The sequence below is a fragment of the Camarhynchus parvulus genome, chromosome 20, assembly GCF_901933205.1.
Source record: "Camarhynchus parvulus chromosome 20, STF_HiC, whole genome shotgun sequence".
NCBI classification, from domain to species: Eukaryota; Metazoa; Chordata; class Aves; order Passeriformes; family Thraupidae; genus Camarhynchus; species Camarhynchus parvulus.
The window spans coordinates 6,851,876-6,906,478 of record NC_044590.1 but is presented as its reverse complement, the minus strand read 5'-3'; the positions used below and the strand labels follow the sequence as shown (position 1 = coordinate 6,906,478).

General features: G+C 53.2%; 4 protein-coding genes across 8 annotated transcripts in view; 1 reads left to right on the top strand and 3 right to left on the bottom strand.

Moving 5' to 3' along the window:
- Nucleotides 1-598: 598 nt before the first annotated feature.
- On the top strand, nucleotides 599-2,063 carry FNDC11 (fibronectin type III domain containing 11). The gene has a single exon (XM_030963532.1). The coding sequence runs from the start codon at nucleotides 1,095-1,097 to the stop codon at nucleotides 2,061-2,063; it is 969 nt and encodes a 322-aa protein (XP_030819392.1). The 5' UTR covers nucleotides 599-1,094.
- A 743-nt stretch (nucleotides 2,064-2,806) lies between these two features.
- Nucleotides 2,807-28,114, bottom strand: HELZ2 (helicase with zinc finger 2). The gene is given in 21 exon segments (XM_030963345.1): nucleotides 2,807-5,845; nucleotides 6,317-6,484; nucleotides 6,982-7,138; nucleotides 7,400-7,618; nucleotides 7,853-7,987; nucleotides 8,781-8,973; nucleotides 9,399-9,515; nucleotides 9,994-10,135; nucleotides 10,351-10,518; nucleotides 10,757-10,888; nucleotides 11,230-11,315; nucleotides 12,146-15,656; nucleotides 16,976-17,051; nucleotides 17,458-18,066; nucleotides 18,069-18,243; nucleotides 19,375-20,007; nucleotides 20,340-20,863; nucleotides 21,408-21,515; nucleotides 21,898-22,081; nucleotides 22,176-23,321; nucleotides 28,012-28,114. Coding segments are annotated over 20 exon segments (8,463 nt in total). The 5' UTR covers nucleotides 23,177-23,321; nucleotides 28,012-28,114; the 3' UTR covers nucleotides 2,807-5,720.
- A 4,969-nt stretch (nucleotides 28,115-33,083) lies between these two features.
- On the bottom strand, nucleotides 33,084-48,878 carry GMEB2 (glucocorticoid modulatory element binding protein 2). Of its 4 annotated transcripts, none has more exons than XM_030963346.1 (10): nucleotides 48,826-48,878; nucleotides 46,235-46,392; nucleotides 41,435-41,532; nucleotides 40,549-40,679; nucleotides 39,063-39,166; nucleotides 37,640-37,797; nucleotides 36,358-36,429; nucleotides 35,725-35,862; nucleotides 35,080-35,202; nucleotides 33,084-34,899 (listed from the first exon to the last, which is right to left on the bottom strand). In XM_030963346.1, the coding sequence occupies exons 2-10, from the start codon at nucleotides 46,363-46,365 to the stop codon at nucleotides 34,253-34,255; spliced, it is 1,602 nt and encodes a 533-aa protein (XP_030819206.1). In that variant the 5' UTR covers nucleotides 46,366-46,392; nucleotides 48,826-48,878; the 3' UTR covers nucleotides 33,084-34,252. The 4 variants fall into 4 exon arrangements, with proteins under 4 accessions (XP_030819206.1, XP_030819208.1, XP_030819207.1 ...); XM_030963348.1 differs by having other exon boundaries at nucleotides 40,549-40,676; XM_030963347.1 differs by having other exon boundaries at nucleotides 46,235-46,389; nucleotides 48,826-48,861.
- A 4,123-nt stretch (nucleotides 48,879-53,001) lies between these two features.
- The window catches only part of STMN3 (stathmin 3), a 16,019-nt gene continuing 14,417 nt past the window's right edge, over nucleotides 53,002-54,603 (bottom strand). For both annotated transcript variants that reach the window (XM_030963336.1, XM_030963335.1), the window contains one exon: nucleotides 53,002-54,603. This exon is cut by the window's right edge and continues 2,835 nt beyond it. The gene's annotated coding sequence lies outside the window, so the exon portion shown is untranslated.

The window sequence follows — 54,603 nt, the reverse complement described above, 5'->3', positions numbered from 1 at the left end:
TTGAAGCTCATTTCATTCTAATGCCCTGCTATGGGCAGGGACACCTTCCACTATCCCAGGTTGCTCCCAGCCCCATCCAACCTGGCCTTGAACACTTCCAGGGATGGGGCAGCCACAGCTGCTCTGGGCAAACTGTCCCAGAGCTTCACCACCCTCACAAGGAAGAATTTCTTCCCAATAGCCAATCTAATCCTGCCCTCTGTCAGTTTCAGGCCATTCCCCCTTGTAGTGTCACTCCAGACCCCTGTAAACAGCTAAGATAAAGCCAGCAGAAGTGGTGCTGCAAGAATCACAGCCTCAACACCCCCACAGCAACCTGTTACCTGTTTAGAGGTCCTTTACACGTGTGTTATCCTCTTGCTGTACATTGCAGAAAATCCAAGTAGACCTCATGGTCTCAGATGATTCAAACTAAACCCAAAGATAGGGAAAGCAGCGCATCACAGAAAACACTGTCAGGTTATGACTGTCAATCCACTGGCGAAGGCAGAAGCACAAGGAAAATGCTGTCATTCCTCTTGGAAGCTGTTGTGAGGTGGCACTCGGTGGATTGTGTTGTTCTGCCTGCTGCATTCCAGCTCGTGTGGGGGCAGAGGGTTAATTTGAATCACCAATGTGATTATGTAGAACTGGCTTAGAAGATGGGCCTCAAACCTCAACAGCCTGGCAGATTACAAAGAGAGAAAAATAGGCATCTCCAGAGAGGCAGAAGAATGGAAAGAAATTGCTTACAGGAGTACAAAGGCAGCTAATTAGAATGAAACAAGATAATAAGATAGGGAGAAATTTTGGCAGAGTGTATCAGAGAATAGTTCCTGTCAGTGAATCTATTAAGTAGAGGTAGAACCTCTCAAGGGCGGGTAGAGGGAGACCAGTTGGAACACATAAGTAGAGGATAGAAAACATTAGACACCAGACAAGTATGAAGGAAAATTCCTCTGGAACTACATCTAGTCTGACAGTTCTTTATAAGCTAAGCTTTAATTAAGAGAGAAGAGTCACAGCCATGATTGTACTCCCTCACAGCTGCTTTTCCTTTGGTTCTTAATGTTTTTATTGTTGCTTTCCTATAACAGCACCCAAGCTTTGGAAACATGGCTAAGGTTTTGCACGAGACTGAAACCACTCCGGACAGTACCCCACCCAGAGAAGAACAGGATGACAATGCCAGCATGAAGCAGTACCTGAGAAACAAAAATCTTGTTCTGGATTTCCTGCGCTCTGACCTGAACCCCCACCACCTCCAGTACCACTGGAACAAAGTTCATCTTCTGAAGAAGTGTTACTTTTACTTGAAGTTTGAGCCCAGACACGTGTGCGTGAGAGACCAGAACAATATGATGATTTTTGCTGACATCTTGCAAATAGCAAACCCCTGCCAACTCCAGAAGATCAAGAAGGTGGGGAAAAAACAGACTGAAATCCAGCTGGCACTTCTAACAGAGTTGTTGGAACAGCTGGAACGAGGCCGGGAGGAGCTGAGCCGTTACGTACAGATCTGTGACGTAGAAGATTTCCTCTCCCAGTGGGACTTGAATATAAAGAGAGTGCTCAAGCTCTCCATGTTTTTCAATAAGCTCATTTCCTTGGAAGAGCCAAGGAAGCTCCACGTCAAGCACAGTTTGGTGTCACAGATACATCTCGGAGGTGCTCTACACCCTCCCATTACTTTTTCTCTCTACACGAAGAAGCCGCCGATTTTTGATCGGATAGAGTCGTTCGCGTGCCAGACCTGGGCCCAGCTCAAGTGGTTCACTGAGAGTCAAGAGTCTCACCTGGAACGATGGCAGCTGGAGATCAAGCTAGTGACAGATGACAGTCAGACAGAACCAGGATACGGTCGGACCCAGGAAGTCATCTCCAACCCATGTGTAATCAACCACCTGCTGCCTGGCAGGTTGTACGAGTTCAAAGTGAGGAGATCCGACACGCACACACTTGTCTACTCGCAGTGGCACGACTGCATTATATTGAAGACAAAAACTCACCCTGCTGAAGACACCAAGGAAGCCCCCAACCGCAGCCTGATGAGGCGGCTCACAAGACCGACTCCCTCAGTTTAATGGTTTAATGAAAAAGATGAATAAGAGTAATTAAAAAGAAATTGTTTAAACAGTTTGCTTTAAATCAAACTCGTTCTGTTTTCAACAGCAATTGTACAGGCGCCTTCCCAAAATCTCTCCAGGTTAGCAGTAATCCATTTGAAATTTCTCACAAAAAATAACATCTTTAGGCAGCATTTGGGACTCAACAGTTTTGTCTGGCTGTGGGAGCAGCCAGAACCAGAAAATCTTGCAGGACACCTCTGAAGTAGAGCACAGGAGACAGAAGCATCTCTACCATCGAATGCTTTCCATCCACTGAAGGATGATCAGTATCAGCTTCTTCCGATGATGTTTTGGGTTTGTATTGTCCTTCCTCCAAAATACCTGAACTGAACTCTTAACTTCAAATCATCCACCCAGACTTATGTCCATCACTGCTTTTTCTCACTGACTTCACCCCTCTAAGGTTCATTAAAAGATCACTTTAATAGAAAAAAAAAACAACAAAAAACCAACCAAAACCCAACAATAAATAATCCCCAAGCCATCCAACAAACAAGGAAGGGTAATACATCAATATGTAAAAAATTAGTTTCTGCGAAATACCTGCAGTTAATGTTAATTTTCTTTTCTACCATTTGGTTCAGTCCAAAGAGAGCTGTCCCCACACAGATTCTAGTCAAACCACCACAGAAACAGACCTTTTAGTAATAAAATTTATTATTTAAATAAATTCAAATAATTTTTACAATTATGGCTTAAATATCAAAAAAGGAATGTTGAGATTCATTCTTATGAACAGTCAAAGCAGATAAAAATATTGGTATCCAAAAGGTCATTTGAGGTTTGCTGCGAGTCACAGACATACAAAAGATAAAAACCTGCCCCATTTCAAGTTCCTTAATTCAGACTTCATGACACTTGACATTTCATTTCTATTTTTAAAAACCCCACCAATTTATTGCAGTAAATTGATTGTCCTACACAGATCTGTCCAAATCCTCAAAAACAGTCCAGCCCCCCCTGATGCTGGGCTCACCACTGGCTGCCTGCACAGGTTCCCCTTGTTCAATTTGTGCTCAAGCTCTAGCTAGTGCAGAGGAAATTAAGTTAATTTGGATGAACTGACATTTGTATCCTGCAGCCATGTGCTTTTGTGGAGAACACAGAGCCTGTGACTGGACAGATGCCCTGGGCACCACACTGCCAGGGTGTTCCTATTGGAATTACCAAAAGTTTGGTATTTTAAGAATATTGCTCAAACATACAATTCTTCCAAAAGTAAATTCAAAACTCTGCATGCAAATGAACCCAGGCTAATTTGAACTTTTTTTCCTCTTGATTTCCATGATTCACTCCATGAGCATAAGGACAAGAACATGATACTCAGCTACAGTCTATAAAAAGTTTAATTGCACTTTCTGCTATCCCTGACTATTGCACGACCAGCTCTCCAGGAACCTGCTGACAGCACCAGCAGCCCGAGGGCCCAGCCTGGCTGTAACTGCTTGGGTGCATTTCCTAATCACCAGTTATAAAATACATCCTCAGAGGAAAAAAAAAAAAACAAACATGTATATTGCCTTGCAACACAGACCAAGCAAAACATTCTACCTCCATGAAGTAGAAATAAACACTTTTTTCCCACTAAGGACAAAGGGAGTTCTTTATGAGGACTCTCTCTTGGCCAAACCCCCCAAGAGCACTGACTAAGCCACAAATCTGGGGTGAAACTCCTTGTTTGTGTTACATGTATGAAATAAGCAGCACAAAACCCAGGGGAGAAGCTCTTCACTTAAAGGAGATAATGAAAACGAGACTCACTGGTTCTAAAGGAACCAAGGTGGCTTTGTTAAATGAAGCTGGCACTGTGCTAAAGTAGTTATCCCAACAATTCCAGCATTTTTTGCAATTCTCCATAGCATCTTTGGAGCCAGATTATTTCATTTCAGTAGTCCACAGAATGATCCACAGACAATCTTATTTTGGAATTGCAAGAACATTTGCTAATCAGGCTGGTGCAGAAAACCTTTTAAGGTCCCATGCAGGATGACTTCAAAGAGGAACAATTAATTTTACAACTTACCAGCTTTTAACAAGCGTCTTTAGAACCAGCAGGAGATACTTCCTATGGGTTTTTATCCTTCATGGAATTGCCAGCCATATGCCCACTATTATGCTTCAGCAGGACAAGAGCTGGGTGGTCTTTGGCATACAGCTCAAATCCCCCAAAGGCAGACTGCAGGAAGGTAGTTTAAACTAGGAAGAGAACAACAAAACCTCTCCATAGGTTCTGGAGGCAAGTCTAACACAGAGTCATGAGAAGAAACACGGAGTTAAACAGAAACTTTTACAGACACAATGCTTTCCTATTGCCATTCCTCCACATGGGAAAGAGCCACGCTGGATTTCAGTTGCAAACAGGACAAAATTCCTCCTGCCATAACGCTGTGACATCACAGGGATCCACACCACAAGGAAAACTTGGTGATTGCATCTCAGCTCCGTCCCACATAAACACCCAAGGACAGCCAAGCATGTGGTTTGGGGAGAGCTGAGGCAGGCACTTCATACATTCAGAATTGAAATGAGATAAAAGACACCCTCCCTCAAAACTGTCATGCTTCCAAAAGCAGCTCCATGATTTTCAGAGGCACCATTCACCACAATACATCTCTACCAGCCACATGTCACTGGGTGAAAGCAGCCTCTCTGGTGAACCACAGCTTCCAGCTCACAGCAGTTTGGCTACAGAAAATATAAAAATACATTATACACATACACTCCTTCACTGCTCTTAAAAACTCAGGCCATAAGGCTGTGAAAGAAATTCACAGAGTTAAAAGTTAATAAATTAAAAGCAGCTTTAAAAAAAGTGGGGTAGGAAAGGGAGGGGGGATAACAGGAGATATCAAATAAAATTCTGAACAGTTTAAAATGGGCTGACAAATCCCAAGGTTTCCTGGTAGGAGAGGTCTCCGCTTTTCATTGCCTTTATGCTGGTGAGGACAACCTCCTTCCTACAAAGAACACGTAAATCTATTTACAAAATCACCTTGGCCTTGCCACTGCGATATTTACACGCTCAGACAACATCATTTTGGCTAGACAAAGAGTGGTGCATGCATCTCTCATTGCTTTTCCCCTTCACTTAAAAAAAAAAAAAAGAGTAAAAAGTGAAAAGTCTTAAAAATCTCCTGTCCTTGGATTTAAAATGAGAGGCAGTACTCAGAAGCTTTGGTCCTCCATGGCAAAAAGCATCTTGCTGTGCTGCTCCACTGCTTGCAGTCGTTCCCCAATGAACAGACTCAGCATTTGATCCCCAAAGTGCAACCCTGACAGCTGGAGTAAATATTTGGTCCCCCCAAACTGCAGCTGCAGTAGGATGAGGGTTCTGCTGAACAGCTTGGTTACAAAAATAGTATCATCATCAGTAAAGTCACATGCCCATCATCTATTTCCAATGCCTTTTTGGTTTGCTAGAATTGAAAGTTCCTGCCCAGGATTGCACTGATTAAAAACACCTCAAGATGCTGAAGCAGACGCTGAAGCTGAGTTGTCACGGGAAGTTCCCAGATCCCCCGCTGCATTTGGCTCCAAAGGTCATTGAATAATGGAAAGATTTGGTCCTTCCCAAGGCACACATAATGCAGTTCGGGCAGAGAGGGCCCATCCTCACCGGGAGAGGGCTGCGGTCCTCCTGACACGGATCTCCTGAGCTGTAGTGCAGCTGTTGTGGTGGTAGTAATGCTGGACCAGTCTCTTCCACAAAGGGTTGCACTCCAGGAGGTACCGGTTCCCTGTGGGCAGCGGGATGGGGACAGCAGGTTAGTGGCTAGAAGAGGCTTGGCTGATACCATTTTTTGTCTATAACCTCTAGCTGAGGGGGCTGGGTCACTTGCAGGGAGATATCTGTGAAATCCCAGCTCCCTTTTCCATGCTGTCATATCTGTGAGCAGCTTTCCTACACATCACAGCCTACATCTTTGTGATTAGGAGCAAAATGAGCAGCCAGGTTATTGTTAGGACAGAGTTCTATCATGAAAGTAACATAAACAACATAAACAACGTGTGTGAGAAAAACTAACTATATTTGCTGTATTCAATCTGTGAATGAATCCTGCTTTGCCCAGATTCCCCAGTTTTCAAAACCCCAGACTAAAGGGCAGAAGAATAAAGCATGATCACTGGTTGTACTAGTTTGGATCACCATCCCTTTATCCAAGAATCCTATTCCCCTGAAGGCTTGTGCATGGTCCAAGGATACCAACCTATGATGCAGAGTCCTTCCTGAGCTCGTGTGATGCCAACATTGACCTGGTTTGGGTCGGTAACAAACCCCAGGTATTTCTTCTGCCAGCTCTTTGTGGGCTTCCTATCGATCTCAGACCGGGGGCAGGAGCGTACAGTTGACAGGATCACATATTTCCATTCACTTCCTAGAAAGTGGAAACAAACCAGATTTTCTTAGAAGGAAGCATCTGGCCATTTCTCTACCCCACATTTCTCTACTGCCACCCTCTGGGTTTCTCCAGCTTTGGAGGCCTTTGGACTCCTGGTCATTGCTTTCCAAAGAGAACAAATATCTTCTGGCAGTTCTCTAACACCCTTCTCAGAGATAGAAGCAGAGAATCACAGAATGGTTTTCTTTTGGAAGGGATATTCTGTGTTCCAACTTCCCTGACATGGGCAGGGAACCTTTCTCTAGAAATCTTCCACTAGAGATCCTTCACCTCCCTGCCTTCAGAAGCCTCACCCTGCCCAAGCACTCCAGAGGCTTTCAAAGGATTTACTGTAATCACAAATCACCCAGAAATCTGGTCTTCCATGGCTGCAATGACCCCGGGGTAGGGTTTGCTCAAGGACTGTATCTGTGAGCAGCTCCTCAGGAAGGCAGGAGGGGACAGGCCCAACCGTCCCCCTGCTGTCCCCTCACCTTGACTCTTCGTGATGGTGCAGACGGTCACCCCGCGGATGCCCTCCCTCTGTAGGCTCTTGTTGATCTCGGACACCTGGGCGCTGTAGGGGCTCAGGATGGCGATGCTGTCTGGCCGGATGGTGCCATCTAGTGTCAGCTGCTTGGCTATCCTCACCTGGAGACACCAGCGTCCTGCTCACCTGGGAGCGGGGCGGACGGAAGAGCCCCCCAGCACCTCTCCCCGGGCCACCCATGGCACCTGCCTTGCAATCACTTTGCCCCACACCTGGCTCTGCCCAGGGGCGTCCTGGTGTGCTCCAGACCTGGGAGGCACCAGGCAGACGCTGCTGATCTTTATATCTTTATCATCCCTCCACAATTCCAGCACAACTCCCTCCCTTCTGCATCCCCAGCAATTCCCCAGGACCCTGCTCACCGCCTGCGCCACTTCCTCCAGGTTAGCTTTGGAGTTCTCGTTTCCTTCCTCAGTGGAAATCATGAGGGAGTGCTCCTTCCCTTCCACGTGCCCGAAGATGATGGGGCAGCAGTTGTTGTCTCTATGGTGGAGCACACTGGGTTTCCGAGTAAGCTGGGGACACGTTCTCAGCCGCTTTTCATAGAACTCCTGGGATGGGAACTCGCAAATGCTCTTGTGCTGGCAGAGAAAAGGAGGGAAACTGAGGTGAACAAAACCCAATTATCTTCTCAGCCTGTAGCATCTTTCTGGGCAGGCTTCAGCACAATGCCGTTCTGCTGGAGTTGGCACTGGCATATTCCTACATATAATCCTGTGTCTAGGAAGGGGAAACAGTAATGGAGACTATCTGATGCTTAAGGCAAGCCTGGATTTTCTGTGATGGATAGAAGACAACCCACTGGAGGGCCTTACCATGCGGTACTGTGTGTCCAGCATCCAGGCCTGCTCCTGGTAGCGCTCAAAGAGAGACGTCTCCATGCCAAGGGTCTTGCAGACATCATTGTTAACCACTGGCCTCAGCTGTTTGTGATCACCCAGCAAAACAACCTGGAAGGAAGAGCAGACACCTCAGCTGCAAGGTGGAGGCACTGCAAAGGCCATCAGCTCTTTGGAAGGCTGTTTGCACACAGATATTTGCTGCTACTTATTTATGTCACATTTACAGCAACCTCAGCCAAAGACCACATTGGACATGACGTAAAGATGCTGTCCTAGATAATGTTTCCATCTGATGGGAGGAACACAAAGAACCATAGAATTCTAGAGGCACAGAATAGTTTGGGTTGGAAGGAACCTTAAAGCTCAGTCTTGTTCCAGCCACATGCCATGGGCAGTGAGACCTTCCACTATCCCAGGTTGCCCCAAGTCGCATCCAGCCTGTCCTGGAACATTGCCAAGGATGGGGCAGCCACAGCTTTTCTGGGAAAACTGTGCCAGAGCCTCACCATCCTCACAAGGAAGAATTTCTTCCTAATATCCAATTTAACTCTGTCCTCTACCAGTGTGAAGCCATTCCTCCTTCTCCAGTCACTCCATGCCCTTGTCCAAGGTCCCTCTCCACTGCTCTTGGAGCTCCTTTAGGCACTGTAAGGGGCTCTAAGGTCTCCCTGGACCCTTCTCTTCTCCAGGTTGAACAGCCCAAACTGTGTTTATGCCTCTTGTCACGTTAATACTTTGTACCTGGGCCAGAATATTTTTTCTATGGCAGCGACACCCACCCCATAAGAAGCACAAACCTTAAAATCCTAACAGGTCTTGTAAGAGCAGCGTGGTAAGGGATGGAAAAGGTTTGAGAGCCCTGAGCAGCTGTCCCAGAGACACATCTTTGGCAGGGACATACCTTCTCAGCACGGCCGTGGCAGACCAAGGGGATGAGGGTCTCGGGCTCTGTGGACATGGCACACTCATCAATGATTATCTGCTTGACATTGAGGTGCTCCAGGGCGCTGGCAGATGAGACAGAGCAAGTGCACAGGATGACATCGTGATGCGCCAGCTGATACGAACGACCTTGTGTCAACCAACCTTTGTACCTAGTGTTGATGCAGAAAACACCAGGTTATGCATAAGGGAAACACCTCCAGATTCCTCACGCAGGAACCAGGCAGAGGCTGTGCTTTCCCAAATGCTTATGGCTTCACCTCCCTCCCCAGGATGAGCTGGTGTTCCCAGAAAAGGGCTTTGGCTGGACACTGTAGGAAATGTACTTTGTCCTGAGCTCAACAGGGCAGGGGGTCCAGGTGAAGGATTCAAGGGTCACACAAGCAGAATAGGAATTTTTGGTCCAGATGAACAACAGCACCAGTACAAAAGTGATTCTGAGGCTCTGTGCTGTACCTGTAACCTCGAGCTCATCACTTTTTGTCATTATTCTGAACACACAGTTTATTAATCTGTGCTTCAGAGGTGGCACACAGCCAAAGTCAGCCATCTCTCACCAGGGTCTCTTCCTACTCACTCCTTTGTTTCTTCTTCTGTGATCTCCTCTCCATTCCTCACCCGAGTGTCAAAGTGACAGATCCTCTGCCAGAAGGGGCTGGGTGCCCGCCGGATGCGATGGTGCAGGATTATTTCACTGAATAAAGAGTCAATATATAAAAATTTTCCCTCAACACTGAGACCTGAGTAATTTCTTCTACAGTGAAGCAGATCACACAACCTGCCTACATGGAGAAACCCCATCAGCTAAAAAACTCACAGCCAAACTTTCCCATCTTTGTAGACCAAATAATTCAACCTTGAGGACATAAAATACAGCCGCTTCCCTTTAGCAGCTGCAGGCAGGAATGAAGTCAGAGATGTTCAGGGCTGTTCCAAAAGGAGATGAAAACATCTAGAGACTTTTCAACTACCTGGATTTCCTGACTAGGTGCCAGATTAGAGTGTACACATTCACTTGAAAAAAAATAATTACAAATTAATTAGAAAGCAGGTAAATAGTGCTGCTCTGCAGTGGTGGAATGAAACTATTTGCTGTGGTTTGTTCAGCATTACTGATGCAGAAGCCACCTCTCCCCAGCACCCTAGGAGCCTGCAGGGCCATGCCATCCTACCTGAGCTCACGTTTTGGCTTTGCATCCCGTAGGGATTTACGGGAGATGTTCCGGTTGCTCCCCGGGTATGGGTATTCCATCGTCTCAATGGCCTCCCCATAAACCCTCAGTGGTTTCAGCTTCTTCATCTTCAGCAGCATCTCTGGAAAAGGAGGGCAGGTCTGCTCAGACAGTACCAGGCACTGGTGGTTCTCAGGCCTGTCTCTCCCTGTCCCTCTTTCATCATCCCATCTCTGGTCCTTGCCCTGCAGTGCAGGATCTTCTGTAAGGACCAGCCCCACTTTTGGCCCCTCCACACCACATGTTCTCCCTCCCACCAGTACAAGCCACTTGAGGGGCTTAAAAGATGATAGTTACCAGCAACAACATCAACAGACTTGTTGGATGGGCCACAGTACAAGATGCACTTTCTCCTCTTGTCCTTTTCATCTTCCAAGCACTGTGTTTTGTCCTTCTCAACAATCTCTTCATTCAGTTTATGGAACCAGTAGACAATGTGAGTTCCAACAACGGTCTTCCCTGTGCCTAGAAAAAAAGGAATTTGCTAAGAACATTTTAACTACAACACTCATGCTCTGGAGCTGTATCCACCTGATCAGCCACAAAATAAAATCAAGAATGGAGGGGATTGCCTTGCACAGCTGTTGGTCATGCCAACCCATGCTCCCTTCTCCTGGCTCACCAAGGGTCCAATGGAAAGCAGCAGATCACCTCTTACCTGCTATTCATACCACAGCAGGTGTATTCTGCTCTCCCCTCTTACCTGGTGGGCCTTGGATGAGCATGAAGGATTCTCTTAGAGCATCCAGAACAGCCTGGTTCTGACTCTTGTTAAGTTTCCAGTTGCTTCCAGGGATATCAAAGGATTTTTGCTGCAGGATTTTGGATTTTGTCACTGTTAGAGCAAAGAGCCAAGAAAACAAATTTAAAGAAGGTTACTGAGGGCAGCACAGAAATGATCCAGCAAGAGGGTGCAGCAGGTACCTAGCGATGGTGGTCCATTACCAGACCACCCAGAAATAATCTTTGTCCCATGCCAAGATACTCTGCCCATGAACCATCTCTGCGAGTCCTGGGGATGACAATCTCAGCTGTGCCAGCCACCAGCAGGGCATCCCAAATTACATAGCAGCATCACCCCTATCACCCCTGTGGGCAAGGGCCCACAGAAACTGCCAGGGCACCTGCCTGGCCAGAAGTAGCCACAAGGTAAGAAAGGTTAATATTTGCACTTACGTTTCTGAGGAGGTTCGTGGCCAAGGGCAATGCTTGTAGCAAGGTCAGAGGCATACTTGAGCCTCCAAATTGCTTTTTCTTTCCGTCTGACAGACAAGGAAAAATAGGAATGAATGGAATGTAGCATAAAATAGCAAAAGTTGTAATACAGCTTTGCTTAACTGCCTTACTTATTCTTTCTCTCTGCTTTGTTGTTGCATTAACTCCTTCTATAAAGAACTTAAACCACAAAAAACATAAACTTATTCTGCTCCTCTGCATCTGAGACCATTTCTTAACTGACTGAAGAGCTGAGCCCACAAAGATGTTGAGAGCAAGGAACACAACTCCTCTCCCAAGTCTGTTTTGTTATGGCCCACGCCCTTTTATTGGATTAGCTTCTAATGTTTCCTAAAATTCACGATGCAAAAGGAAGCACATTCTGCCCTGAGAATGCTACAGCACTGAGGGTGCATAGAAGCATATGCTGTGTACAAGGAAGGGTAAACTAGACACGAGTTCTGATTTAAAAAGAGCACAACTTGCTTTGCAGCAACAACAACGGGGAGTGATTTGGAAATCAGGAAACTCTTCCACTAAGGAAATCCCACTCCAGGGCTTCACTTGGCCTTTTAAACACATATTGCAGCAAGCCAGTAATATAAGAAGCAGGTGCTCAGGGAAATTTCACCACCTTCCCCTATTTCCCCATTCTCAGGGGCAACCAGAAGAGCATGAGACTCTCTGGAGAACAGACATGAGGGGTGCTGCCATCCCCCACAAAGACCCACAGCCCAGCAGTATGGCCAGTCAGAACAAGGATAAGAGCAAGTTTTTCAGGGGATCAGCCACAGCAGTGAGGAAAGCCCCTGGGGGTGCAGCAGAGGGGTCCTGTGGGAAGCCAGGTTAACCAGAGCACACTGCTGAGCCCACTTACATGTCTGGCAGCATCTTTGGAATGAGCTCTACTGTGAACCTTGCAGAAACCTGTGAGATCTCCACAGGAATGGTCTCCATAGACATATAGTGGATGTAAAAATTCACAGTCTGTTGACCAGTCCTGTCCAACTTCTCGTCATCGTTGAACTCCTCCGTGACCCCATGAGCCACCCAGGTGTAGGTATCGGGATCAACCACAAGTTTGTTCTCTGATTTGCCTTTGTCAAGCAAAGACAGGTTCTGGAGGCCATGGCTGAGGCATTCCTCATCGCTCTGAGGGCTCTTGGGAAGCTTCAGCCCACCTAAACGAATGCACAGGTAACAGTGGAAGAAGTCCACTTCAATGGAGCAGTCCTCCAACCACTTCTTGTTCAGCACAAAGCTCCCTTGCAGCTGTCCTTTGCTTGTCCTTTGCTTTGCCCACTTTATTTTAATATCATGGAGGACAATTGAGTCATTCTCGGCCACGGCACACGACGCAGACTCCATGGCACTCATGGGCATCCACACCTTGTTGTACTCCGTCGTGTTCTTGTACTTGTCCTTGGACTGCAGCGCGGCGTAGGCCGAGAAGCAGTCGATTGGCTTCTCCATGTGCTGCAGGCAGACCTCAAAGCCCGGTGTCACGCACCACAGCTGCACGAAGGGCACCAGGAAGCCGCGGCTGACGTCGGTGGTGAGCTGGAACCACAGCGCGTCGCCGGCGCTCAGCTCCAGGGACAGCTCCATGTAGTGGGAGCAGGAGCTCTTTCTCACCCAGCCTATGCGCCGGTGGTGCAGCTCCTTGCTCTGCCGCAGGAGGGACGCGGCCCTGTCAAACTCCTCGTTCCTGATGGCCATCAGCACCTCCTGCCACGTCTGGGTGCGGAAGAGGGTGACACTCTTGTCACAGAGGGGTCCTTCCAGCAGGCTCTGCTCCTTTGTCTCTGCAGAGTACATCCTCCTCTTCCAGGTCAGCCTGATGCTGCTCCGCTGCTGGATGAACACAGGCTGCTCTATCAGCTGAAGGGACCTGTAGCTAATTCTCTGCGGATCTGGAAGACTCTCGTTGTTCAGGGGAAACAGGGCTTTAAAAAACCTGCTCATCTCTTCGATATCCACCACAAAGGCAATCTTCTGCAGGACTTGGTCCTTCAGCTGGCTGGCCATCTGCAGGGAGTGGGCTCTCTTCTCATATGTCATTGCCTGGCTATTCTTCCTGTTGAAGTCGTGACAGAGAAACTCAATGTCATCCGCGGAATAGATGAGGGGCTTCTTGCGGAGCACAGAGTGAAGGTGCCGCTGCACCACGACGTCCACGTACCGGCGGATGGGAGAGGAGGCCCAGGTGTAGGAGTCAACGTGCAGGGAGTAATGGCCTGCCTTCGACTGCATGGTGGAGTTGGAGCGACAGAAGTAGGAGCGGCTGAGCAGTCTCCTGAACTCCAGGACCACGGGGGCCAGCTTTGGGTGGATGTCATCAGTGACAACGAGGTCGAGCATCTTCTGGAAGTCACGGGCATTAGCAGCTGACTGCAGGTGCTCCCAGATGGGGCCCAGAAGACTGAACTCCACATTTTTAGGGGAGTCTTGAGCAGGAGGCATTTCTCCAAGGTGATGCAAGAGATGAATGGACAAAGGAATGATGTGGCTGTACTTGTTTTTCATGTGTGACAGCTGTGCAAGACTTGGCTCACACTGACACCGGAGAGGAGTGACATTTCTGGTCACCTCCTGGTTGGTGAGGAACTCAGCCACGAAACTATTGAACATGATCATTAACTCTTCTATCATCTGATGGGACCCCCTGTTACCTGGGGAACTTTCCTCATCCAGCCGGTCATAGAAACAGTCCTCCTGTAGCCGAGACTTGCGATGGATCCTGGAGAAGTGATAAGCCACAGCGATGCAGTCCTCCAGGGTATCAAAACGAAGGGCCTTTGCTGCTCCCCTGTAGCAGTTCTTAATGCAGAGCTCTGCCTCTTCGTAGGACAGCTGCCTGTCCGAGCGGATCACGGAGATGGTGAAGATTCCCTTTAACATCTGATCAGTCTCCTTCTCTACGGTGACAAACAAGGAGATCACCCGTCGGTCTTTCTGTGGCAGGAGGCTGCAGACATCTTGGCTGATTTTGGGTGGGAACATGCACAGAGGCTCCTGCTTGGGAGCATAGAAGGTGACACCCCGCTTCTTTGCTTCCAGGTCCAAGGCACTGCCTTTGGGAATGATGCCAGCCACATCTGCAATGTGGATCCCAATCTCATAGTGACGCCCAAGATCCCTAACGCTGATGGCATCATCCAAATCCCTGGCACCTTGGGGGTCAATTGTGAAGGTCGTGTAATTCCGACAGTCCTTCCGAGCTTCCTTAGTGAGGTTTATGTTGCTGTTGGAGGTGTATTTGGCTGACTCTTTGGTGACAGGAGCTGGGTATTTCTTCTCCAAACCATACTCCAAGGCGAGGATCTTTAAGCCTTCTTCCAAAGTCAGTGCTGCCTGCAGTATCTCTGTTATTATCCCCAAAGGGTAGTAAAATCCTTCCCTCCAGGAGATGACCTGGACACAGAAGAACTGGCACCTCCTTGTCTCCTGGCTGATCTTCTCACAGCTGACCACTCTGTACTGCCCATTGACAAGCCTGCGGATGGGGATGACATTGGGTTTCTCCTTCAGCCCCGGGACGAATATTTTGGTGACAGTGGGATCGATGGGTATCATCACACGGGGATCAAACTCATCCATCATGCAGATGAAGGTGGGTTCTCTCTCAGCACGTTTCAGGATGCCCACCACCCTCCCCTGTGGGCGGTGGCTGCTGCCGTCACCTATGCTGTTCTGCAGGATTTCCACCAGCACCTCGTCCCCACTGAAAGCTGTCCCACAGTTAACTCTGCCTTTGATCTGAATGTTCATGGCAGGGGAGTCATTGAGGGTGAAGGCAGAAGCTCTGTCGAACCCCTCTTTGATCAGCTCACACCTCTTGTACATTTGGGGGTGCATATGCTGGTACTGCTGCATCATCTGAGAAGAGAAGCTGACATACTCCCGCTTGTCTTTCCACTGCTTTGAAGCCTCGGCCTTCACATTCAGCAGCCCTTCATCAGACACTGTCACCAGCATGTTCTTGCTCTCATCTAAGAGCTCCTGGAGGATGGGATCATCAGCATTCATGCTCTCGTCCTCAGAGCTCGAGGAGTCTGCGTCGCTGTCGTCCTCGTCCCCCTCCAGGCTCCTGCTCCAGCTCTCCTTGTCACACGCAGCCTGTTTGATCTGAGCCATTGTCAGGCTCTCCGGGAAGATGCTCCCCTTGTCGATGCACTGCTGGATGAACCGTTTCCACACCTTGCTGCACTGGCCATGGGAGCACAAGGCCACGGCGTCCCCCACCACAGCCACCAGCGACTGAGCCCGGGTCATGATGGTGTTGAGCACTCTGGCCTCGTTGAAGAACTCGAGGTGGTGGGAGGCTGACACACGCAGGCTCTCGCTGGTGTGGACCGTGCTGATGATGATGACCCGAAACTCACGCCCTGCACCAGAGGGGACAAGGGAAAAGTCACTCATTGGATCCCAGCAGGGAGGACCTTGCCTGGCTGCCACCTGTCTACACTGTATCACATGGCCATGGACTGATGTATCCCTGCTTGGCTGAAACATGGGGGTCACCCCAAGCGAGTAAAGCAGGGGGATCCTGAGATCCTCTGCGCATGAACCAGGGTGGACATCACGGGCACCACCACCCACACACCAGGGAGGGAAGGACAGCCTGGAGATGGGTTAAAGGCAGAGCACTGCACCAGTGCAGCCATGAACACCCACAGAGTAGCCCAGCATGCCCAGTGCCACTGGCAGCCCCTCCTTGCAAGCAGGGGTAGAGTTTGCTCTGAATCTCAAATTCCATGAGGAACTGAGGGTCTTGCAGGAACAAGAGCAGTGATCATTTGCAAGGATCCCTCTCCTCTCGGGAAGAGCTCTGCTGATCACAAAACAAATAATAACCAACAAGAGGCATCCTAGTGATGTCAGAGCTGGGAAGAGGCTGCAAAGAAAGGGTGTGGAGATCACAAACACCCCCTGGGGTCAGTTATTCTCACCACTAGGAGTCCCAGCTGCGCAATAAAAAGGAAAAAAAAAAAAAAAACAAAAACAACAACAACAAAAAAAACCCCAAACAAACACTGATGAGTCATAAATTAAGTCCTTGAGGACAAAACCAGCCTCTTGTCATCCAGAGCAGGAGACTCCTCCTCTAGTGAGCTGTTCTGTGATTGGTACCCATGCTGGTTTCAATTCCCTTCTGTCACTAGCCTCCCTCACTGGTACTTAGAGCTTCACATGATTCACACATACTCAGGTCTCTGGGATGGCACTTACAGGGTTTCTACCCTCCTACAAAGCAAAGTCCATATATCTGAAATGAGTAATCAGCTGGGCGCAGATTTAATTCAGTGAGAAATCTTATTCACGCAGGAAAAGACAAAATCAAAGCTCTACCAACCAGAAGGGTATGGAAATCAGCCAAAGGAGTTCCAGGCACTCCCTCCTAAATGGGACTGTGGTGGTGGCAGAGACATTGAGAGGGCAGGGGAGCTCTGCCTGGCACCTCCCAGAGAGGTATTTTTCCACAACAATAGCCAATATTTTGCATGTTAACAAGGAGGAAAATGTAAAGATGTTGGGAACTCCTCTGCTAACGCCCCAGTGTCTCTTCCCCCTGCCTGTTACCCCTGGCTGTAGTTGCTATGGACCCCCATGTCCACCAGCATGACTGCAAAAGCTGTATATGACTCTCACACAGAAGACCCCAAAATGCAGCCAGGCATGAGGGACTGTTGCACAAGACACAAACCTGGCAAATTTTCATAGTTTTCCACCACCACATCTTGTAGCTGCTTTTTCCTCAGCTCTTGTCTTGTTGCAGAAACCTGGTAAGAGAGAGGCACAACTGATCTCAGCTCAGAAATGCCACCCACCAAACACCAGAGTCCCTCATCCTGCCCAGCTGCAGGTTCCCCAAAGTACTTGAAAGCAGCCACACGTGTGGGCTGACTTCAGCCAGAGCTCCCACTGCCCTGGAATTAAGCTGCCTAGAAGATGCTGACAGAAGTGTTTAACTAAGCTATCCCACCATCTCTGCTCCAGCCACCCAGGACACTCTACCTAAATGGAGAGTGCTGAAAAAAAAACACTGAAGGCACATGAGACCCCAGATTTCCTATTTCTACTAGCACAAATACAAATAAATAAATTAAAAGGGTCTTTCTTAGGGAGTGTTTAGTCAGCAGTGCAGGCATAGCCCCCTCAGGTGGAATGCAGGATTCCTCTAGGTACCTGTGTCCCATGGGAGACCACACAGATCTTCTTCAGATCCTGGACACCCCACTCATCTGGCCACCTCTGATAGATCTCCTTCACTTTCTCAACCACTTGTATTATCTCAGAGATATTTTGCCAAGAAATCATGGAGATATCCCTTTCAGCCACACCAGACACATGGCAGAACACGAGGGGATACATTTCGGGGTGGGGTGGGATGTTCCCACTGGCTTGGATAGCATTGCCCTTGCCAACGTAGAAGTGCTTGGAGATGAACTCAATGATGCCAGCAGTGGAACGGTAATTCTCATTGAAGATGATCCTGCTCTTCTTGGCCACCTCATGCGTCTCCTTCTGGTAGAACTGAAAGAGCCGGTTCAGGAGGGTGTGATCAGCAGATTGCCCACCCCCAACACAGAACAGCTTCGGGGTTATCTGCATGTGGTCCCCAGCCAGGACAATGCGGGTCTCTAAAGTGGCGTAGGAGAGCGGAACCAAAGCTTCGCACTCCAGCATCTGCGCAGCCTCGTCGATCATGATGTGGGTGAAATAGCCACGGGGCACCTTCAGGTCCTTGGACAGCATGGAGGTGGTGATGATGATGCGGTGCTTGTCGATCTCGGCCTGCGCGTGGGGCGGCGGAAGGAGCGCTGGTCCGGCGAGAGGCAGCAGTACATCTGGGTGATGGGGTCCATGGTGCTGACGGGCCGGTCGGTGTACATGATCCGCAGGGGAACAGCCCAGGGGTGCCCCGTGGTCACATAGCTGTGGAAATACTCCCGGATGTAAATGTCAGCAGCGCTGGAGAGGAGCAAAAGGGAAAAGCGTCAAGGAATCGTCGGTGCTGTTCTTAAATTCTGCAACACAAAGTTCTCTCTCATCATTCTGCAACGCTCATGCAGTTTCTCTCCTGGCTCTGGTGACACCACACTTGTCACAGCAGACATTCACAACTGCACAAAGGAGCCAGTGCCTACGCAGCCACCAATTCCCAGCCTCTTTCAACAGCATGATTTAAAATAGGAGTTGATATTTGAGACTATGACATCTCTTGACACTCTTATGGAAAATTGTGATGTGCCCCACAAAAGCTGTGGCCCTGATGCTGTGCAGGGCCAAATGACAAGGAGCTCTCCTCTGACAGCAAAGCATCCCCATCCTCTGGTGAGACAAGACCTACAGGAGAAGCTTCCGTGCAAGCAAGCAGCCTGGAACAGGCTAAGATTAGCAGTCACCATCTATTATGCATTAAAAACTGAGGCAGGCAGTAACAGCCTGCAGGATCAGATGTGGACACTCTTTTCAGTGTAACCGCTCTAATTTTAACAGTCTTGGCCTGGTTTCTCTGAAGGCAGATCCAATGGCATTCAGACCAGATCTGCATTTTCTCTTCCCCAAACTCTCCCTGGAAAAGTCAATAGATTGGCATGTATACAGAGCCAAACAGCCTTCAAGGGCAACTAGAGCACAACATTATCCCAGCATGGACAGGCAGCAACTTTCTACTTATTGCAGTACACAGTAAAGGCTGGAGAAAACTCTCTCTCCAGCCACATTCCCATTTTATGATGAGGCAGGAATATGTGAAGTGCTCAAGGCCAGGATGGACAGGGCTTGGAGCAACCCAGTCTAGAGGAAAGGTTTGGAGCAGGACAAGTTGTAATGTCCTTTCAACTCAAACCATTCAGGGATTCTATAAGTCTGCATTGGCTCTGCCACAAAGACTTCCACCCATGCCAGGCTTCCTTCTAGCAGGAAGCTGAGCAGTTTAAGACAAATTCAACAAAAACTCATTTATTTAAACAAGCGATTGAAGTGCACACTGGAAAAAGGGCAGCTCGACTCTGTCTCATACACCCTGACTCCCCTTCACCCCCCCAGGGAGCAATGCACCAGCTTGCCCAGAGTTATCATTGCCTCCTCCCTGCTAACCTGTTTGTGTGAGTGCAGATCAGCACACGTGTGTTGGGCTGCCTGAGGATCTCCAAGGTGGCCATGGCCAAGGTGAATGTCTTCCCTGTGCCAAAAGGCCCATAGATGAGCAGAGGTGGGACCTGCCGGCTGGTGGTCGGCTGGCCTGTGATGAAGGAGATGGCTTGTTTCTGCTTGCTGTTCCCTCTCTGTGGGGACCCAAGAGAGTAGGGGATAGAGCAACTGGCAACATCTGGCAGGACCAGTTTCTCATCCAACAAGCTGTCCACAGCTTGGTGCCACTGCCGGAACAGCAGCTGGTCTATTTGGAACTGGATTTCCACCTTGTGGGAGGTGTCTGCCTTGAAGTTCAGCTCCGAGCAGCATCTGCTTGGTATCTGTAGCCAGATGGTCTTCTCTGTGGTGGCTTTATGCTCCACAAAAACTTCATAAACCCGATTGTCCACAGGCGGGTCAAGCGCCAGGAAGGCGGTGGGCACAGACCTGCTCAGCAGGTACCCCTCGTCCGTGTCTGGTGAGAGGTTGTAAGGGGTAGGCACTTCAGCAAACAGCTCCCCAGAGAGAGCAAACTTCGCCCCCATGGAGAGGCTCTGCAGCATGGGGGTCAGTGAGATGAGCACACGCAGGTTGAGTCTGAAAGGAGGAAACACCCAAATGAAGAGCAGAGAAAAGATCTGTCAGTTGCTGGGCCCTCCTCCATGGAGAGGGGATTGCCACCTACACCCAGAGAGCGTATGCCAGCCCCCCAAGCACATACAGACAGAAACCATGCTCTAGCTTATCCATGGCCACAGGATGAGACCCAGCAAGCCATCCTTCTTGTTTCCAGTTTTCTGGGAAGGTAGCACAAGACCCAACCCAGAATGAACAGAAGACCCCAGGAGCAGCATGGCCCCAAGGGTTAGGAACAGGCTTGTGGTCCCCAGCGAAGGGGATCTCCAAAAGGGTTCACACCTGGCACTTACTTGGCAATCAGAGCCTGCTCAGCTTCTTCCTCACGGAAGAGGAAGCTGTGCATCCTCTCCCGATAGTTGAGCCGGGTGATGGCAACGACTGCACTACTCTCACTTTGGTAATCCAGTGCCAGAGCAGGAGGTTTGTACTTTGCCAGCAGCACCACATCTTCTGCAGTCCTTGGCATGCTGGGAACGATGATGCGGTTACCGCGATCCCAGCGCACAAAGTTGACGGGGCGGGCGCTCTCCCTGGTGCTGGGGACGTGCTGGGGGGTCTCCCGCCGGCCCACCCTCACCCTGAGCTTCTGCATGAGGACGGGGCGCTGGCCGAAGTCAAAGACCACCCACTGCTCGAAGATGCCCAGGATGCAGCACTCCATGCTGACCTCCACCTGCGCGACGCGGGGCGAGGAGGACACAGTGGCCACGTGGTCCCCACAGAGGTACTGCAGGCCCCGGGAAAGCCCATTCCCCGAGAAGTAGAAGTTGATTCCAGGGTCTCGCTTCAGCAGGGCCACGTGCTGCAGGTGCATCTGCCATTGAGGAGAAGACAGGGACACAGTGAGGGCAGCCCACGGGAAGAGCCCAGCAGCTGGTGAGGTGCTCCAGCAACATTTCCTAGAATAAACTGCCAGAGGAACCAAACTCTGTGTCAGCCTCACCACAGCTTATGCCTTTTGCAATCACACAGCAATTACTCTAAGGTCTCAGAGAACCTCAGGTTTCAGTTTAATATCAGCCAGTGTGCAGTAAATGGGAGATCTACTTTGGAGAAGACAGGCTCTTGCCTCCAACATCCACAAAATTCTGGTCAGGAAAGTAACTGAATGTTGTTATTTGTGACAGGGGAGGTGTTGAGAGCAGCAAGGTCTGCCCCAGGACCACTGCACAAAACAGGAGACACAGTGGCTGCATCCCCTGCACACAGCCCCAGTGCAGGCACCACCTGAGCAGCTCCTGTGTACCCAGCACATGCTCTCATTTAAACATGCCCAAATCCCCACCCTTCTGCCCCTTGCAGAAACTATAGCTAAACCCCCCCCAAGCAAACAAAACCCTGCAAAGGACTGAGCTAACCTTAGAGTGGACCTTGAACTGCCACTGGTATTTCTTCTTCCTGTCCTCCAGCTGCACATGCAGAGGCTGCTCACACACAACTTTGACACCCTCGACGTGCTCAGCCATCTGTGGGGAGTCATGAGAGGAGAGGGACTGAAGGCAGCATCCCAGGGACACACCTCAAAGCCCTCCACAGTGTCATCTTCATCCTTGCCTTTATGCTACATCCTCCCAAGAGGGATCAAGAGTACATCCTCATATTCCATCCTCACCCACTGCTGCTCCACGCAGCAGCCTTGGGAAGCAAGAGGACGCACGGCACAGCTCGGGTACCCTGAGCAGGCTCTCAGGTTGCTGTCTCCAAAGAGATGAAGGAAGGAGGATGCCACATCCCTTTTTGCATCCCCATTAGGAAGGTGAGCAGTGGGCTCCATTCCCAAACTCTCACACCAGAGGATTCCTGCGATGCGCTGGACCAAAGCACTCCCACCCTGTGCCCGCCACTCACAATTAACACCTCGTTGGAGCACATCCGATACTCAGCAAGGAGCCGGTCCTGGTAGGACAAGAGCCCATCCTTCAGGGCTTGCTTCTTTTTCTTCACAGAAACTTTCACCCTCTGGATCCACTCCTGCAGCTCCTCTTTGGAATGAGCCTTGGTGCAGCTGTTCCCCATTTCACACGCCTCCGCTCTGTCAGGAGAGAGGCGTTCCTGGTGGAATGGGGATCCTCAGGGAGCTGGCAGCTCCCTGCTGCCCCTGCCCTCTTCCCTGTTGGACGCCTTACCTGCTGCACAGTGAGAACTTGGTCAGCCCGAGCGGTGGTGCGCGGTGGACCCACTGCATGGAGCTGTCGGCCGAGAGCATCTGCACGTGCTCGATGGAGGAGCAGTGGTTCTCAAAGCTCTCCTGCGAGCTGCAGGTCACCAGGCAGACGTGGCAGTAGAAGTACACGGGCTCAGGTGCTGCTGGCTTGCTGTTGGTGCTGCCGGTGCCCATGGACGGCAGCAGATCAGAGCGCTGCAATCCGCGCTCCCTCTCGGCCTCCCACACGGCCATCTCCACGTCACTGTGGGCGTACTGGCAGCGCTGCGGGCCGTGCCGGCAGGGCTGGCCCCGGGACACGAACCGGCAGTAGGAGAGCGTCTCAATGAACTCGGGGCAGGGCCGGATGGCCGTGTACTGCTGCTTCTTCTGGCTGTCCAGCACCGCGTGCACCAGGAGCGGGTCCCAGCTGCGGTGGGACTCGCAGAGCCACCCGCAGCCGCCCACCGTGATGCGCTGGGGGCGGCCAAAAAAGCATTGCTTGCAGATCTCCTGGAATTGCCCCCCAAACTCACTGGTGATCTCGCTGGCAGCGCTGGCAGTGAGGTGGGGGGTGGCAGCGGGGTGGCCCCCCAGCTGCGCCTGCAGCACCGCCGCCTTCAGCCAGCGCCGCTCCAGCTGGTGCTCCCTCTCAAAGTTCCAGACCATGGCCTCCTCTGCGCTCCAGGCAAAGGTGCACTGGTTCTTGTGCCTGCTGCAGCCCAGCCCCATCATGTAGTACCTGCAGACAGCGTAGCGTGCTGGGTTGGGGAAGCCGGGCCGCCGGGACACCTTCCTCCATGCCGTGCTCCGGCGGCTGCGGCAGCGCGCCAGCAGGATCTCGTACATGCACTTGTGCTCCACCTCCTGAGGGTGGTAGGTGATCTCATTCTCCTTCACACTGCACTTGGAGCAGACCAGGAGCAGCTCCAGCTGCTGCTGGAGGCTGCCCAGTGGCACCTTTGGGCCGTTGGCTGTTGGCATCTTTGGCAGCAGCTTGAGCAGGGCACAATTAATGGCAGGAAGGTCTTAGAAGGTGATGCTGCTGTGGGGAGGAGGTGCCATGGAGCGAGTGGCCTTGTCCTAGCTCACTGCATACCTGCTGGTCATCGGTGCGAGCTCATGAAGCCTGACAAAGGAACAAGGAACAAGTGACTTAGCAGGAAATATCAAACCGTCCCTGGCAGGTGCACACAGAGGCACTGGCACAGCCAGGAACCTCACCCAGGCAACTTCGGCCTTGGCACCCTCCCAGCTCTGTTCCCCCACCAGCCCAGGTCCCAGGGGAATGTTTTGCTCAGGCATCAGGCTGCTGACTGGTGCTGGTCCTGGCAGGGCTCAGCCTGGTCCCCAATGTCCCTATAAACCATCAGCATTTACCATCCAAAGTGGCAAAGCAGTAAGTGCTCCAGAGGGCCCAGCCTGGTCCCCACAGCAGCCACTGATCTCCCCAGACCATGGACACAGGATCCAACTTCCTCCTCCTGCTGCCAGCACCTGCCCCACCTTGGGTCCCTCCTGCCAACTTTCTCTTTCTTTATCCTGTTTTCTTCCCCGAGTTGGCCAGGCAGCCCCACGCTGAGCAGGAGGAACCCAGCTCCAGCCCCTCAGCCCATCCACCCCGTAGCACAAAAGATTAATTAGAATTAATTAATGAAGCAAGCAGCCTCTTTGCTCCTGGGTTGCAGCACCCAAGGCCGGGAGATGGGCATGCTGGAACAGGGGCCGGCCGGCATCTCTCCAGCTGACAGCTCCGTAAACATCCGGCTGGGAGAGCTCGGCCCTAGTGGTGGGGAAGGCAACTCACGGCTCACCGCCCCTTCCAGCCACCAGCTCCGGCATTTGCCATCAGTTTCCTGGGTAACCAGAGGCCAGGAGCAGCCCCGGGAATGATGCTGCAGGGTTTGGTGGCTGGGCCACGTGGTCAGGGTGAAGGGAACATGCCGGGGCACATTTCTGGGCAGGGTGTGCTGCCAAGAAAAGCCACTGGCCTCGTGCTGAGCACCCAACTTGGGCTCCTGGCCAGCAGCCACCACGGACTGGCTCTCTGGCAATGCCAGGGAAGAGCAGGATTTACAGCTGAGGTCCAGTGGACAATGGAGCAGGAAGGCAAATCCTGCATTGCTTCTGCTTTTTTAAATAAGTATCCTTTGCTCTTTTCTGGGATAAACAGGGTGCTGGGCAAAGTGGGCAGGGAGTGCTGAGGCTGCTGGAGCTCCAGACAACAAACACAAAGCTGGAAGTGGCTGGAGCATCACCCACATTCCCAGCATACCCTTAGAGAGCTCCTCACCTCCCATCCCAGTGTCACAGCATCCACCTGCTGCTGAGCCATGAAGGAGCCATCTAATCCTACTTCTGGGTGTGCATCAGGTCAGACACGTGCTCGGTGGATAAATACCCGCTCAGTTTATCTCTCAAGGCCTGGCAGCAAGCCTGGCACTGGGCAGAGCTGCAGGTTTCCATTCTGGGAAGCTGTGGGATTCCGTGGCAGACTCCCACGCCAGCGCCGGCTTGATTGGGGTCACTGTGCCACGCCACTGTGCCATGCCACGGGCTCTGCATCCAGAGCTGAATCACCCAGATTCAGCTCTGTGCCTTCATTTCCAAACCTTTACTTGAAGCACTCAGTGCAGGCTGGCAGTGAAAGAAGAGCAGTGACCCTGAGCTGGCTGGGGCCAGCAGACAGCCAGGGTATTCCTATCCTCCGGCTGAAACAAGGTCATGGTCATTGGAATAAAACTTTCTGTAGTCCAGGGGTCAGGAGTTCTTTGTTTGTTCTGGTTCTACCACAAAAAAACAAAAAAGAAAAACTGGAGACATAGCTGAGGTTCTGGTGCTGCCTGATTGCTGATCGATGCAGAGACAAAATAATTTGGGAAAATTTGGAAATAATCCCCTATGAAGAGAGGAGGGAGAGTGGAACAATCTGTCTCATGCCCAAGGGCATCGAGGGATGCTCCTCTGATTCCCAGCAAAGGCAGCACAGTGCTGAGGGGGCTGCAGAGCCCCTGGAGCTGCTCCGGGCTGGGAGCACCAGAAAAACCCCAGAGACCGGGAACCAAGCAGAGTCTGGGGAGACACAGCCTGCTTGGAGGGCTGGACTGCAGGAGGGAAAAACCCTGCACCCTGTGGGGGCCAAAATCCCTCCTGTTTGAGCCTGGGGAGGCTGTTTGCTCTAAGGGAGCATTCCCACTCGGCTTTCCCCGGGAGATCAGGGATGGACTGGAGCTAAGCGGGACCCCAGGGCAGAGGGAGCGCAGGTTCAGCTTGCCCCGGGGGCTCGGCACAGGACAGGGGGACACGGAGGGCGGCGGCGGCAGCGGGGCCGGGCTGTTCCCGAATCCGCGCCCGGGAACGCCCGGACCGGGACACAGGTCACGCTCAGCCTTCCAGCTCCTCTGAAGCTGGCCAGGGCAGCACGTTCCCAGTGGAACTGACTCCGGCACTTTCGGGAACACTTCGCTATCCCTCCCTTTAGCAGTTCCACCTTCCTTCCTCCCTCTGGAAGTCTCCGCCTCCGGCCGAGCCCTCCTGGGAAAGGCACTCAGGGTTGGTGCGACATCCGTGCAACACCGTAACCGGTGAAAACTCCAGTAAACCTCAGTTACACACGCGGGAGAGGAAGAAACCTGATCGCTGGCACTCGGCTCCGTGCACAGGGAGCCGAACTTCCCGGTCCCGGCACATCCAGGGCCGCAGAGCTCACGGGAGACGCGGTCCCGCAGCACCGCCGGTACCGACCCACCCGGCTAAACGCTGAAGAACTGCCCGTAAATCCCGAGCAGGACAGCCAGGGTGCCACTGCAATTCATGGCGAGGCAGGGCATCCCAGCTGGAAAAAGATAAGAGGGAATATTCCACCTTTAAAGGGGTCAATTTCCTTGCTGTTTATTTTTTTAAGAAGGCGTTTGATTTTAAGCAAACTGCCAGAACATGCTCTGGGTCTGGAGGTGGGAGGGAAGAGGAAGTGCAAACCCCGCTCAAAGTCTCTGCACAGCACTAGTGCTGACGCCAAATTAAAGCTTTTCTCTCTCTACAGCACTCTTGTATTAGGAAAGGAAAAAAGAAACAAAATAAGGAAAAAAAAAAAAAAAAAAAAAAAAACCGAAAATGCTAAGGGAACTTTTGCAATCCAGGCTCGGATGGAGGGAAGACACAAAGCACGAGGAAGATCGGTGAGGTGTGCCCCAAGACAGCTGTCCCACTGGGAATAAAACTGATGTCAACAGGGCAAAATCCAAATGCTTCGGGGCAGGTAAGGGCGGAAGGGGAGCAGTATTTACCAGCAAGCCACAGACCATGATTTACAAGCTGAATTTTGTATATTTCAAGAAAAAGCAACCTTTTTTTACACTGATCCTGAAAAGCTCAGCCTGGCATTTAAAGCCACTCACACCCTGCTGCTGGGTGACAAGTCACCATGACAGACAGAGGCTGGTTTATTGTACCCTCAGCCCCATCTGGGCGAGTTCTGCCTCTCTCCCAGGCACCAACACTGCCCCACACAATCTCTGCCCAGCTCTGCTCCAGCCTTGCCACAAACCAAACCCAAACAGAGCACACCATGGCCTCGCTGATGGCATTTCCTCTGCGCTCAGGAAAATGCTGTGGGTCAGGGCCAGGCCACGCTGTGTCCAAGCCTCGTCCCTGGCAGGCGCCTTGCAGGGCAGTGCTGTGGCCAGAGATAATCACATTTCCCTGGAAATGGCGAGGGGAAGCACAGCTGTGGTAGAGAAATCTGCATCCCGATGCTCTGCACCCATCCTGTCCCACCTGGCCCTTCCCTGAGCTCCTGGCTTCATTAATTATTGACAGAACGTTGGGCAACGCGCTAAGCTGGAGTAAGCCAAGTGCCCCTCGATCAGAGCAAGGGACGTGGGTCAGTGTTGGGAGTGGGATGGGGACAGGGGACCATGTATGTGCCTCGGGGGGCTGCAGCCCCACATCCCAGTTACCAGACCTAGCTGAGCACGGGCCCTTGGAAGTTTTTCTACAGCTGCAAGCAGCGCTCAGAGCAGCAGTGCAAGAGCTTCCCAGCATCTCCAGCATCCCACCAGCGATCAGTGCAGCCGGGCTGGCCGGGAGCGTTTGGGAACGGTGGCAGAGGAGCTGCCTGGCAGATGCCGGCCAGTGCCACCCCACCACCCGCAGTCCTCCTGGCTGCACCGAAACCACACACCTCTGGAATCTCCCTCCAGTGCAAAAACAGCCTCCAGAGTTCTTGGCGCCCCTCTTTTCCAGCCTTTTTCAACCAGACAGCTCCCTCCACATCCCGCCCAAGATTCGGCACTACCAGCCTGGCTGCTGCAGTGACCGCCGCGACACCACTGCCCGAGTGCGTGTGCAGACAGGCACAGACCCTCCAGTGCGTGCAGAGCCCCGAGACACGTGGACCCCCGGATGCTGCATTTGCTTTTATCCAACTGTAAGAAGTTCACCGGGAGCTCCCAGATGCCATTCCCGGAGTTCTGAGGCGGGAGCACGGTTAGAATATCGCTGTCGGGGATCGCAGCACTGTGCATCCCCGGGGTTCTCCCCACCCTCCAAAAAGGGCTTTGCACCTCAAACCTGCACCCAGGCTCTGAGCCTCCTCCGCCGAACGCATCCCGTCCCAGCAGGGACGCTGCGAGCCAGGGCGGGGGCTGAGCGGGATGCGCTCCCCGCACGCCCCGCAGCATCCCGCTCGCCCTGCAGCACCCCACGGCTCGCTGGGGGGCTACCGGGGGCACCCCCGCCCCTGCAGCCCCCCGGGGCGCTCCGCTGACCGCCCATCCCCGGAGCTCCCCCACCCCCGGAGCGCCCCCCGCCGCTCTCACCGCCGCCTCCGCGGTGCGGGGATCCGCGGGGACCCGGGGACTCGCCGCCGGCGGCAGTTTCGCTTCTCGGGCCTCCCTGCATTCAAACCGGGGCCGGACTTCGCGGAAATTGCATCACGGCGGCCCCGCCCCGCCCCGCCCGCCGGCACCGGGGGGAGCAGGAGCCGGCACGGCCACCGGGGGGGCACCGGGCGGGGGGGTCGGCACCGGCACCGGGACCGCCACCGGGAGGGGGGAGTCGGCACCGGACAAGAGGGACATGCAGAGGAGTGGGAGGACAGGCACCGGGGAGAAGGGGCACCAAGGGAGCGGGCACCGGCATTCAGGGCAGCCGAAGCCGGTACCCGTACCGAAAGCGGCAGCGGCGGGACAGCACCACCGGCATCGCGCAGCGCTCGTCCCCCAGAGCGGGACGGGCGCTCCTGGGGGTGCCAGCCTCACACCCCGGTCCCGTCCCACCCCCGCATCCCCGCGCATCGGGGGCCGAGTCTCCCCCCGGTCCTGTCCTGCCCCCCCAGGTGCAGAGGGGCCGCTCCCGGGGGCGATGCTCACCCGCAGATCGGGATTCCCGGCGCTCAGATTCGGTCCAGAGCCGGCAGCGGCGGCACCGGAGTTTGAAGTGAATACTGAGCTGCAGTCCCGGTCCTCAGCCCGGCGCCCCCGGCAGCCTCCTTTTTAACGGGGCTCGGGGGGCGGGGGTGGGGTGCGCAGCGCTGCCCTCCTTTCTGTTCATCATCACTTTCGTTTTCCGTTCGGTTCCCCGCCTGGCGCGATGCACCCGCTGCGGAGCTCAGCCTCGAGCCAAAAAAAAACCTCAAACCCCAAATACACCCCTGGCAGCAGCCGAGTCTCATTTGCATCCTGTTTCGTGGGGCAGCACCGACAGCCGGGGGGCAACACCCGCACCCCAGTTTGTGGGCACGCGTTACCACACAAGCGCCATCAGCTGATGCTCAGCGCCCGAGGAGTGGGGGATCCTCAGCACCAGGGCTGTGGAGCCTCTTCTCACCCCACCTCACCACAACAGTTTAGCCATCCTACAACAGTTTAGCACCTCATCCCACAACAGCTTAGCTCTTCCCCTGCGCGGTTTGGTGATGGGGCAAATTTGCGGGATAAAACACACAGAACCAAAAACCCTGCAACCCGATATGACCCCAAAACACACGCACCCGAGCAAAATCCCAGGAAGCTCCTCTAACAGCGCCAGCCCCAGGAAACCACAACAGCAGCCCCACCTCACCAGCCGGGGGCACAAGGCTTCAGAAAGCCCTGACCTGTAAAGCAGCTGCTGCGCCAAACACTGCGGTCAAGCCCCAGCATTCCCACTTAAAGGAATTATCTTCATGCCAGAAGCCAGCTGCAAGCCCTGGAAACAACCAGGAAAAACGAACACACCTCCAGCTCAAGTGGCTGTAAAAAATCGCAGGCCCCAGAGGCAAAGTGTCCCTGCTGATGGGGACACTGCTCAATCCTTCCAGCGAGAGATGGGCACGTCCTTGGTGGTGCCACCTCAAGCAAAGCCAGCCTTAGTGACAAAAGAAAAGTTTTTCCTCAAAGCAAATGGGAGGAGGAAACACAGAGCCAGCCCTTGGGGCATGTAGGCACGGGAGCAGGAAGGAAGGAGGGGCAGAGACTGGTCTCAAGCATGTTTGTCAACACCAGTGGAAAGAGGAAGAGAAACGATGTTTTTGACCTTCCTGCTCTGTGCAGTCGCAGCCACTGGGAGCCTCAGAGGGAGCTCTCACCTTGCTCCCATCCAGCAGCACCCTGGGGAGCCAAGGAAAGGGTTTTCCCACCAAGGAGAGGAGTGGGGCAGCCCAGGTCTAGTGGGTGCTGAACAGACCCCATTGGAGCAGAGGGCACTGGATGGATCCCAGCAGAGCACTGGGTGGCTGTGGAAACCAAGTATTCCTGGACAGCAAAGCCACTGGGGCTGTGCAAACAACTCCCTGGTCACTGCTGGATCTGTGGCGGGACAGCCACAGCTGCCTGGCTGTGCTGTACAATGTGCTCGGCCAGCAAGGAGCAGTGGGTGGCTCAGCCTCACAGCAGGATCTGACCCCTTGGAGCCCCTGTGCTCAGTGTTCCCATCAGGAAAGGGCTCCCCAGCTTTGTCCTTGCAGCTGCCATGGGAACAGTTATGGTTTGAGCAGCACCAATCCCATCCCTGCCTGGGAAGGAGTGACCAAGCAAAGCCCAGCCCTGGTATCGGAGTGGTCCATAGTGATGGAGTTCAACCCCATTTGCTACTGCCTGGGGCAGGAATCATCCTCTCTGCAGCCCTGACTCTAAACCACAGCAAAGGTCTCTGTGACAGCATCAGACAACAGTGAAAAACTAACAAAATACCTGGCACTATTCCCCCGAGGTGCCCGAGCCAGGACGGGCAGTGCCCAGCTCACCAAGGCAGAACAGCCTTGGCACTGAGGCTTCACTCTGGATTTACAGGTGGGATATCTGCAGGTTTCACTGATTTTACAGGTGGGATATCTGGAGGTTTCACTGATTTTACAGGTGAGATATTTTGCCTCCAGCTCTAGAAGCAAACAAACAGCTTTCACTGTGTTATATAAAGCTTCCGGCCCTGCTCATCTCTCAGCAAGGAGCGGCGGAGCAGCGCAGGGAGCACCGGCTCTGCCGTCCCTCCATCGCTGGCTGCGGGAGGAAGCCACGGCTGGAGCAGGGAGGAGGCAAAGCAGCGTCACCACATCCACAGCAGTAGGGCGAGGGAGAGCCGAAACCCAGGATCTGCCGATTTTAGACAAACAAACAGCGAGCCGAAAGCGCTGAGTTTCGGTTTCCATTCCTCAGGTGACACGGCCGACAGTCACGGAGCGGTTTCCCCAGGAAACCATCGCTGCTGCTCCCCGCCCCAGCGCCAGACGCGCTGCCCTTTGTGCGCTGCATCCCCCGCCCGTCCGAGAGAGTTGCGGGGAGCTGGGAGAGCCTTCCCGCGAGGATGCGGGAGCATCTCCTGTCCCCGTAACAGCCCTAGCCTGCCCAGAGGGACGCAGAGAGTGAGGAATTGGTGATTTCTCACAGCCCCGACGCCCTGGCACCACAGGCAGCTGCCAGGCAGGACCGTGGCAAAGCTCTGCTCACGGTGCTGCCGGGAAGTGGGAGCCTCTGCTCTTCCCCAAACACTGCACTCTGCTCCCGTGGATACCTGGAGGAGAAAATGCAGGGGGCTGAGGCTGCTTCACCATACAATCCAGGGAAAAGCAGGGACATGAGTCATCTGCAGCCCTTATATAATTTGTCTCTGGGTGCGAGTCCTCTACACCCGGCTGTGAGCAGAGCAGCCCTGGGCTCCCCACGGGAGGAAAGGGGAGCAGATCTCAGCCTGAGCATCCAAGGGGACCCCAGGAAGGCAGTGCTGGCAGCACCAGGCTGGTAGAATGGATGCTGAGAGCCCTAGCCCTGCCCAGGGACCCCACAGAGCAAGTTGTCCCACTGGGATCCACAGCAATGTCCCAGTTTGGGGTGCATGACACCCACTGCAGCATTGAGAGCACCCAGTGAGGGGTGCAGCCCCCTGCGGGGACTGGGGGGCTCCCCCTGCAGAGCCCCAGGGCTCAGCATCGTGGGGAGGGAGAGCTGATCCACAGGTGGGATGTGCTCTCCACGAGCAGTGCTTTACCACCCCTGCTGAAACCAGGGCTGCCAGACCAGGATCTACTGCCACGCTCCCATGGGACTTCCCCCCCGGCCGGGGAATGTCACCAGATCGCCACATCCAGCCCAAGGCCACTCATCCAGACACTGATAATCTCTGCATACAACTCGCTGCAGACAACTTCCCTTCTTTGCTTTTCCTTCGCAGCCCTCATCCTACCGCGAGCTGCTGACTCTGCAAGCCCCCAGCTGCCCTCGGCCGGGCGGGGAAGCACCGTTCACACTCGGAGCAGCACAGCCAGTCCAGGAGGGGAGCACTTCACCGGGGCATCCCTGAATGTCCCAGGGGTCCCTCGAGGGAGACAGGGCTGCCCGAGAGCTGCTGCAAAGGGAGGGGAGAATTGCACCAGCCCAAATCTGCCTGCCCAGCTTTTATTGCTTGGGGAGCTGTTTACAGGCCAAGAAGAGCTGCTTTGCAGGGCAGAGTACACCCACGCTGTAAAGTAAAGCATTCTGGTGAGGTGATCTATGGTCTCCAAGGCAGGTAAGGTGCACGGAGCCAGAGAAGAGCTGCTACCTTGCTCTGCTTGCTCTGCTCTGCTCTGCCCTTGCTGCCCACACCAACACAGAGCTGACACAAATCCCACTCCACACTCCACTGCCATCTCTCAGATACCTATAAAGAGGAGCCAGGTCTCCAGCTGTCCCCTTTCCACCTGAACATTCCCTCTCCCACAGCCCCTGGATAATACAGATGAGTTTGGCCAAAGCAGAGATGGCTGGAGCAGTGTGCTCAGCCCACAGCTCTCCAGGGTTGGGCAAACACACCACAGCTTTCCAGCCCTGGCACTGCTGGGGAAAGGTGTCCCTGTGCTGAGGGACATTCACTCACCACTGCAGCACAGGTAGGGGGGAATTCAGCTGGAAACCCACCTCAGGTGTGGCTCAGCACTGCTGCTCACGCTGGAGAGGCAAAAGGCAGCTCAGGGTGATCACAACCCTTTATATGTCCTCAGTCTGACACGCTACTGCTGTCCCAAGTACAGAGATATGACGGTGATATCTTAACAGCAGCCAGCTGGGAGGGAAAAACCTCTGATAAGGCAGGACTCCTCCTCATCAGCTGCGGCCTCAGCTGAGTCTCAGCCAAAACGAAACAAAATCTAATGCTTCAGAGGAATAGATCACTTTTCTTCCTGATTACGTGTCAAAACTCTCCTAACCACAGGTTGGGGACCAGTGGTTATCAGCACTGGGTGCAGCCAGTCCCAGCCGTGCCATGGACAACCAGACTTTGGAGCCACGTTTCAGGCTCCTTGCACACCCACGGCCAGAGGGAACACAGAGGACACGTACATTTATATTTAGTAAAGTGTGTTCCTGTCCTGCCTCAGCCCCATTTCACAATCCCAGCTGTTATACCTGGACATAGAAAACACAATAAACCGGTAACATTCTTTCAAAAAAATATTTATTACTCAATAAAGTGACCTGTCGTTGCTGCTGTTGCCAGATCAAGTTAGGAAAACCCCAACACTCCAAGCACCCGACTCCTCCCAGCCGAAGACAGCGTGAGACACACAGGCCCTGGCACAGGGCCTGGTGAGAGCTGCAGTGAGTGGGGTGGCTGAAGGAGAACTGGGGGCCGACCTCCCCATTACAGAATGGCTGCTTGAACCCAGCAGGGAGGGAATGGCAGTGTCCTGCTCCCGTGGGATGCTGGGGACTGGGGACAGCAGGGTCTGGCCTTGTGAGGAAGTGTGAGCTCCCTGGAGCACGGCCATGGGGCTCAGCTCTGCACGCTCTGCAGCACGGCTCTGCCATGCAGAACGAGCTTCCCAACCAGGGCTTTGCTTAAAAATCGCCAGTGGCTTACAAAAATCCCAATAATGGATTTTTTTTTTTTTTTGAGAAAACTAGAAAAAGACCCCAAATCCTCAGAAGTCACAGCTCTTCTCAGCCCTCTGGTTCCTGTCTTGCTGCTTCTTCCCCAGGAGACCTGGGCAACCAGCATGCCCACTGTCACAACAGCTCCCACTTATTTCTGCCACCCATAGCCAGTGTGAGGGAAAAAATCCAACCTCCCAGGGCCTGTGCCCATGCTGCCAGAGCCCTGCCTGGTGTCAGTGTTTGTACACATCCACAGAATTCCTGCTCTTGGCATCCCTCTCCACTCTTGCAGCCCCTAGGGATGGGGAGCAGCCAGCTCCCTGCACACCAGATCCCTCGGCAGCTCCCTTTTGCTACCACCTTCTCCCTGCTCCTGCCCACTCCTCCGATGGACACTGCTCCAGCTGCGCCAGCCAATGAGGCTGGGCTGACGACCCAGAGCAGCAAAACTACTCCAAGAGAACAGGGGAGGAAAGCTTTATAAAAAAATAAGCTCTTTTTTTCTTCCCTCCTCCAAACAAGGCAGAGCATTTCTGCCTTTCCCTTCTCCAGGCATCCTTCCTCCCCCCTCCTTCCCTCTGACCTGAACCTCTTTGCTCCCAACACGAGCTGCTCCGAGTCTTGTTAGCCCGTGCCCCTCATGACACCGCTCCTCGTCCCACAGCGCAGCCAGAGAAGAGGCAGTTCCCCCCAGAGTGGCACGGCCAGCGTCCCTCCAGGCAAGTCCCCCCTCTCACTTCTGCTCCGCCTCGTCGGCCACCGCGGTCACCTCGATGGCGGCGGCAGCGTGCTCGTCCCCGGCGGCCTCGGCGGCACCGGACGGGACAGTCACCACCGTGCTCCCACCGGGAGCTATTTGTGTCACATTCTGGATGGTCGTGCCAAGTCCTGGAAGGGTCAGGAGCTGGAAGGGGCTCACCACCTTCACCACTGTGCTGCCATCCTGGACCGCAGCCGTGCTCAGCACCGTCAGGTTGGAAGCGTCCGGGTGGATCTCCACGGTGCCGGGGAAGGTGGAGCCGGCGGAGGCCAGCACCGTGTACCCCCCCAGCAGAGGGGAGGCCGGGGAGCTGGCGGCGGGGGGCTGGGCCGGGCTCTTCCCCAGCACCGAAGGAGGGAGGGCCGAGACCACTTTGCCAAGAGGGAGATTGGCAATCTGGGACACTGGCATGCCGGGGGTGACAGTGAGCTGTGCTGGCTGGGACAGAACTTGGGAGGTGATGGCAGCTGGTCCAGAGGTGGCCCTGGTCAGCCTGGGGCGTTTCAGAGGTGTGGGAACAGAGACGGGTGTGAGGGTCATCAGGACGTTGTTGAGATGCTGTGATTTGTGCTTCAGCTCCTTCGCTCGCTTGCGGTGCTCGTCGCACTGCTGCTCCAGAGCTGGAGAGAGAAGAGGTTTGGCTCAGCTTGGATCCTGGACAAGCTTCCCAGAGGCCTGTGACAATGCCTTGTGTGGCTGGTTTAACACCATCAGCTTTAACACAAACCCCACTTTCTCAGCCCAAAAGAAAATGCACCGGCAGCAATGCCCAGTGCCACACTGCTGTGTCCAGGGCATACCTGCCAAATCCCGTGTGTACTGCTCCCTCGAGCGATCCATCTGGCACTTGTGGCTGGCCAGGACCTTCTTGACCAGATCCAGCATCCCAAAGTTCTGGACTACGTTGTTGAGTAAAACAGCATCTTAAAAACAAGACAGAGAATCTTTGAGGAAGCAAAATTCCCTGCACAAACTATTTGTGGCTTGGCAAAAGCCACACAACAAACATGTCCAGCTGAGACAGCCAAAATCTGCGGGAGGATAATGCAAGAGGCTGGGGAAGAGAAGAAGGCAGAAGCCATGAGAAAGGGCAAGAGGTCATTGGCCATGTAAACAGTCCTCTCCTGCCTAGGAGGGGTGATAAGAAATCTGCTGGCACAGTAGCTGCTTGCTGCATCATTATTCCAATGGCCTAAATTCCACCTCAATTCCCAAGCCAAGCATTTGTCCAGACCCAGAGCCAGCAGAGAGGAAGCCCCAGGCATGGGGAATTGGAGAACTGAGGTCACCTGAATTATCTGCAAGTGCAACCTCATCAATCAGCCAGAAATGAGATTTCTTATGATGAGCTATGTCTCTATCATGCCATCCAGATACCCCTAAGGATAAAAACATCCACAAGCCCCTCTCCCAAGATGACTGACCACCCATGTCCATGTCCTTACCCCCGAGTTGCAGCGGGGGATCCTGTGCTCGCTGCTGCAAGCCCTTCATGGTCTCCACCAGTTCCTGGTGGAACTCATGGATCACTTCTTCCAGGAGACCACTGTCCTTCAGACCTTGCCAAAAAGCAAAGGTGTCATCTGGAGAAAGAGGAAGCAACGGAGAACCTCAAAATCCTCGGCAGGGTTTAACGGTAATCTGCTATGGGTTCCCTGTGGACACCCCTGCAGGGTGCAGTCCTGCCGGGCTGGGGCAAAGCCCACCCAGAGCACAGACACAAAGGAGGATATGCTCTTCCCACCCTCTCCCACACCAACAAGACACTTTGCTACAGCCAGTAGCACCAAGGAGAATGATTTTATGACCCTTCTGATAAGAATTTTTTTCCCCCAGAGCCACATTTGGCCCTGGCTTTGATATGTTGGTGCTTGGAAACAACTTAATTGCAAGGCTGCGCAGCCAGCCCGCACACCGGAGGGATGTAACACATTCCATCAGCACAGAAGGAATAATCCCAGTGGAGGCTCATGCAAGACTGCTCTGCTAAGAGGGTCCTTCCTGCTCCTTACCCTGCTGCTTCCCTGTTTGCCCACATCTCCTCCACCCAGCGAGCCCTGCGGGATGCCAAGCCATACCTCCAATGCTGGTGCTCCAATCGCTGGCATCCTCGCATGTTTCTATGGTTATTGTAGCCGGGGATCCGTTCACTGCAACCAATAGCAAAAAAGAAGAGAAAAAAATTCCCAGGTCCTGATTTTTCCCTGTATTTTCACAGGCTGTTTCCAAAGGAAGCACTCCCTTGCTGCATTTCTGTACTTCTCCTTTATATTGCAGAGGATCGCATCTGTTTGAATGCAGATCTCAATGCTGAACAGAGACACCCAAGTGGCTGCTGTGCCAGCTGTACTTATTTTCCTACATTAAGAATGCAATCCCCAGGGACTGCCCCTGCAACCTTTGCAGCACAAGAACACACGCTTGAGAGCAGCATTTCCCTCCTGTTCCCTCCTGAAAACACACCAGCACTGCTCAGGGCAAAAGTCAAACAGATTTAGAGTCTGATTTTTTGGCAGCCCTTTTTACCCAGCCACCATTTGTCTGGAGGGTTTCTAAAGCCTCCAAGGGAAGAGCAGCCCCCTGCTGCACAGGGATGCAGGGGGGGTCCCTCCTTCCCTCCAGCTCTGCCAAATCTCAGCAGTTTTGTTACCATAGAGCCGGGGAACAGGCGTCATTCATGCCATGTGCAGGAGCAGGATGGATGGGAATGTGGCCAGAGCCCCACAGAGCTGTGCAGAGCCTTTGGAATGCTCAGTTGCAGGCATTAAATCCAGTCCCTCTGCTCCTTTACTCCACAGCTTCTAGGGCTCTGGTTATTTCAGCACAGCCCAGCAGCTGGCAAACATCTCCCATTAATGAGCTCATGTTTAACAGGGGCTCTTGGAGTGGGCTGGGCTGTGCATCAGCTTCAGCTTCCCCACCACAACAGCAGGATGTGGTGGATGGGTGCTCTGCAGAGCCAGCCAAGGGGCTTATCCTGTCCCAGAGGCACCACCAGGAGCTTGGGGTGTGGGGCACTTTCAGGGCTGTTCTTAATGCTCAGGGGCAAAAGGAGTTAAATACAGAATTATTTAAAAATTAAAATGCTTTCCAATTAAACAAATACCTGTAATTATAGGTCAAATTAATAAAATCAGAGAATGGCTTGGGTTGGAAGGGACCTCAAAGCTCATCTCATTCCAACCCCCTGCCATGGGCAGGGACACCTTCCACTAGACCAGATTGCTTGCTCCAAGTATTGTCCAACCTGGCCTGTGACACTTCCAGGGATGGGGCAGCCACAAGAACCTTGGTTACGTGGCACTCATGGGCTCTGATGTGCCAAAGGCCCTGCTGAGGGTGAGGAAGGGCTGCACGTACCATCAGCAGAGGCAGGAGTCAGAGGGATGTACTCTGTTGATGTCTGGCTGGTCAGGGACACCCTGGCTCCTGTCAGGTCAATTTTGGTGCTCCGGCAGGTGTTGGAACAGACCTTTGTGTGCTGATAAAAATCCAGCTCTCCTGAGTCCATAATCTTCCTGAAAGACAGGGAGCAAGCACAAGGACAGGCACATCAGCAACAGCTAAGAGCTCTGAGATTGCTCCTGGCAGCCTTCACCCCAAACTTCTGAGTCCCAAAACACCAAGAGAGCAGGCAGAGCCAGCAGGAGCCCTTACTGGGACTGACTAATTCATTTCTTGAGGAAGGAAGGGGAAGAGAGAGCCCCTAACTGGGGCCACCAGCACATCCCCTCCAAAGCTCCAGCTTCCAACCAAAGGATCAGCTGGAGTCTCAGTTCAGGGTGAGACCACAGGGAGCTTCTTTCTTGCCTTTTTGACTCTATAGCTCAAAAGGAGATAGGACATAACCCTATTTAGAAACTAAAATCAGGTCTCTCATCTCATTCAAAGGGAGTGCCAACACTGGAACACAGGATCTTCCAACCCAAGAACATTATCTCCAAAACATTCCCAGGCCTTGCTGGCCAACAACCACCTAAGCTTCCAGAGATATGCTCCCATGGGATGCTGGGTTTGCCTTCAGACATTCCCCTGAAGTGTTTTTCCCCCCTCTCAAAGCCCTGCCTTGACAAAGCCTAAACCTATTATGCAAAATTTATGTGGAGCAAAAGCTGCTTAAAAGGAATACAGGAGATGCCTGCATTGAAGTAGAATAATACAGGGAAAGGCAATGTCACCCTGTGAAAAGAGCACAAAACCACTGACAGTTCCTGGGGAAAGAGGTGATTCTTTTTTAATCCTGTCCAAAGGCAGAGAAAGACTTTAATTAAATCACAGTTTCAGGCTGGTGTTCAGGAGGACCATAGAGGAATTGAATTATTGTAGTTAATACTAGAGAAGAGAAATGTTTGCAATAAAGAAGCCTTTTTTTTTTTTTTGCCAAGGACTTATTTAGAAGTGATGTCAAGCAGGAGTGCTGCAACCAGAGCATTGGTGATGACCAGACTGATTTCATTTGGTGAGTCACGCCGAGAATCCACAGACAGCATGGCCCAACCACCAGCAGCCATTAAAATTTCCAATGTCCCTACACCAGCTGGAAACTCAGTGTGGTTCAAGGCCTGAAAAGGCTAGAGAAATATTTCTTGCCCCAAATTATTCCCTAAGCACAAGGACAGAACAAAGCCATTGGACTGACCACATTTGGGACCAGGCTGTCATTACAACAAACGTTTAGAGTGGTTCATTTGCTCCCTCAGCAGCAAACCTGCCATTCCAAAGTTGTGCTCCCCCCCACCACAATCCCCCAGCAGTGGCCAGAGCCACAGAGGAAGGCACTGACCGGAGCATGATCCCGTTCATCCGGATCGCCCGCTTCCAATCCTTCAAGGTCGACTTGCCTGCCAGGTGGACAAACTCCTTGGGGCTGATGAGGTGATCGTGAAACTGCAAAAGGCAGGGGTGCAACATCAGTGCCACGAGCCATAAACGAGCCAAAGGTGCCCTGTGAGCAGGGTTCAGCTGCAGCCTGCTGGCATTTCCCAGTGCCTGACAGTGTCTGCAGCCTCCACGTGCCACTGAGCACCCCCAAACCACATGGCTGCCAGGCACTCCCCACCCCAGAGAACACTGCCCAAGTTAGAAAGATTAAAGCCAACACTGCTGTCACCAATGGTTAGTTAACAGCTGCTCCAAGCCAGGGCTTCGGGCGTGTGTGAGTTTGCCCAGCTCAGGCAGGACAGCTGGGAAAACACCCATAGCTTGCAAAGTATCATTAACAGCAGGGAGCTGCTCACGCTCCCACTGACAATGGACTCAGTGAAAGCTGGGCTGCACTGTTAACATTTGGGTCCACGGGCACGTTATGCCCCACAGGGGAGAGAGAAGAAGCCCATTTGGTCTTTGACCTTCTGCTCCCAAGCCCAACCATTGGTATCAGGGAACCTCTGGCCTCTCTGGCCGTGCACACCCACTGCTACTGCAAACCAGCTTCAGGGAGCTGGCACACACCGTGCCAACTCTTCCCTTTCTTTTATTGCCCTACACACCCAGCTGTGCCTGAACCCAACAGCAACCTGCAGGATCACAGAATTATAGAATCACTAAGGGTGGAGAAGTCCTCCAAGATCCTTGAGTCCAATCATGACCCAGTTTTCTTAAGAGCTGCCTTACAACCCATCTCAAAGGATTTCCCAAATCCAGACCTCCTTTTTTCCATGGCCATGTTGACCAACACAGAACAACTCACTGCATGAGAAACTGCATCCCTGAACAAGGACAAGGGCTTCTGTGCAGAGAGGACACATTTTAGGAGGCAGCAGCATCTATCCTTTGCCTCACAGATAGAGGAGACCACCTCTGCTGGGAAGGGCAAGGACTATCCTTTGGGAACCCAAGGAGACTCTCCCTCAGCAGGGTATTGTTTAGGCTGTGTACAAATGCCAGCAATGACTCACTCATGCCATGTTCCTGAATTCATGTAAATTTTAACCATGAGTGATCCAGCACACAGCAGCAACTCTTCAGTAGGTCCTCAATCAATACACTCCTCACACTTCCCAACTGAGCAGACACTGCAAGTGCCCAAATTTCTCAAATTTTCAATAACACATTAAACTGAGGCACCATCTCTCCAGCTAGAACTACACAATATAGTCAGGACAAATATCAGGTACCCCAGCACCAGGAAAATGTCATCCTTTACTACCATGACATGGTTCAGATGTAAAGCAGCTGATCAAAGCTTATCACAACCAGGACAAGCCAGGTCACCTCAAAATGTGGGCAAGGGGAAAGCACAAGTCCAGTGCTGGGCTCTCTGTCCTCACCTGCACACACTTCACATTGATTCCAGGGCACACAAACTTCCTCCAGATGAGGTTGGCTTTGCTGTCCCCACAGGTGATGGGGTAGACAATCTCTGCCTCCAAACTGTCCTCATCTTCAGCCATCTTCACTTCTCACAGGGATCAGAGGAAGGGACAGATCAAAGAGAAATATGAGCCACAGCTCCTGATTCACATGCCTGAGCCACACATGCAATGACAGTTTTGAAACTCAGAAATATAAAAAAAAAACCAAAACAACTAGATGATGCATGTTGGGGTGTGCTGGGGTTTGTGGCCACCACTCATTTGCACTTTGCTATGAAAGTATCCAAACACCCAAATTTCTCAGGCAAAACAGCCCAGTAAGATTCATGCCAATCCAGCTGCAGCTGAGCACAGGGAATATGAGAAGTCATCCATTCTTGATAAAAGAGAATGATGTTATCTGGGTGGAGTCACCCTTGGTTTTAAAGTAAAACTGGTTTCAAGTCAACATTAGCCCAGCTGATCAGTCTTTGCTCCCTAAACTCACTTTTACTTGCAACCAAAGCCAGCAAGTTGCTGCAAAACTGACACCCCCGTGGCAAGCTGGAATGGCAGGACCAGGGATGGCTGGACACAGGGACACATCCCAGACCAGGAGAGGGCAGCAGCAGCCCAGCCAGCCACTGCCAGCTCCCTGCTGGTCACCGAGCCCCCTGGATGCTGGGACAGCATCGCTGGCACCCCTGGGATGGCATCCCCAAGGCCCACAAGAGAACACCCCCGGGGCCCCAGCAGCTCTGCACAGCAGTGCTTGGGGTGTCCCACCTGACCCCAGCGCAGGGCTGGGGCACACTGGGGCGCTGCAGCTGCCACCAAGGGGCTATGGAAAGAGCTGACCTACCTAGAACCGCTTCCTTCAGGTCTGTGGAGGCTGTGAAGGCAGCAGCAGCTGCAGCAGCTGCATTTTCAGTCTCCAGAGTGTCTTCGTTGATGTCACCGCTGGGAAGAGAGGCAGAGGCATTCTTAAGCCATGTGGCTGTGCCACCCCCACACCCGATGCCCTGTGGAGACATTGCCTCACAAGTCCCTTGGATCACATTTTCCCACAAGAGCTAAGAGTCAGCTCTGGGTTTGAGAGGCTCAGCTCCATTTTTTCATGTGGAGATGAAGAACCCCACAGCAGGCAAGCCCCTGTCAGCAGCCTGGCCAGCTCTCTCTCACTCCCCTTTAATCCCAGCCCTGTGGATCTGCCTCCAGCCCAGCCCATGCTGGAGAGCTGGCATGGAGAGATGCTGTTAGCACAGCCCCTTGCTCAGAAGTCACTGCCAGCCTTTGGAAGCTTTGCCTGAGATTTCCCCAGGAAAAACATGTGTGAAACATGCTGCTGCTGTCTGGGCAATGGACTGGCTGAACCCCCTGGTATGCAGGATGCTCCAGGGAGCAGGACCTCAAGGAGCCACAGAGACACTATAAAGGAGTTCGACAAACGCCAAGAGCAGATCTGTGAGCAGAGATAACATAACATGAGTTACAGACACTTGCAATACAATCTCTGAGCCTCTTAAAACTTGATATATCCATGACATTCATTAATAGCTGGCTATCCAGCAGCTTCCACTGTCCCCACGCTGGGATCTCCATCTTCTCTGGGTGCTTTGCCCATGGAGTCACACAGTGGGTCCTGCACAGCACCCACCCCATCGCTGTTCTCCCATCCCAGGTACAGGAATATGGAGCCCCAAGCCCCTCCAAGGAGCTTCCCACACTCAGAGAGCACAGGCACTTCTGGCTGGCATGTGGGACATGCTCCTCACCCCCTTGGCTTTGGAGGTGAGGTCCCAAAGGGAGGGAGCCCACACTGGTGCCCTTATGGATCCACCCGTACCTCACAGCCAGTGCTCAGCAGGGACCATTCCTAATGGGTTTTCATACAAATACAGAATGGTTTGGGCTGAAAGAGCCCTTAAAACTCATCTTGTTCCAGCCCCTCCCATGGGCAGGGACACCTTCCACCATCCCAGGTTGCTCCAAGCCTCATCCAACCTGGCCTTGAACAATTCCAGGGATGGGGCAGCCACAGCTTCTCTGGGCAACCTGTGCCAGGGCCTCAGCACCCTCACAGGGAACAGTTTCTTCCTAATATCTAATCTAAGTCAACCCTCCTTTTAAGATGTATGTTTGGTGGTGTTAGCTGCAGAAAGCTTGATCCACAGGGGCAGGGGGAGAAACACAATTAGCTTTTCACATACTTTGGCATATAAACTCCCTAGGAAGACTCCACAGAGAAAATAAACCTGAAACCTCCCTCAGTTTGGTACCATGGATGAATTAAAAGACAGTCCTACTGACTCACTGGCAATCATATTTCTCGCCCGCCATGCCACGGGGACAAGGAAATTCAAGAGCAACTGGTTTTTCCATTCTGGGCTCCTAACACACAGCTCCAGGGTGGAACTGCAGCTTCAAAGCATCCCTCCCCTCAGCAGCTGCAGGGCAGGTACCTGTGGGGAGCAGCACAGAGATAAGGAATGGTGTGGGCGGCAGGCCAGCCTCACCAGGTGAGTGGCTCAGATGCTGCTCCAGAGAGGGCAGACAGCTCCTGCTGTGACAGAAAGAAGATGGACACAGCTCTGCCTCTGCAGCTCACAGTGACCACCAGCCCAGAGGCCTGGCAGAGCATGGGGAGGGTAGCATGAAAGGACTCGAAAAGGTAAACTCTGAGCTAAGGCATTTGCACCCAGGTGATTATTACACAAGTGGCAGTCTGACAGAAGAACAGAAGAATTCCACCCTGGGGTTTTTCATCAGTTTGCTGCTGGGTTCTTGCATTTCTCCAGGTGAAAGGCCAGCAGTGGCACTTCAGCAGGGTGCCAGAGAAAGCAACCCCTTCTTGCATGCAGAGCCCAGCACCCCACAGCCCTGACCTGCCTCCAGATCAAGAACCTCCACCAACTTACCCAGAAGAAACCCTCCAGCAGAAAAGTCAGCACCTTTCAGAGCCTCCTCCAGGACTCCACCACATTTGCACCGCTCCAAAAAACGACCAAAAGGTGCAACTGGATGGGGAGGAATAACTCAGCCCACGCCTTTAACCTCCAGAGGAAAACAAACAAACCAACTCCCAGCTTGTATGAAAAATTCAGGCAACTCAAGTCTGTGTCTGCCATGGACACGTGGGGAAGAGAAAAACCACAAAAAAAGGCGAGTGTCTCCATGCTGTTTCTCCCATCCCATTCCAGGGAAACAGGCAGAGGCAAGGGAAAACAAAAACACCTTCCAAGCCCCAGCAGTGCAGCCCCCCAGCTGGCCCTGCCTTTGCCAGTTGCCATGACGAAGGCAGGGGAGGATGGTTCTCATCTTCCTCCCCAGGAGGATCCGTACACCAGATGGGAGGAAGAGAAGAAAGCATGTGCAGATAACTCAGCAGGCTGGCATCTCCTTTCTTTTCTGCTCCTGCCTTGCCTGGAAACTTGAGAGAGAAAATTCTCCCCCAGAATCCTGTGCTGATCAGAAATACATGTACCTCATCAGACCATCAAGCACAGATCCCCTCCTCTCACAGACCAAAGAGAAAAGCTTCTTGCTCATTATTATTTTCCCATTTCCCTCAGCCTTTTCCTTAAGAACACATGAACTAATTAAGCTCTTAACAATTGGTTTTACAGAGGGTTTCTTTAATAGCAAACCCATACCCAGATGAGCACTAGAAAAAGGCACCGACCCCCAAGCTGAGTTTGGTTTAAGTGTCACACCAGGCAAACAAAGCTCCCCATGTGAGCGGTGACTGAGCCAACACCAAGAGATCCCAGGCCGTGCCTGCAGCTGCTCTCCTGACACCAGAGGGAAATCAGAGGGAAAGGGAGAAGGAGCCAGCACCACTGTGGTATTGCCCCAGGAGGAGCACAGCCTGGTAGGGGCAACTGTCCAAGGCCACAGAGAGACCATGGGTGGCTCGTGCTGCCACCCACCACCAGCCCCACTGCCCTGCTCAGCGAGGGGAGTCAGGCAGGTTTTACCCTGTGACACCAAAATTCACACCCTTTCCATTAACCCACTATCATCCACAGGAATGGGGGAGCAAAGGGCCTGTCCAAGGGCTCTTCTCCAGAGAGATGCATAGAAAACCTTCAGGGAATCTCTTCATCCATGCCAAGACATCTCTGCTCACAGCTAAGAATAAATGAAAGCATTCCTCTCTGTGCTGCATGGAGCTGTCCTGCCCCTGACCATCCAGGGGACACTGGGAGGGTGAGAAAAGGTTTCCAAAGAAAAACAGGAAGGGAACTCAGAGTGAAAGGAAACCACTTGACTGAGCCAGCCTCTGCCATGATCCATTTTCCCACAATGCTGCACATGGGTCTGTAGAGACTCAGAGCCACATGACAACCAGGAACCACTCTGCATCCAAGAGCAGCCACATCCCAAGAGTCACATCTGGCTGCTTCTCCACTGAGGGAGACAAGGGAGTCTCCATGGGACAGAAAACAAGAGGAGAAAAGCCCTTCTTCCCCACCATCACTGTTCTTCTGGGAATTGAAGAGGTTTTGGAAACACAGACCCAGGGTGTGGAGGAAGAGCAGGGCAGATCCTGCCCATCCCAGCACCAACAGCTCTTGCTTTTGCCTGTCCTGCCCATTCTTTACCAAAATTTCATCTATTAATGGGCTTTATCTCAGTTGAAGCAGCACAAGGGGAACGCCCCTGGACTGAGCGGTCACCTTCTGCCCTGCCCAAAGCCCCAGGGCACTGACACAAAGACACGTCTGAGAAAAGCAGACAAACACCTCCGGAGAGCAATAAACAGCCATTCAACACCCACTTATTTCAGACAAGCCTGCCTGGATGCAGCTCCAGGTGTGAACTTGGATTTTCTGCCCACTGAAAGAACAAAACACACAAACGGCTCCAGGCTCTGTCCCACCCAAAAAAACCACAGAGAAATAAAGCAAAGAGTCCATTGCTATGTGGGCCTTCAAGCCAGACTCTTAGGCCATGGCCAACCTGCCAATGAACAGACCAGACCTAAACAAACAGCAGCCCTGAATATAAAATGCCAACAAAAAAGGCAGAAATTGGGCAAAACAGCAGCACTTTAACAATCAGACCTGCACCTTTTTTTTTGAGCAGTGCCTCTCCATTCAGGGCAACACTCTTTCAAGGACACCTCTCTCACTCCTATTGCTGGCAGTGGAGGTTCCTGCAGAGCTCAGCCAAAAAACAGCCGACCCCAAACCTCCTCATCCTTCAGGGAAGGGGAGCTCAGCTGCACCACCCTCAGCCTGGTGAGGACAACTTGTCTCTTGGAGTTCAGAGCTCAGCACAGGCATCATGAAATAAATAGCAGAAAAACACTGATTTAGCTATTGCTGTCCTGCTCCAACTGGATTTGTGTTCACTCCAACATCCAAATCCAGAAAATCCCAGAAACCTGGAAAAATCCCAGAAATCCGGAAAAAATCCCAGAAAAAGGTATTTGGGGTTGGTCTTTTTTCCCCACCTCAAAAGAGGAAAAGAGTGGAGCCTGTTCTGCACAGAGCTGCAGAGCCCGGGTGTGGGAAGCCCTAGCAAGGAATGGACACTCCATGGCCACCGCTGAGGTGCCCACAGCAAGTAGGGATGCAGGAGGAAGCAGAGCGGGATAAATCCCATCTGGGAGGGTTTCCAGCACGTCCCCTCAGCGTGCACCAGCCCCATGTCTTACCCGTGCTGGGACAGGTTGGTGGTGACCAGCACTGTCTTGACCTCCTCCATGGCAGCGCCGTCCACGGCGCCGTCCGGCGTGGTCACCACCACCACCTCCTCCATGTGCACGCTGACGTCCGGCGTCGCCATCGCAGCCACCAGCTCAGTCACCACCTGCTGGGGGAGAAATTTGGGAGTGCCAGAGTCAAAAGGTGAGCTCGGTCATGGAAGGATCCTGGGAGCAAGGAGAGAAGGGACTGCAGGGATCCCATGCTCCAAAGGGGATGAGCGAATCCCCAAGTGCTCCATCGCAGGAGGGAGGATGAGGGGAAGCTCAACCCAACCCAACCCTTTGCAGGCTGGGTGAGAACGATGGGCATGGGTGGGATTGGGGCGCAGGAGGTGAAGGGCAGAGCGTGAAAGAGGTCCAAAAAAAAAAAAATGTTCCTGGCATCCATCATAAACTCTGTGAAGATACCCAGTTTGAAGGTGCATTTCCAAATGTATTTCAAACTATCTCACGATTTCACACTGTTGGAGGAGCTTGTCACTGTCTCCTCCACAGTAAAACAGGGATTCTTCCCTCCTCCAAAGTCACACACACAAAAAAAAAATCAAATTAAAAAAGCACGTCAAGCCCGCAGAAACAGTGACATCTGGAAACTATTTCAAAGTGTGCATTTCTAATAAATCAGCAATAGATGTAAGACAGCACTCCCTCTTCAGCTCTCTTGGAGCCCCTTTAGGAACTGAAAGGGACTCTCAGGTCTCCTCAGAGCCTTCTTCTCTCCACCTCTCTCAGCCTATCTCTCTCTAGAGCAGAAATGCTCCAGCCCTCAGAGCATCTCCATAACCTCCTCTGGACTTGCTCCAGCAGCTCCACATGCCTGTGATGCTGAGAGCCCAGAGCTGGATGCAGCTCTGCAGGTGAGGTCCCACCTGAGGAGAGCAGAGGGGAACAATCCCCTCCCTTGCCCTGCTGCCCACAATGCTGGGATCAGCCCATGCCCAGGTAAGAAGCTGGTGCCTACAAAGCATCTCCTACAGCACCTACAGCAGTGGTGCAGCCCCCACAGAGACAGGTAAGGGAACACCTCACCCAAATTTGGCCGTTCCAGGCTCAGACCCCCACGGAGAACTCCAAGCAGTGGCACTGAGCACAGCAGAGATGCCACCTGGCTCCCACCACTTCCCCAGGCCGTGGCTGGAGCACAGCACTGACCCAGCATGGCCAGTGTGACTTCACAACCAAGTTCATGCCCTGCAGAAACATCTGCCTGACCCACAGGGACACCACGAGGTGCTCCTTACCTCCACAGAGCCCACAGGGTCTATCCAATGGTCCCTCTGTGCCAAGCCCAGTACAAAGCCACCAGCAGAAGCACTTCAGTTTTTACAGCAGCACTGATGCTCAGCTGCCCTCAGCTCAACCCCTCCAATTTCTGTTGTCACTCTATCCCTACCCTTGTCCTTAATTTTGGGGTAAAACCCCTCCCACTTAGTGATTAGCATCACTCACAACACCCCTGAGCTGGGACTTGGCTTCAGGATGCCCCAGACATCCTGCCCAGCACCACAGGACTGAACCCCACGTGTGCTGCTCAGATGCCTCTGGGCAGGAACTAGCACTGAATGGAGAAAAAGTGGGCTGAAAACATAAGTAAAGAAAAAGTGGCTAAAAACACACCAGCAGTGGAGCTGTGGAGGGGGACAAGGGGCACCCCAGCCCTACCAGGACTCATGCCTGTCCCTCCTGGTGCACCTTGCAGGGTGCTGAGAGTGTGTCAAGGGCTGTGGGAAAGATCTGGGGTGAAGTGAGGAAGAAAATATAAAAGGAAAAACAGCACAGCACAGCTGGGAGAGGAGACAGATTTTTGGGGTGCAGCATCAGGAGGGCAGAGAGACCAGATCACCCTGTGTGCAAGGCTGTGCACAGAGAGGGGGATGCATGGGGAGGTGGCTTTAGGGAGGTTAAACAGAGCTGCAGAGGGTGGGGGGACCATGGGGTGCCCAGGGGTACACGGGGAGAGGAGATGCAGAGCAGCACAGACAGCAGGGGTGGGGGGCTGCCCGGAACAGAGCGGCAGGCAAGCTGCAGGACGAGGACGAGCGCCCCAAGGAGGGGGAAGAAGGCAGAGTGCAGCACAGGAGGACCCAGAGAGGGGGTGCCCGGGGGGCTGCAGGGCTGGGGGAGGATGGGGGGCGGTTTGCAGAGTGGGGTGCCCGGGGGCGGAGGGCGCTGCACGTGGAGGCTGCCGTGGAGGGGGTCTCCCGGGGCTGCCCCGGTGCCGAGGCAGGCGGGCGGGCAGGGGGTGCCCCGGGTGTCGTCGCGGTGCCCCCGTCCCCCCCCCCATTTCCCCGGTTCCCGTTGCGGGGAGGCGCGCGCGGGGGGGGGGGTTGCGGGGGGCCGAGAGGGGCGCGTGGGCGCGCTCCCGCTGGCAGGGAGGAGGAGGAGGAGGAGGAAGAGGAGGAGGAGGAGGCGGGGGGCCGCGGGGCGGGCGGGCGGCCGGGCGCTGCCGCCGCCGCCGTAACGTCCTGACGCTCCGCAGGGACCCGGGCGGCGCGTGCGGCGGAGGCCCCGCGGCGGGCGAGGCCGCGCCCGGCGCTTACCTCGGGCCGGCGTCCCGCGGGCCCCGCACGGGCTGCGGCGGCGGGCGCTGGGGCCGGGCGGCGGTGGGCGCGGGCAGGGCGGGCGGCGGCGGCGGCGGCGGCGGGGCGAGGCCGGGGGAGCGGGGCTCCGCCGCGCGGCTCTGGGGCCCCGCGCAGGCGCACGGCCCGCACCGGCTACCGAGACTTATTTGGCGCGGGCGCCGCGGCCCGCGCTCCCCGTGAAATAGGGACCGGGCGGGCGCTCTGCGCCTGCGCCGCCGCCGGGCGGGGGTGGGAGGGGGCGCGGCGCGCGCCGCCGGGGGTCCCCGCGCGCGGGGTCCTGCGGGGGAATCCCCCCGTGACCCCCCCCCCCGTGACCCCACCCTGTGTCTCCTCTTTACCCCCCATGTCTCCCATCTGTCCCCGGCCCACGTCCTTCGTGTCCTCCTCCTGGTCCCCGGTACCCCCCTGTCCCCTGTGTGTGTCCCATGTGCCCCGCACGCCCCCCGTGTCTCCTGCCTGCCCCCGTACCGTGTACCCGGCCTGTGTTCCTTTGGCCTCCCGCGTGCCCCCCGTGTCCCCCTCCAGGGTTCTGCGTGCCACCCGTGTCCCCTGTATGTCCCCCCGGTCTGTGTGCCCCATGCGTGTCTCCCGACCGTGCCTCCTATGTGCCCCCATGTCCCCTACGTGTCCCCAGCTGGGGTCTGCATGACACTTTTTCTCCTCTCTCATGCATGCCCCCATGTCCCTTCCAAAGTCCTGCATGCCCCCTGTGTCTCCCTCCTCAGTCCTCCGTGCCCCCCATGTCCTCTGTGTATCCTTTTCAGGGGCTCTGCAACCCCCCCATGGCCACTGTATGTTCCCCCTTGGCTGTGTGTGTCCCCTCCATGTCCCCTGTGTATGTCCCCCAAGCCCTGTGTCCCTCCGTAGCTCTCCAGGGTTTTGTTACAGCCCTCAGCTGTTCACGGCTGACCACTTCCTTGAACACCTCTAGTGATGGAGCAGCCACTGCTTCTCAGGACAGCCTGTCCAAGGGCCTCACCATCCTCACAGGGACAAATTTCTTCCCAGTATCCCATCTAACCCTGCCCTCAGTCAGTGTGAAGCCATGACCCCTCACTCTGTCACTCCAGGCCCTTGTCCAAAGTCTCCCTCCATCTCTCTTGGAGCCCCTTTAGGCACTGGAAGGGGCTTTAAGGTCTCCCCAGGGCCATCATTTAAGCATTTCCAGCATTTAAAAAGTGTCCTTGAGCAGTTTGATTCGGGGCTGTTTTCCTCTTTGAGCCGTCCCAAGCTGCTGCTGGTCCTTGCCAGCACTAACCCTCGAGCTGTGACTCTGCTCTCTGCGTTTCCCCAGCCACCACAAGCTGTCACAAGTTTTGGTTAATTTCTGCCATTTCTGTGCCTGTGAGGCCCAGGGTTTAGGAGGCACTCAAGAATTTCTCAGGGAGGACTTTTAGCATGATTTTACCACATTGCACTTCTTCTGTGAGTAGGTGGTTAACACGTTCTGGGAACGGATGAGCGAGGCCAGAGGCCCCAAAAGTCGTGAATCCCTTTTGGAAGCACTTGCTGTATTTCCATTCTGTCAGCTTTTCGCAGCTAGGGGGTGGGTGGCTTTTCCTGACAGGTGTTCAGGTGGCGTTTGGTCCGTTTAGTATTTTTTACACAAATTTCTAATGATCCTGTGTGATATATTTGTGGTGATTTATTTAATGCTTTTTTTTCCCCCCAAGGCTCTTCCTCTTTTTTTTTTTTGTCCCCTGCAAACCAACCCTGCCTGATAACCAGCTGCCACCTCTATTTCCCTCATGTTGCCCCTCACCAGTCTACCCCAGCTAATACCAATAAAGTGATATTCCACAAGGAATTGCATTTCTTTTCCTCTCCCAAGATAATCAGTGGTAACCAGCAAGGTTAAATCACCCACTGGAAATGGTGACTCCCTTTTCCATGGAAGCATATCTGTCTCTCTACCAGTGCCACTGCTGCATCCTCGGGACCCCAGTGGGGTGGGACCGGACAGATAAAAGGTCCCTTTTTCCTCTAAAACCATCTCCCTTACAGTACCCAAGAGCAGTGGCCTTATCAAGGTGGTAAGAAGGCAGCAAACCCCCAGAAATGCTGCCCTACTCCAGTTTTCCCTCTTGGAAACCAAAACCTGGCTTTTGTTGTCAGATCCCAGGACACAGGAAGGTCCCTGTGCTCCTCCTCGCTCAGAGGGTGGGATGATTTCACCTCCTGGCACCCAGTCTGCTCCCTGCTCTGCCCCTTTATCAGTGGGCAGACCTGCTCCAGCTGTGGTGCCAGTGAGGCTGCTGAAACAGGATGAACTGTTATCTTTCAAACCAAATCACTGCAGAATTTCTGGGTTTTGCCTGCCCAGGTGAGCCTTTGCACTCACCCTGGCAGAGTCTCTGATCCCTTTCCTTACTCAGGCACAGCTCAAGCACTTTGTAGGGATCTCTTCAAGGGTTATGTAGGTATTTTGCTTTCTTGACTTGATTTTTTCCACAAGGAACCCTTGACATGGCATGGAGTGACAAGACAGGGGGCACTGACAGGGGGCAGGGTGAGATTGGATATTGGGAATAAATTCTTCCCTGTGAGGGTGGGGGGAGCCTGGCACAGGGTGCCCAGAGGAGCTGTGGTTGCCCCATCCCTGGAGGTGCTCAAGGCTGGACAGGACTTGGAGCAGCCTGGGATAGGGGAAGGTGTCCCTGCCCATGAGAGGGGGTTGGAACGAAACCATTCCTTGATTGTATGATTTTGTGGGTGCTGCTAGAGTGTGGTTCAAACGTTCAGTATTGTGTCTTCAGCACTCAGCCCCACAGGGCTGCACAGTGGGCAGGGCTGGAAGGTGGTGGGAGCCTCTCCACAATTCCATCTGCTCCTCCTGCCCCATCCTGCCCCATCCTGCCCCAGCAGATCCCATGCCTCTGTGGTTTTCTCCTTCAGATCACAAAAGGATTAAGGATGTGTCTTGAATTAACTAGTTAGGAGGTGACCATGCTTGGTCTCATCAATATATCTCAAATTGTCTGGCACCAAGGACCATGCCTAAGACAAATGCAGGGGTTTTCTTTGCTACATCCATGTTTTAGAAGAGCCTGGGTTAGTGGACTGTATCAAACCTTAGAGGAAAAGGGAGCAATGCTGCGTTTGCAGTCAGGTTGTTATCTCCGGAATCAGGAAGGTCAAGCTGCAAAAATAGAATTCCTGTTTGTGCGGGCAGCAGCATCCTGAGGACACGTGGGAAAAGCATCAGGCATGGGCTGCTTGCCACTGCCACCACCGTGATGGCCCCAGCACTGTCCTGGCACTGTCCTCCTGGCACTCTCCTCCCTGCCCTTACAGAACACAGAATTAAAATTAAAATCCCTCCTGTCTTCCCCTCAGTTTGTCTCCTTGTGCACCCAGTGCTGCTGAGCTCTGTGCAAAGTCTCTCACACTGGTTATTTTGATGGGATCACAAGATGTGGGACAGCCCAGGAGGATGCTGCCATTTCAATATCCCCTCAAGGACAGGGAGGACAGTGGCCAGTGACACTGGGCACCATTGTGGTGGCAAAAGCCCTCCCCAAAAGGCAAGTGGGGGAACCTTTCCCCAGCAGCAAGGAAAGCAGCCAGGCACCTCTCCCACATGTCCTTGTGGATTACAAACTTCCCTGTTTTCAGTTTTGGACATTTTTGTGTACCTGGCTCCAGGGATGGGATTGGGAGTGTTGGCCATGCAGGGTCTCATGGGTTGGGGTCCATCTCCCTGAGGACTGCAGCCCTGCTCCCTCTCACTCTGTCCAGCCCAGGCTGGATCGTTTCCCAGGAAAAGCTCATAAAGGAAACGTTGGATTTTTTAATAAAGAAGCTCATGTGGTTTCTAGAACTGCACTTGTAACTGTTTTGTATCTTTTTCGATCTTCCCGTGTAGAGACTTTGCACACCCTCACTCCCAGCCACAGGGATGGCAGCAGGACCCTCATTAAAGCATTTATTACATTGTCCCTCTGAGAATGGTGATAAACTGTCAATTTCTGTCTCTTTTATTCTGTGTGAAAAAGCAGTCACTGAGCATTCAGAGGATTAAGGTCTATTTTGTTAATTCTTTAGGTCAATTTTCTGTTTAATGCTGTTTATTGGTATTCTCACAATACAAAGAGAAGCCTTGCAACTAAAACAACCCGGAGAGAGACGGACACATACGGTTTCATACCAACTTTATTTCTTTTTTTTTCCTTTATTTTTTTTCATGATCACTTCTTTTGCACAACAACAACCTCAAGTTGACAATGAAATGCACGTGGCAGACCGAAGGGAACCGGACAAGGCTCTGTTAGGGATGGAAAGTCTTTCCATGACACTGTGCCAGCTCCCCACCCAGCACAAGGGATGTGACCCTGGCTGTGGCAGGAGGAGCACATCCTGCCCGGAGCGCTGAGCCCTGGGGTGACAGCTCAGCCCTGTGCCCACACAGTCATCTTCCAGCCCTCTCCTGTAGCCACAGGCCGGGGTGTTCCTCCCGGGGTGCGCAGCTGCCTATCCCTGCTCCATACTTTGGTACTTTCCATTTCAGAGCACTTTAGAGACATGGAGGCATTGGCTCTCCCATGGTCCCCGTGGAGAGGGAGCATCTATGTCCCCTTGTCAACGGGTGTGGGAAACTGAGGCACAGGGGATGCCAGGGCAGGGATGCCCAGCTGTCCCGTGTCCCTGCACCCCGGGGACCACGGAGCACCCACACATAGGCGTGGACCAGCGCCCCTCTGCTGCTTTACTTACAGACAACTGACTACGAAGGCGGAGTTTATTGGTCTTACTATGTCATCTCGTCCCTAGCATGGAGGGTAAGAAATCTCTAGCACCGTAAACAGCCATTCCCTGACTCATTTCAAGTGGTATCAGAGTGAATGTGCATATATTGTTTCCACGGATGCGTTTCTGTGCGCGTGTGCACGGCCGGGTGCACAGCCACTGCCAGGAGGACAGGAATGCCATGGGAGGGACAGAACAAACTCCGTGAGACAGGATTGCAGAGCCAGGGCCAGAGAGCTGGGCTAAGCTAAAGCAAGCAAGCTGAAGTTTACATTTGAAAGGAAGCAGCAATACCGACCTACCCCCCTGAGGTAGGATGCATGCAACTCCTCAACTCCCAGCGGCCCTGGAAGGTCAACTCAAAGGGAACCCCACCACTGGGTTAGAGCAAGGTTATTTTAATGACTCCAAAGTAATAAGACAAGGAATAGGCCCAGCCCAGAAGCAGTCAGAGGGGCCAGCATCCTTGGAAGTGCCTATTTACAGGCAGAGCTGAGCTCTGCTGTGTGGAATAATGTGGGCACAGAGCTGTAGTTTGGGCTATTGTGCCTCTCCTACAGCTTCACCCATCGCTCAGCTGTCAGTGCCAGCTGGGAGCTCATTTTAGCTTCAGCTCCTCATTCTTGCCCAAATCAAAGGCTCTTCTCCAGGAGGGCTCTTGGAAGGCCCATGCATGCACATAATGATGTCACCCTCCTGGCTTTCCTCCCTCACACTGCTGCCACACTTGAGGTCCAGGCAGGGATGCTGTGGGTGCCCTGAGGATGCTCCCCCTACAAGGCACAGTCCCATGTCCATATGATGCTGCTAAAATGAGATTGAAAACTGTTGGTTCAGAGCTCAATTCATAAACACCTTCAGGGATCAGTGGAGACCTCAAACCCCACAGTAAGGAAGGTGACCCCAAGAACTGGGGGGGTTGCATGCTGTGTCCACATCCATGGTACATGGGAATGCTCCAGGAATGACACAGGCTGGGGCAGTAAGGAC

Excerpts from the sequence above, each read along its gene's own strand:
- FNDC11 (XM_030963532.1), top strand. The coding sequence starts at position 1,095 with ATGGCTAAGGTTTTGCACGAGACTGAAACCACTCCGGACAGTACCCCA.
- GMEB2 (XM_030963346.1), bottom strand. The coding sequence starts at position 46,365 with ATGGCGACGCCGGACGTCAGCGTGCACATGGAGGAGGTGGTGGTGGTG. Across the intron at positions 40,680-41,434 it reads CCTGAAGGAAGCGGTTCTAG|AAGTGAAGATGGCTGAAGAT; the intron begins GTAGGTCAGCTC and ends GATCCCTGTGAG. Across the intron at positions 39,167-40,548 it reads TCAATGTGAAGTGTGTGCAG|TTTCACGATCACCTCATCAG; the intron begins GTGAGGACAGAG and ends TGCCTTTTGCAG.